This window comes from Nasonia vitripennis, assembly GCF_009193385.2.
Source record: "Nasonia vitripennis strain AsymCx chromosome 2 unlocalized genomic scaffold, Nvit_psr_1.1 chr2_random0010, whole genome shotgun sequence".
NCBI classification, from domain to species: Eukaryota; Metazoa; Arthropoda; class Insecta; order Hymenoptera; family Pteromalidae; genus Nasonia; species Nasonia vitripennis.
Window position 1 is genome coordinate 3,179,770 of NW_022279617.1, and position 72,089 is coordinate 3,251,858.

The 72,089-nt window shown below is 35.5% G+C and overlaps 1 protein-coding gene, 1 non-coding gene and 1 pseudogene across 2 annotated transcripts; 2 read left to right on the forward strand and 1 right to left on the reverse strand.

Annotated features, from left to right (window-relative positions):
- The first annotated feature begins 21,376 nt into the window (after window positions 1-21,376).
- Window positions 21,377-23,562, forward strand: LOC116416582. The gene is made up of 6 exons (XM_031925512.1): window positions 21,377-21,617; window positions 22,437-22,466; window positions 22,555-22,722; window positions 22,793-22,953; window positions 23,043-23,256; window positions 23,381-23,562. The coding sequence occupies exons 1-6, from the start codon at window positions 21,377-21,379 to the stop codon at window positions 23,560-23,562; spliced, it is 996 nt and encodes a 331-aa protein (XP_031781372.1).
- A 7,887-nt stretch (window positions 23,563-31,449) lies between these two features.
- Window positions 31,450-31,560, forward strand: LOC116416591. The gene has a single exon (XR_004226949.1). It is a non-coding gene; the product is annotated as a small nucleolar RNA Me28S-Am2589 (small nucleolar RNA).
- A 26,340-nt stretch (window positions 31,561-57,900) lies between these two features.
- Window positions 57,901-60,014, reverse strand: LOC116416562 (annotated as a pseudogene).
- Between the last annotated feature and the right edge of the window lie 12,075 nt (window positions 60,015-72,089).

A 72,089-nucleotide genomic window follows, 5' to 3' on the forward strand; every position in this document is an offset into this window, starting at 1 on the left:
ATTTCGAATACTGGCAATAAACATTTTTTATAAATTTGTAAATTGATCTTTGAATTTTTAATTAAACGTATTTTGTGCATGATATTTAAAATTTTATGTAACCAAAGGTATCAGCTAAATATATAGTATTCTTATACACAGGAAAAAAGTGGACGCCCCACACCACCAATAACGCTAATTAGCTATTAGAAAATTCTTATCTTTGAAAATTGAAAACCAAGACCCAATGCTTCGAATTCTTTTGAATATTTTGTATAGTTTCTGAACTGTAATTCAAAACTGTAAATTCAGTTTTTGAATATTTCTTAGATTGAAAATTGCACATTTCAAAAGTGGTTATATGTATACTATCAAAAGTATATATGCATGTCAAATTTTATTGATATTGTTGTGACCGAGCCTGAACGTTGCGCGATTCGAACACCAAGAATCGCGCATAGCGACCTTAGCAACGAGATCAACGACATCGCGGATGTTGTTGTTTATGTTCAGTCTGGTTCTGTCAGCTGTTGAGAACAGTTATGTTTACGTTTGAATAAAGAGTCTGAGTTCAAGAGTGATTTACTATAAATAACGTGTTGTTATTTTTATTATCCGAACCCGGGCATAACAATATTGACAGAGTAGTTCTAGAAATATTACGGTATACATACACATCCGCACTCACACCCCCCCCCCACACACACACACACAAAAGGTAGGAATACCAAAAAGGGGACCCAGCGCGAGTACAACGACAAATAGAGTTAGTTGGAAAACGAAGGATTATGATAAGGAGATGTTCCTGTTAGCACTAGAAGAAATGCAACTGTCTGGAAGGGCAAACAGCAAGGCAGAGCAGGTGACGGTAAACATCACCCGAGCATGTGACGCTGCAATGCCACGAAAAGTGGCATACAGTAGACGACCACCAGTATACTGGTGGGACAAGGAGATTGCGAATGCATGTAGCAAGTGCTACTGGACCAGAAGACGAGAATAACGGGCGTAGAAGAAATACTATAAAACTGGTATAGGCTAGGAAATAGTAGATGCCCGCGGACAAGAAATAAAGGACGCTAAAAGGAGTCTTAAGAAGAAAATTCGCGAAAACAAACGACGGTGCCTTAAGGAATTACAGGATGAGGTCGAACAAGACCCTTGGGGTCGACCATACAAAATAGTAATAAAGAAGATTAAAGGAAGCTATGTGCCCCCTCCAAAATGCCCGGAGCTATTACACCGGGTAGTGACTACGCTGTTCCCTAGGCAACTGAAAGAGCCAAGTGTCATGGAAACAGTTTTGAATAGAGAGGCTATCCCACCGATCACGATTGAGGAATTGTTAGCCGCCTGCAGAAGGGTAGGAAATAACAAGGCCCCAGAGCCGGATAGCATTCTAAATATTGCGTTGAAGCATGCCATTTATGCTCATCCAGAGGTCTTTGTAGACTTGTACAATACATGTCTAGAAGAGGGAACATTTCCCATTAACTGGAAAAAACAGCGACTAGTGCTTATGCCAAAAGGAAAGAAACCACCCGAGGAGTCCTGATCATACAGACCACTCTGCATGCTGGATACCCCAGGGAAGATTCTGGAACGCATTATCTGCGTCAGAGTGGATCATTTTATAGAAGAAAAAGGTGGAACACCAATATGACTTCAGAAAGAAGCGTTCAACCCTGGACGCAGTTAGTCTAGTAATTGACACTGCACAAACAGCCATAGAGGGAAAAAGATGAAAGGGAGGAAAAAAGAAGTATTGCGCCATGGTTACATTAGATGTCAAAAATGCATTCAATTCGGCCAGATGGAGTGAAATACACGTGGCACTCCGGAAGCAGGATGTGCCCTTATATATAAGAAGGATGATGTCCGACTACTTGAAGAGACATATTAAGTTACAGGAGGCGTCCTCCAAGGGTCAGTACTTGGCCCACCGACCTAGAACATAATGTATGACGGGGTACTAAAGCTACAATTACCTGAAGGAGCAACAGTCGTAGGATTCGCTGACGACATAGCAGTAGTGGTAGTAGCGAAAAATAAAACAGAGTTGAAGAACATAGCTGAGAAGTCAACCCGTATTATACACAAATGGCTAACAGAGACGGGACTGGAACTAGCTAGTCACAAAACGAAAGTTATCCTCATTCCCAGTAGGGGAAGAAGATGGAGGAAATCATACTGACGGTTGATGGACATAAGATCGTTTCTCAACCAACCATCAAATACTTGGGCATCACCATTGATGCAAGACTAAGGTTTAAACAGCATTTGGAAATAGTCAGTGATAAAGCAGCAAAAGTTGGGGCTGCTCTATCACGATTGATGCCAAATGTAGGAAGGCCATCTCAGAAGCGGACGTTACTCTTAGCCAGTGTAACCACATCGATTATGCTATACGGAGCTCCAATATGGGCAGATGCGATGCGAGTGAAATAGTATGCACGAAAGTTGACTACCGTGTATAGGCGAAGTGCACTAAGAGTGGCGTCCGCTTACCGTACGGTATCGGACGATGCTGCCTGCATTATAGCAGGTATGCCAACCATTAACCTATTAGCGTTGGAAAGAAAGAACGTATTCGAAGCTAGGAGATGATCGAGTGACAAAAGCCAGAAGGAGATCTGGGATGCCGCAAGAAAGAAGACGATGGCTAAATGGCAAACAAGATGGGACGCTAGTGGCAAAGGACGATGGACTTACAGCCTTATACCAAGGATAGAAGACTGGATTGGAAGAAGACATGGGGAAGTTAACTACTACCTCACGCAGTTTTTGACCGAGCACGGATGTTTCCGGGCGTACTTACATCGGTTTAAACGAGACGACCATCCGAACTGCCCAATATGTTCGGATGCAACAGAGAATGTTGAGCACGTCTTTTGCGAGTGCTCACGATATCATCAGGAGCGAGAAGAACTTGAGAGTTATCTTCACATCAGACTAACTCCGAGTCGATTATGACCGCCGCGCTGACCTCAGAGAATGGATAGTGCGCAATCAGCAACTCTGCAGCAAACATTTTCAAAAAAGTCAGGAAAGACGAAGAAGACAGAAGAAGACGAAGAGGCTGAGTACGTACGGGTGTATGTGCGACGCAGAAAATAAAGGATGACTATAGTGATGACGACCACATCAACCAGAAGAGGGCGAAAGCCTTTCGCCCTCTCGCGAAGCATTGCTTGACGGTGGTACCGCGAGGTTCAGGGGCATAGAAGATGGAGCTAGGCACCTTTACCGAGGGTCGACAAAGGCAAAGAGGGCGTTCCTTTTTACGGTTGGTTTTTTTGTTCACCTGGCCGTAGAGGGGATATGTTTAGACGGTAGGAATCCGACACACGGCTGACATTGTGAATGGGGGTGTTTCGACGACCCTATAAACAAGGTCATGCTATGGTCTTTCTAAGATTTTCGATAATACCTCTTTCTCCTAGACAGAAAAAAATACACACACACACCCGAATACACACACGTACATCCATACGGACATTTTCTAAAAACACTTGATTAGAACTTCTAACACACCAAAAAGTATTTTCTAAGTTTTAACGCAACTCAAAATTTTACTATTACAAAGCATCGTCTAGGAGAAAGCAAAAAAAAACATTTAGCTTTTTTCAGGGCTACCAAGTATTTTATAACGTTATACAAACTATTTTGTGTGTATGAACACTGTTCTCTTTATTATAAATGGACATTTTTCTTAGCGGCTTATTCAGCTTTTCCAGAAATGTCAAATGTTTGCTTCGTCCTAGAGGAAGCTTTGTAATAGTGAAATTTTGAGTTTCGTCGAAACTTCTAGAAAATACTTTTTAGTGTGTTAGAAGTTCAAATCAAGTGTTTTTAGAAAATGGCCGTATGGATTTGTGCATGTATACTGTAATATTTCTGGAACTACTTCGTCAATATCAATAAAATTTGACATGCATATCTATTTTTGGATTCTGAATTCGGAAAAAAACAGTTATTTTTTTAATTTTCTCAACTTTTTTTGTTTTTAGCTATTTTTAGATTTTTTAAAAACACTATTTTGCGTTTTTTTCAATCATCCCATCATTACAAACAGCTAAAATGCTTATAGAGAATAAATTTAACTACTTTTCCTTGTCCGAACCTCGTGATCGACTGCTTTGCTCGGCAGATAAAATGAAATGGGTGGTTTTTTTTTAATTAATATTTCTAAAACTAAACATCATAATCTTACGAAAAAAATCATGTCGGTGGATCACGTGCCAAACTATATCTTATTAAAATTTCAAGTGATTTGACTACTTATTTTTCCAATACTAAATCGAAAACGTATGTTACAATGTAGTCAAATGCTTCAAAATTTTATTTGGTGATTTATCACAAAAAAACTATCTGCTGCTAAAATTTTAAATGATTTTATCAAGCGATTCTCAAGTAAAGAGCTAAAATGTAAAAACCAATTTTTCTCAAAACTTTTGCTTTCTCTTATAGGGGTGTCGTTGCACGTCGTTAAAGTCCCTCCCTATGAATTCATGTTATACTGATACATTCTGTGAAAAAAATTGACGGCAGCGTTCGTATTCTGCAATAAAAAAACAGAGGGGTCTGCAAACTTTTTGACAATGAACCATCCAAATCTTATATATTAAATTATGTATCAAAAACCGCCTCATAAATTAGCAGGTAGATTATATTGTATATTAAAACAATATTTTATTTATTAGACCTATAAATTTAGTTGGGGGAAGCTACGTGCCAATGAATTGACAGCGGTTTCGACTAATATACGTTAAATATTATTATAAACAGTCAAAGCAAGTATTTTATGCTATTGTTATGTATAACAAACGTGTATGCAAAGTCTCATCCCTCTATCTAATGTCGATAAAAAGATATGAGCAAAAATAAAAAAAACTGATTTCACCGATACCTCGTGTTTTAATGATATTTGACAAAATCATGGTACGCTGGACTAATTATGTATCTGAGTCTACTTAAAGAAGTTTTCTATATGCATCAATATGTATGTTATTTTTTCAAATGTTGGATTTTGAACTTTGTTCATCTTAGATTGATAAAAATATTTATCATTAATTTTTTGTCTTCGGTCGAAATCTAGTGAGCAAAATTTGAGAAAACATTACAATCAAATAAAACAGTTAAAATATTTTGTAGAACCTCACCTTCACTTGTAAAGTGAAAAATAATGAAAATGTTTCATTATAGAATGTCTTGGGACTAGTTCACATCCGTGAACAAGCTACGTGAGTTTTTGGATTAACTCTACTGTATATTTAGTATTTCATAGCATGCAAAACCAGCGTACGATGCTTTCGTGGGAAGTTACTCACGTTACTCACGTTACTCACGTTACTCACGTTACTCACGTTTTCAATATGAGTACGTCTACGTGTTAATGGGAGGAATGGTGTACAGTCCGGGGGCGGTATATAGGTGGCCGTTAGCCTTTGATGTTCATGGATCCACGAAGGTTTTTTTAATGTATTTTGACCCCCTGAATCCGAATCCGCAAAGTGTTTTGCGCTAAAAGTTGCCGATTGAAAGTTAGTAATAATTTTATTAACAAATTAAAGATTTTCCCGCATTAATAGCCTGGTCAGTGCTAATCGATATTTTTATAAGCTATTTTAAACTATATTCTGACTATTTATAACATATAAAAACTTACATGTTTGAGTAAACATAAACAATCTCAGATAAATGAATAATTTATAAATTGCGAAATTATTATAAACATTTATCCAGAAAAGCTATTCTTATAGGTATTTCTTTATATTATTATGGAGTAAAAATATTCAAATTAACTTTGAATACATTTATTGACAAATATAAATAAATAAATTAATTAATAAATCAATAAATATTATTGTTCATCTTTTTGAACTTTATCAGAAAGCATATTTTTATATTTATTTTTACATGAATTGTCTCTTTGGTGAAAGCAGAATGAGCAACACGTGATTTTGGATGCAACGCAATAGCAAGTATTTTTTGTGCACACTTTGCGATTGCAACTTGTAACTAACTCATCGGAAAACCGAATGCCAGTGGATTTAATGGTTCTGTATTTTTAAATAAGCATTTTGTTCGTGTAAAACTTTTTGCGTGATGATAATACCAATAAACTCTTACAAGAAAGGTACCCAACCCGAACTCACCGATTTTGATGATTTTCATATATGTTGTAGAACATAAAAAAATAAGAGACACGTATTTTTTTTTATCGGCTAATTTTCACTTTTAAGGGGTAAAAACCTCCCCTAAAGTTAACCCCCAAAAAGCGTTTTTTTTAAATATCTCGGCTTAAAATTAATATTTTTCAATGAAACAAATTGGAGGTTATTTCTTACAAAAAGAGCAAGTATTTCATGGTGATTTGAAGAGTAAGGGTAGCATCCCCTATTTTTTAGGGGTTGAAAACATATATTTTTTGGCATAATTTTATAATAAAAATGTTTATACCGACTAAAAAAAATTGGAAAAAATGATTAAACATCCTTAATAACAAAATTTAGTTGACGTCTTTCGGTGTTTTCATAAATATTACCCCTAAGGGGGTAAACCACCCCTAACACAAAATAACTGTAAATATGTAATTCAATACATAATATTTCGTAGAAAGTTTGTATATAGAGGTTTTCGAGGTCGCTGATTACAAATCTGTTATCAGATTTTGAAAATTCAAAATGGCGGATCCAATATGGCGGACGGAAATATCGAAAAAAAATTTTATATAATAAAAAAGTTTCAAACGACTAAAAAATTTGGAAAAAATTTGTAAACATCTATAATAAACAAATTAAGTTTTTCGGTTTTTTCATAGGTACTTCCCCTTAGGTAAACCACCCCTAACACAAAATAACTATAAGTATACTTCAATCCATAATATTTTGTAGAAGGTTTGTATATAGAGGTTTTCGAGGTCGCTGATTACAAATCTGTTATCAGATTTTGAAAATTCAAAATGGCGGATCCAATATGGTGGACGGAAATATCGAAAAAAAATTTAAACTTTCAAAAAAACTTGTTTACAAATGTGTGATCTTTGTAGCCTGTACATGTGAACTAAAGAGCCTTAAACCCTAAACCCCTAAAGAACAAATAGGATAAATGGTTGTGCATTTTAACCAAACGACTCCAAACCCCTAATCTCCAGACAAGCCGAAGGCCTATGCTTTACCGTAGACACGAGTATAGACATATTACCGATATTTTATTCTATCATTTTGTATGTAACAAATAACGTCTCGTTTTATGTTTCAATCAAAGATTATTTATTTTTCTGCTTTTATAAATTAGCATAATTTCAAAAGTAATTTCATAAATTATAAAGTATTTCATAAATTGCATAATTATATAATTTTATAAATTCAAAAAGTCCACACTTTTTTGCAAATGAAAAAACATAGGTTAATAAAATTAGTATATCAAACTCTTTTGCGTTTTGTAATAAAATTTAATGTTGTCAAACTTGGGAGTTTTTCATTGTTACAATTATTTCGTAAGCCAAACGTTTTTTAGATGAATTCTCGAAGTAATGATTATTGTATCTATAGTAAAATATTTACAGTCTGGAATTCCATAATAATACTATTTGATACGATTTAATGAATTTATCAAAAAATCTAAATTTAATAATAAATATTATTCTAATTATTATTATTATTTTTCATTATCATTGCTATTATCAGTATTACTGTTATTATTGCTATTGCAATTATGCTTATTCTTATTATTATTATTATTATTATTATATTACTATGATAATTTTTGTTATTGGTAAAAATACATAAAAGAATATTAATACTCGAACTTCATTTGCAATTAAAGAACACGTTGTTATTGAAAGGGAATTTTATATGCATTCATTAGTTTAATGAATGTTATCGTACATTCAATGATAATTCCACAGATAAATGTCTTTCACTCATAAAAGTTGTTGACAATATGTGCGAATCAGCTGTATGTTCTTTTTTTAGATTGTTTTCATCGAGTGTTTACCTCAGCTGCCTGTGTTATTTTTTAGGCAGTGAGTGAGTTTTGTGGGTATTCTAGTTCGATGCCGGAAAGTACGAATAGTACGTCTTTTTGTTTGTCAGTGGTATCATACAGTTGTAGAAAATTTTCTTTAGTGATTTTATATAGATTTACATTATTCAATTTCAAAGTGAATAAAAGTTGAATAAAACCAAAAATAGAGTTTTCCGAACATCACAAAGTGGAACGAGAATTCTTCTCCAATGCATAAATTAATGATTTGATTCAATTTACATTCACTCGTTTTATTCTGGTAGAAATGTAGCAGTCGTGCCTTACATGCAAAAACACAGCTTGTATAAATTTTACCGCTTGTTTTCATTTTAGATTGAAAAATGAAAATTAATCCGTTAAACGTTCTAAACTTATTATTAGCATACTTTCAAGTGTTAAACATACCAGATAGTGTCACGAATTATCACGAAACAGAGTTGGCCGAAAAAATAAAAGAAATTTTAATAGATGCAACACATGATTTCAACGATGTAGAAATGATTACTGATGACTCTTTGGATTTTCACGAAGAGTATAAAGACCATAATGTGGAAATAATTGAAGATGAAGTGCAACATCATTTTCCTGATCCGGATATAGCACCAACAAATCAATGTACAGCAGATAATGAAGAACTAGATTTTGAATACAAAAAAAGAGCTGTAGAATTTTGGAGAAGTAGCAAAACGAAGCAAAATTTAAGTCTCAAAACAGTGCAAAACAGATTCAAAAAAGTATCATCTATTAGTCAGCTACGTCGTTGGGCTCATTCAATTAATAAAGGTGGCACGTATAGAGAAAAAGTAGCACAAATTTGTCAGTATACCCTGGATAATTTTCAAGCAGCTCTCGACAGTGGTTCAATTATCCATGATGAAGATATAATTCGATGGGCCTTACAAGCTAAAAAAGAAATTGGTTTTGATGATATTAGATTCAAAGCTTCTAAACATTGGTTACTCAAATTTAAGCAAGCACACCGAATAGTTTCTAGGAAAATAAATAAGTTCATAACAAGAAAAACACTAGAAAGTAGTGCAGAACTTACGGCTAAAGCTGAAGCATTTATCGATGACGTTAAATCGTGTATACCAAGGATTGGACTCGAAAATTTGTATAATACAGATCAGAGCGGATTTCAGCTAGAAATGCATTCTGGAAGAACATTAGCAGAGAAGGAGAAAAGCAAGTGCAATGTCTGGTACAGTCAATTTCAGCAACAACGCATAGTTATACTATACAGCCACTAATATCAGCTACTGGACAACTGTTGTCACCGCTATTTCTTGTTTTAAAGGAACCAAGTGGCAAGTTTGGCCCTATTGTAGAACAAAACATATTTAGACCAGAAAACGTGTACGTGGAAGCATCCAAATCTGGAAAATTAACAACAAGTAAGGGAACTAATAACAATTTTTATATTGTAATATCGTTGATCAGTTAATTAGTAAGTCGTTTAATTGCAGATCACTTCAAAATCTGGTTGGAAAAAATATTTTATCCCTATGTAGGCCATCACTCAATACTATTACTTGATTCTTGGAGTGGTCATTGTGACAAAGTTATAGAAGAAACAATGCCACAAAATAAAATTATTAACATAATAAAATTCCAACTGGAACCACAGGAAAAATACAACCACTTGATGTCTATGGATTCCGTATTTGGAAAAACTTTGTCCGAACATTTTCTGATAATGTAATGTTAATGGATCATGATATGAATTTACATGTGAGAAATAATATAATTAAACTTCAATCATTGGTTCACAACCAACTGTCTTCACCGAGATATATAGATTTGTTTAAATATTCCTGGTATAAAAGCGGTTACGTCAATGAAAAACCAGATAAATTTGATAATCCTATAGATTTCAGTTTTGGAAAGTCTTGTGCAACACATTGTGAAATAGAAGGGTGCACAAACATTGCAATTGTACGATGTGGTTGGTGCAAAAAAGCATTGTGCTTTAAACACTTTTATGAGGACTACCATTATTGTAAAAACATCGTAAAATAATATATTTTATGCTCAATACAAAAAATGCACTATGGCAAAAGATAAAAGATTGTAGATTATTATTATACTCTAATATTCTAAACAAAAATACATTATAAGTTGAATTTACAATAAAGGAATTTCAATAACATTCTGATAACAATTTCTACGGAAATTATAAAACTGCTTCACACACAGAATTTTCTTGTTTACAAATTTAGGAATTTGAGGTGGTTTGGTTAAAAAGCACAACCATTTAGCCTATTTGTTCTTTAGTGGTTTAGGGTTTAAGGCTCTTTAGTTCACATGTACAGGCTACAAAGATAACACATTTATAACAAGTTTTTATGAAAGTTAAAATTTTTTTTCGACATTTTCGTCCACCACATTGGTTCCGCCATTTTGAATTTTCAAAATCTGATATCAGATTTGCAAAGAGCGATCTCGAAAACCCTTATATACAAACCTTCTACAAAATATTATGGATTGAAGTATACTTATAGTTATTTTGTGTTAGGGGTGGTTTACCCCCTAAAGGGTAGTATCTATGAAAAAATCGAAAAACTTAATTTGTTTATTATAGATGTTTACAAATTTTTTCCAATTTTTTTAGTCGTTTAAAACTTTTTTATTATATAAAATTTTTTTTCGATATTTCCGTCGTATTGGTTTCGCCATTTTGAATTTTCAAAATCTGATAACAGATTTGTAATCAGCGACCTCGAAAACCTCTATATACAAACTTTCTACGAAATATTATGTATTGAATTACATATTTACAGTTATTTTGTGTTAGGGGTGGTTTACCCCCTTAGGGGTAATATTTATGAAAACACCGAAAGACGTCAACTAAATTTTGTTATTAAGGATGTTTAAACATTTTTTCCAATTTTTTTTAGTCGGTTTAAACATTTTTATTATAAAATTATGCCAAAAAATATATGTTTTCAACCCTTAAAAAATAGGGGATGCTACTCTTACTCTTCAAATCACCATGAAATACTTGCTCTTTTTGTAAGAAATAACCTCCAATTTGTTTCATTGAAAAATATTAATTTTAAGCCGAGATATTTAAAAAAAAACGCTTTTTGGGGGTTAACTTTAGGGGAGGTTTTTACCCCTTAAAAGTGAAAATTAGCCGATAAAAAAAAATACGTGTCTCTTATTTTTTTATGTTCTACAACATATATGAAAATCATCAAAATCGGTGAGTTCGGGTTGGGTACCTTTCCTTGTTAGTTCAGCAATAGTACATTGTACAACAAGGGGCGAAAATGGGATTTTCCAAGCGAGGATGCCAGAGTCTGGAAAAGCATATTCGCTCCTCGTTGTTCACCGTGCATTTTATAACACGTGTATACGAAAGACCATTTTTTTCGCCTATGAAATAGATCGAGAATAGAGTTTTTCGAGTCGTCCACTACGGTGTGCGTGTATACATGCATATATATATATATATATATATATATATATATATATAGTAAGGAGATGAAAAAATAAATAAATCCGATTCGCAAATTATTGTAGGCTCGTTCTACCTTATACAGGGAGCGAAAATGGATTAATTTATACATGTATTATGACCAGGGACTCTTGCTCTACATTTTGTCTTGAAAACTCCTATTTTTGGTCCATTTTATAGGCGACAAAAATGGTCTTTTTTATGCACGTGTTATAAAATTGTTAATAACTTTTAATCCGCCGCTTTTAGCGCAAACCACCTCGCGGATTTAAATTTAGGTGGGTCAAAATAATTTTAAAAAACCTTAGTGGTTTTATGGATATTGAAGGCCCACGGCCATCTATATATTGCTCCCGGACTAGTATGTACATCAAATCTAAAAAAAATTGACTTTGAAAAAAGTATAAAGTTAGGTGAATTTGATATATTCCACAAAGAAATTACAAATAAAAAAGAACTAAGATTAATCAAACAAAGTCAAGTTAATTATATCTCTAAAAAAAATTAACTTTTAAAAAAGTAAAAGATTAAGCGAGTTTGATATATTCGGCAACGAAATAACAGATAGAAAAGAACTAAGATTAATCAAACAAAGTCAAGTTTATTATATTTAATCGTAATAAAGCGCGGAAAAACTCTCAAGATAATTACTACGTAACTTGCCATGCCTGTTTCATTGTATTTATAGTTAGTTAATTTTTTTTTTTGAGATTTCAATCCTTTTTAGTACATTTTTTTGAGTATGTCATATTCTACGTCGTAAAAATAAAATATAAGCATCTTTAGCATCTTTCGACCACAGCTTTTTTGTAACATTTTTATCACTAACATGAAATTACTGATTTTTTCTAATATACACCACTCTCGAATTATTTCTACACCTAGGCACCAAAAACCACAGTGTGAGTTACCCCGACCTCGTCATCGGCCTTCCCGTACACCTGGATACCTTCCGTAGACTCACTACTTCACCTAGACACCGCGTTCAAATGATTTCTACACCTAGGCACCAAAAACCACAGTGTGAGTTATCCTGACCTCGTCATCAGCCTCCCCGTACACCTGGATACCTTCCTCGAATGATTTTTACAGCTAGACACCAAAAACCATGAAGCTTACCACCTAGACTTCGTTATCGGACACCCTGTGCACCTAGACACCTTACTTGAATGATTTTTATACCAAGACACCGAAAACAACCTGAACCTTGTCATCAGCTACCCTGGCAAGCTAGTTACTGTTACTGCTCCGAAACGCAGAGTATGCACCGGCAACCTATTAAGTCTAAATATTGTAATATATTATTATTATATTTTCTTGAAAAAGCAATTCTCATCTGTATATAGCTGTGCGGCCAACTTCGCAGTCCTAACACTTCTTGCGGCTAACTTAACGGCCCTAACACACTGGAGAAAAAAGTACTGACACTACAGCAAGATACTGTTTTGAGCATTCGTGATATATAAACTCGTTTATTATAACAAATATTTTTGTTGGAAATCATAGTTTAGCTCAGAAAACATTCTAATGAGCCAGAAAACCTTAACAACAGTAATGATAAGTATTTTTTTTTTGTATAATGAAAAATCCGAACACCAATATAGAAGTAAAAAGTGTCACGGGTGATGGGCGCCGCGGCTTCGTCTGCAAACTCGCCTACGTGGCGCTACCGCACCACTTGATCATAAGAATTTCCATTTAAATATTGACGTAGTTTTAATTTTTCATTTTAAAGTTGTGTATATTTTAAAGTTTTTCAAATTATCTTTTACCAAACGAATGAACAGATAAAACTTTTGGCATAAACATTTCTTATACTAAAGCTGTTGCTTATATCCGATTCAAAACATCTGTAAATTTTGTAGACTATTAGTCGTAACTGAGTTTTCAGTAAAACTTTATTTTCTAGTGCGTTTGCAAAAATCCGTAAGCATTGTTTTGTATTCTTAAGTAGTAAGATTGTATATGTCTAATTGATCTATCTAGTTGACGATTAAGCCCTATTCTTCAAGCATATTCATTTATTTGAAATAAAGAGAAAGTCACAACGTGATTAAGTGGAATAGATTAGTATAAGACACGACTGGCACTACGTCATATGGAAAGATTGTTTTTTTTGCTTCCTCCCAGACGAAGCTCTGTAATAATAAAATTTTTAATTTCGTCAAAACTTCTAGAAAATACTTTTTGGTGTGTTAGAAGTTCAAATCGAGTATTTTAGAAAATGTCCGTATGTATGGATGTACATACTGTAATCTTTTTGGAACTACTCCGTTAATATCAATAAAATTTGACATGCATATATATTTTTAGATTCTAAATTCGGGAAAAACAGTTATATTTTCAACTATTGTTTTCATGGCCACTTTTTGATTTTTAAAAAACACTATATTGCGTTTTTTTCGATTATCCCATTGTTACGAAGAATTTAGCTATAGTGCATTTAAAAGAGAATAAAATTACGTACTTTTCCTCGTTTGGTCCTCGGGATCGACCGCTTTGTTCGGCAGATAAAATAAAAAAGATGATTTTTTTTAATTTATATCTGAAACTAAACGTCATAACCTTGCGAAAAAAATTATGTCGATGGGCCACGTGCCAAACTTTTTTGTGCCTCGATTACGGATGCAAAAAGGCCTTATTGTACTTAAAATTTCGGGAAAAAGTAGATATTTTATGTGTTTTGGCTAAGTTCATTGCACAGCTTTCAAACCCCTATGGTTCTTAAGATATCAAGGTTTCAATTTTTTTTGAAAATTTTTTGATGCCTCAACAATGTAATCGTGATCTGTAAAACAATGTAGTCAAATGCTTTAAAATTTTATTTGGTAATTCACCATAAATAAAGCTATCTTCTTTTTAAACGATTTCGTTAAACGGTTTTCAAGTAAAGAGCTAAAATATCAAAATCGTTTTCTTGAAAATTGCGCGAGCGACCTATCTAATGAAAAGCCTGTTGTTTTGATGGTTAGGTTGGTTAGGAACACATGTAAACATGCGTGAATTTCCGTGAAAAAGAATTGACGGCACTGTTTGTATTCTATAATAAAAAAACAGTGGAGTCTGCAAACTTTTGGACAATGAACCATCTAAAACTTATATAAATTATGTATCAAAAACCGCCTTATACATTAGCAGGCAGATATACTGTATATTAAAAGAATATTCTATTTATTGGACCTATAAATTCAGTTGGAGGAAGCTACGAGTCAATGAATTGGCAGCGTTTTTTTTTTAAATTATAGATTTATTTTGCACTAGTAAAAAAATACATACACATCTCAATTATATTATGCTTTGTCATATGACAGATTTGTCTCACGACGTGACGATAACATAAGTACAAATAAATTTTTCGCTAATCTATAAAGTCAATACAATATTGATATGGATATTGATAAGATAAAATTTAGGTTAGACAATGATAGTTTAAGTTTCACAAACAAATTTATTTTTAGCTACCTTGAAATGCCGTTTGACGTGCAAAGCAATTATGAGATATACACTCTAGTATTCAACTCTAGATCATCGGCGATTTAACGGCGAAACTAACTAGCCAAAGAGGCAAAGCTCTTAATACAATACGCCAGTACCGAGGCAAGAATCCCATTATTAAATTCAGAGCCAGCTAATGCTGGCGCGTTTGTCTCTTCGCGAAACAGCTTGTAAATCGTGACCTACGCGCAGCGATGCGTATAATCCCTGATGCATTTGCGCCGGTGTAGACGTACATCTATATATTCTATAGTGCGCAAAACTGAGCCCCTATGACGCTCATATATAGAGATAGCATGTCGTCGCACAGATCGATCGCCTATGTATGACGCTGAGCCGTGCTAAAGCGGTGCCGTCCTAGTCACCATCGTAATCAGCTAGAAAAATTTATGCGCGTTAGGATGCGAACTTGGCGTGTTCGTCGACAACTGCTATCTACTATGCTACTGGAATGCAAATTTATCTATTGCTGTTTGCGGGCCACTTCATATATTAACGTCGATTTTTCTAATTTTTGAGTTAGCTTTTTACTTAAAATACTTTTTATAAAGTATAAAAAGAAATCTGCAGAATGAGCTAGCTTAACTGCGTACTCTAATATCACAGTTGTCATAATTACAAGAGTAACATAATATACTCTTCTCAGTCTTGAAAGTACATAGGAGTCGATAGACTTGTTCACTAGTCATGGCAATAGTACGGAGGTGTGTGTGTGTGTGTTTGTTTGTTTGTTTCCGATTTTTATCTGGCAAGTAAATTAACTAATTCGCAATCTATTCGTACGCTATCTTACTCGTATTTTCTGCAGGCTGCCAACAATAATAAATAGCTCAAAAACTAAGAAAGTAGGCATCTTAAAACTAATATCGAACACTTTATCTATCGAATATCTAATTCCATTCTGAGTTCCCAAAGTTCTGGCGATAAGGAATTTCCGGCCGTAGAACCTTATATGTGTAGAATTTTCATGCGCAAGTGCAATGCTCTTCTAAAATAGCGTGTAATACTTCGGGGTGCCAAAAGTCTCAGGGCGAAATCCATCTGCTGCCGAAAAGCCCGTATGTTATACTGCATTTATGCTTTTCATAATAAACGACTTTAAATTAGCTCCATAATCAAGAGGGACGTTTCTGAAAGCGCTTGGCTCGTCGTCAGTGATTATGTGATTTATGAGAGAGTACATTATGCAACAAGGGTCGAAAGTAGCAGATTTTTTCCGCTGGTTGGTTTACTGCCCATGCAAGAAGATTTTTCACGAGGGTGCGTTTACTGTCCGAGCAAAGCGAGGGCAGTAAGCACCCGAGGTAAAAATCTTCTCGCGAAGAATCACCAGCGGAAAAAGTCTACTTTCGACCCGTGTTGCATATTAGTATATTGTACAACTAGGGGGGGGGGGGGATTGGCTTTTACAAGCGAGGGTGATGTTTTGAGCACGAGTGGGAGTCGAGGGCGCCGTAGGCAACAGACATCACCCGAGTCTGAAAAAGCCACTCCCCCCTTGTTGCACACCGTACATTTTATGATAAGTGCACGAATAGGCAGTGGCTATATATATGTATATATAAGTGTATCATGCATATGAAATGAATGGGATATTCGAGGACTTTTCAAAGTAAAACAATAGTATATTAAAATTTTCAAAATTTCGAAAATTTTTCCTGGTAGAGATGTTGACGATAATATTTCCAGAAATAGGCAAAATTTGTATGAACTGGGTAGATTCCAGTCTCAACATATCGGTAGAAATCCCATCTAAAATGACATGAATTCTGGAATAGTTCTAGCCAGATCTGCTAGAAGTCGTCTGCAAGAGTTGCGGCTACATAACATAACCTTGCTTTTTTGCTTTTTTTTATGGTTCGTAGGATTTGGATGTGCGACCGACTTTTAATTCGCGTGTATACATAATATACATGTATCACTGATACACCTATAAATAATATTATAACAAATATAATAAGCCACAATTACAAACAGTTACCAAAAAATAGCCCTTATTGCGCCCCGGGTAATTCATTACCTGGCCGAGCAAACATTATTTTTTCCGGTATTACTGAATAGCTAAGCCCGAGATCTTGAATTTAAAAAAAAATGTCAAAAATGACCGTCCCTATAAAAAATGCGAGCTATTTGAAACAGAGTGAAATTGTTCAAAAATGCGTTCAAAACCGAAAATTCTCGTTTTGAACGCATTTTTGAACAATTTCACTCTGTTTCAAATAGCTCGCATTTTTTATAGGGGCGGTCATTTTCAACAATTTTTCAAAAGTTCCATCTACTAATTGACAGTAGCTATTATTACAACGTTTATTTTTCTTATTTTCAGCTGCATATAGACAGCCGTTTATAACAGCTTTTGTATATATTATTGATCTTTTAGATAAATGCAAACTGTTCAAAAGTTCAGAACGTATGAATGATGTATTTCCTAAATAAGTTATATTCTTTATTTTATAACTTTTTTTAATTCTTTTTTTGGTAATATTTTTAGAAAATTGAATTACTTTCGGGGACGCATGCGGGTATATATATGATTTCCTAAGATGTTTAAACATTTTTGATAATTTAAGTACCGTACAATTTGTAAGTTGACTCCATTCGCACAGTGTATCGTTTGAAGTAAATAATGATTAGCAGATTCGAATGGAAATGTGGAATGAGCCCAAAGAGGTCCCCAACTGTATACACTTGCTGAGATGTGCAGTAGTTGATGAACATTAGATGTCATTACTTTTTTAGTAAATAGCTTCTCAGTTTTGAGGTTAAATTCATGAAGCATTCTATCAGCGTTGTCAAGTTCCTCTATTGTAATACTATCTTGTAATAATATATGTAAACTATCAACCAATAATGTCCAATATTCAATGACTTCGTCTTCTAATAAATATTTGAATAAAGGAATACTGTAATGTAAAATAAAGTTTTCCCATTCTTTTGCTTTCCAATCATTCCTATCGCTGAGCGGTCTACAAAAACGTGCTAATTGCTGAGGAACTTGTATATTTTTTAAAAACTTATCCATTACGAGAACTTCAATTGATGACGTTTGGAGAATGCATTCTGTGATTTGTTTTCCAACACCAGCTAAGTAGCAGTGCATATAATCAGGCACAAAGCCGTTGATAAAATTAAAACCATTCAAATTTATTAAAGGTGATACGCCTTTAACACCATAACAATCTTGAATATCTTCATTCTCAGTTACAATTGCCATGTATCGTAAAGTTTGTTCTTGGCTTCTTTCTTTTGGATAATAAATTAGAATGGGATATCTCATGCTCCCTTGAAATCATTCACCCGGATGAAAGCACCAAGGACAACCATACTTTCCATTGAATTGCTTGTGGCATTGCATAGGAGCTCTAGCTACAGAGTCAACGCATATAATCAAAACATGTAATGTTATGATACGTGGTACATTATTTATTTTACATTCAATTCCTTTACTGGACAGGTCATTCAATTTATTAACTAAAGGTTGTAAACTGATTGATTGGTGGTTTATGTTTACCAAACCACATTCCACATACTATTTAACTTTTTAGTCGACTTGCTACAGGTATTTCATTTATTAGCAAATATATTGGCCAAATAGAATATTTAGAACATTCGAATGTTGGTGCTCCATCTGTATTTAGAATTGCAGTTACATACGAGCTTCTATTATTTGGTTGTAAGTTACTAACAAAATTTCGATATAACTTCCCATCATAAATATCTTTAATTGATCCGTCATACTTTCTTTCATTTACAACAAAATTATAATAACTACTGTGAATATTAATACAATTTGCTATATCTTCTGATGGATCAGTGAACAAAAAAACATTTTCTAAAGATGGACAAATGCCATAAAAATCGATATTTGTTTTTACATTAAGAAGTTTATCGAGCATATAAGAAGTTTCTGGTAGTATTGGTTCTTTAAATATACAGTTTACAAGACAGAATAATTCACTAATACTACTCAATGGAAATTTATGTAATAATGAAAACTTTAAAAGCATCAAAAATATTTCACCAGGGCTTTTATCTGTTAAAGATGTAATAGTTTCTAAAAACTTTATAGAAAATATTCCTAGTTTTAAGTCAAAGTAAAATTATGATGACCACAAAACCTAATACATTGAGAAATATTATACATTAAAATAAAAGTCATAACTAATTAACTTAGCAATAAAAGGTTAAAAGTTCGACTTTGTATCAGACCCCGTCGAAAATAAATACATATTTTGTGTACGTATCTTTCGTACGTACTAAAAACACGTAACTTGCCTGGTAATGCATATTGATAATATGTGCTAATTTAGGACTGACTATTTTGATTGTATTAGAATATAAATATAAGTATTTGATGTGCCCATAAATGGTGTTACTATGCTTATAGTACTCCCATTTATGAGCACATCAAATAATTTGATTTATATTTAATATATTCAAAATACTCAGTTCCAAATTAGCACATATTTTCAATACGCATTACCAGACAAATCACATGTTTTTAGTACGTACGAAAGATACGTACAAAAAATATGTACTTTTTTCAAAAGGGGATTAATTGCATATTGTTTATATTTATATTAGGCAACTTTCATACTTAGAAGTATGAATATTCGTCAAACAGTTTTGACACGGGATTACTGTACACAAACCTATTTTCTTGCATAACAAAATTCTATACATATATTTTATACATGTAAACTCCTTACATGTATTTTCATTATTTTATACTACACTTTAATACTCTACACAAGCATATAACCTATTGTTGAGTTTTGCAGTGTGCTAAAATAATAATAAATAAGTATAGGGAATATATTTGTATAGGATATTTTTGCGTGCAGTATGTTTGGTGTCATAATTTTGTTGTAATACAAAATTTTTACAAAAATTAAACAGTTAAAAAGTGGCTTTGGCTAGTAGAACATAAAGTCATTGTATAATTATGTTTTTTTTTTATTTTCTGAATTTTAAAAACATGCGATGGGGTAACTTACTATAGAAAAAGCCAATAAATACTGGATACTTGGCTAAAATTCATTGCATAATATTCAAATCGAATAACCTCAGAGATGCAAACTTATTAATTTCGATTTTACCGAGTGACAAATGAAAGAAAACAAGAGTTTTTTGTTTGCTGTTAATTGACGATTAAAGTTTACTAAAAAAATTAGTACACTGAATAAAAATTAAATAAAACGATTCTATCTATTATGATTATCAATAAAAAATTTCATTAATAACTGACTGATATTTTATAACAAAATTTAACATTTTCTTTAAATAAATGTTTTTAATAAAATCAAGCAATAAAAATTTTAAAATATTTAATTATATAACATATTTCATACCACATCTATTAATTATCTTGCATACTATCTGCTTCATCATTAATATCAAAATTACTCCATTTACTTTCTCCTTCTTGTTCTTCACCTTCTACGGTGCAATTACTTGTTATCCTTTCCAAATTAGCGCTCTTAATATTTAAAATTGAATCATTGCTAGTTTTTTGCAAACACTACAACATATAAAATATAATTACATTAGAATTCTAGGAGCTGAAATATTATCGATTACTTTTACAATTATAATAAATACAAAATCAATAAACTTACGGTATTTCTCATTGTTCTATATTTTTTAATGAATGTTCTTCGAAGAGTATCAGGATAAATGTCAGAAAATTCTCCGGTTTGCAAGAACTTTTTATAACTTCTTTTTTGATCATTATAACTCATTTTTATCGTTATTATTCGCAGTATGGTAAACAATAATTACAAAAAGATGGTCAATCGTTCACAAAGTGTTTTTCAATATCAGGTTATATGAATTAAAATGCTATAGTCCTCGCTACAGTAGACGCAGATTTGCACGTTACGTTGGATTCGTTGAAAAGCTTGTACGATCTTTTTACATAGTTTAGTTCTTTAACGGCTGTTTGAACCAGCCAAACTTTTTTTAGTTATTAGAGTAATTTTTAAAGCTTACATAAGCAACATTTTTTTCGCGATTCATTGCTTATTGTTCTGTTTTTTTTGTTTCTAAAATTAATGTAATCTTCTTCTTTTTTAATAAAATGTAATAATGTATGTACGTATACTTATTTAGAATACTACCAAATTCAGACGCCAGGGGTGTGCCATTTTTCCTTGGACCGTTGGACGTGTGAATAAAGACCTTGGTCTAAATTCTTTGCTGACACGGAATTACGGAACATTCCGGATTTCTGTATACTTTCTTATTTAGCATATATGACAATTTATTATGTCTTAAATATAAACCTGTAACTTGGATTATTTTGATATTTTTCAAAGTATATACAAAGTAAATATTTTTATATACAAAATATTCTCACTCTTTATTGCTATAATATGTGAGTCATTAAAGTTGAAAGTTTATTTTACAATCATGGAGGATTTTTTTGCATGCGTCAGATTTACTGATGATTTGAAAACCAACCACTTTGTATCAGTGAAAGAGATTAAATATCACATTTATGATATTAATCATATAATGCCTGATACGGTTGATGATTTTGATTCTCAGCACGAGTATGAAGTGCTGTGGTGTCTCTGTACTACAAATGATTGTTCAGATGAAGAAAATGAAAAATGTAATGACTATAAAGCATACATTGTATTTATTGCAGGTGAGTTTGCTATAATAAATTTTAATGTAATCATTCATTTTTGGTCTAATAGTATAAACTTCTTTGTAATGAAATTTTGTTTTGCATATGCTTAACATTTTTTCATGTTTATATTTAATAGAGACTTTAGCCGATGCTGAAGAAAAAAGCAATTCAACTCGATTTCGCATTCCAAGAAAACTTTTTTCACCGTCTGATACCAAAGCGACTAATTCTCAACCTACGTTGCCCCCAAAAAATTAATCAGTCTCTGGTCTAAACCATTTTAACGAGAAGCTAGTAGTAAAATTAGACAATGTAAGAAGTATTCAGTTTATGCATTTATAAACCTGGTAAAAATATTGCCGTGACTGCATGATATATTGAAATTATATATTTTCTTACGTAATTTTTACATGTAATTTATAATGTTCATTTGTAATTTACTATAAATTTGAGCGATTAATCTTAAAGCTACTTCAGTATTTTCGCCAGGTAAAAATAAAATGCTGTAATACTTTAATTTAAATTATAATAAATATTTATTACAGTTAAACCGCACAAAAGCTATTGAGGCAGCCAAAGTAAAGATTTCTAAAGACCAATTAAGCACTTATGCATCAATAAATTTATGGCTAGTTGTAAACCTTTTGAAAGTTTGTCTCAAAATGATAATGAACATGGGAAAAGACGTAACAATGAAGATGAAAATGATTCCAGTGGTCTGTTACGCAGTAAGAAAGGTCGAACAAGCAATCGTATGTAAAAATATGAAAAAAACATAATTAATTATTGATATTTTTATAACATAAGTAAATTAACTATTTTTATTTTATACAGAAATAGAAACAGATAATGTTCTTTATTTAGGTAAAACATGCACCCATGAACAATAGAAAAGTAAAATTATGAAACTAATTGTTAAACTTTAATTTAAATATAATTTTTTTTTAATTAGATGATCAATCTCAGGATAACACTGAACAAAGTGATATGGATAATAATCCTTTAAGATCAGTCACTCCGAAAAATGATGAACCAAGAATTCCTGAGGAGAGTGATGATATGTTGTCAGAAATCAATGATTATGATCGCCAAAGACGACGTGAAACAGGTGCTAGAAGAGGTAAATCATAAATTGTATAATCGTAAATAATAATTTCAAAACATTTAAAAACGTTATTTCTCACATTTAGTGCAAGTCACGCGTAAGCCACCAAGAGAAGTGAGACCACGAGAGGTTATACTTGTTGAAATGAGTGAAGATGAAAGAAGAATAAATCTGTATATTACGCCTGAAGCTTTAAAAGTTGATGCTCGAGACAAGCAAAAATATCAAGTATTTAACAACAATATGGTAAATTTAAGCTCACTCTCAAAGATTTATGTTTCAATTATTTTATTTATCAACTAAGTAATATGAATAAAAAAATATTCCATTTTTAGATCTATTTAGGCGAAGGAAAAGCTGTTGACAAAGACTTCTGGGAGTTTTTAAAAATAAGAGGAGATTCTATTTTCTTGAGAGAAACAGCGGAGCCAATTTGTGGAAAACACGACTTGGTTAATAGATGCATAAAAGAACAGAAAACATCAGTTACTATTCAAGATCGTAGTCCACGAAAAGCAATACCACCAAACCAATATTTTCGAATAAGAGGTTAGTTTCATTATCTATACATATTGTTACTATTCTTATATTACTAATAATGTTTACTACTGTTATTATTATTAATTATTTTTACTATTGTTATCAGATTCTAAATTATTTTCTTATTTTGCAGAATTGTTTCAAGATTACATGAAAGAAAGGGAGTACGATAAGAAAAAAAGAGATAGATTGTTATCAACTTTTAATCGACAAATAGGTTACAAAATCCAAGATTTAAGAAAAAAATTAAGTTATATTGTCGTCACTTACTATTTCGTAAATAAAAAATGTTATTTGGTTTTAATCGACAAATAGGTTACAAGATTTGACAAAAGCTTTATTTAGATAAGTAATTCTGTCGTAGCTTTATATTGCATATAATTAGTTAATCATAAGTTAACAAAAAAAAAATAGATCCTTTCCCTAATACAAAGGGTGAAAACAATGAGAATAAGTTAATTTTTTTTTGTTTATTGTCATAATATAATGTGATATACGTGAAAGTTGAATGTGTTGCTTGAGAAAATTTTCTTATTTATAATTGAGTAAGTTTATTTATTTTTCTATCGTCATTCAAGTTTGATGTGACATAAAAAAGTTCTAAATAATTATTATTTACTAAATAAGATTATTTACAGGATAATTAAAAGAAAAATTTTTGTTAAAACATATGCAAGATATAACTTGCTCGTATTTTAATTTATTATCAGTAATGTTGAGTTTTTCTGTTACAATGCCGCTACCCTAAGCGGGTCTTGGGCGTTGTCGTCCAGATCGGACGGGTGGGTGCCTATCACCACTACACAGCGCGTCCTTAGGTTGCGGATAGTGGAACAGCCCCTGAGAAAGAGGTTAGCTGCGGAACTTGGAATGTTCGCAGTCTATACAGAGCAGGCGCGTTTAAAGAACTCGTAAAGGAAGCTGATAGGTACAATCTAGATTTGGTAGCAATACAGGAATCGCGGTGGCCAGATGGCGGAGTACTAGCATCGGGTAACTTCATGTATGGGGCCGGGAGTGGGGGATCTCTAGGCACCGGATTTCTCGTAAGCAAAAGCATCATACATTCGGTTAAAAGTTTCAAATCCGTCAATGATAGGCTCTCGTACATCATTATCGAAGAGGAATGGTATAGATATGTATTTATTAATGTACACTGTCCTGCGGAGGACAAAGAAGAAGAAGCTAAGGATCTCTATTACGAAACTTTAGAGCAGGTAATCGACCAGTTCGCGTCTTACGACACAAGAATAGTATTAGGCGATTTCAATGCTAAAATAGGTAGGGAGGAAATGTTTAGGCCTACTATAGGTAAGGAAAGCCTGCACGAAGCCAGCAATGATAACGGTATTAGGGTCATAAATTTCGCGGCGGCAAAAGATCTTATAATCAAAACTACGTGTTTTAAGCACAAGAACATACACAAGGCAACGTGGACATCGCCGGACGGGGCCACACAGAACCAAATTGATAATTTCCTCATTGAAAAAAGGCGTCATACTAATGTTCTTGACGTAAGGGCTTACAGAGGGGCAGATAGCGACTCGCACCACTTCCTAGTAGTAGCCAAATTAAGAGCTAGACTAGTAGCGAATCAAAATAGTAAGCGAGCAAACAAGGTAGAAAGCTTCGATATTGAGAAACTACGAGATAGAACAGAGCGAATTAGGTACCAGATAGAAATTAATAACAGGTTTCAGGCACTTGAAGAAGCAAACACATCGCCGGAGGGGAATGACGAACCGAATAGCTTATGGGAGGACATCGAAAAAACGGTAAAAGAGGCCGCGAACAAAGTACTGGGTAAAAAGAAAAAGTCAAAGAGCAAACCATGGTTTGACGAAGAGTGCGAACTCTGGTTTGAAAGGCGCAAAAAGGCTAAATTAGATAGCTTACAAAATAGAAGCAATAGGACCGTAGAAGAGTATTCTAACGTAAAGAAGCAGACGAGCGCGATCTACAGAAATAAGAAGCGTGAGTATCAAAAGAATCTTACTAGGAGAATAGAAACTAACAGTAAGGAAAATAACCCCCGCGAAATATACAGAGGGATTAACGCCATCAGAATGGGTTTTAGGAGTAGAGCGCAATTGATGAAGGACGAAAACGGGGACCTCGTAACAAATGACAACGAATTATTGTCGCTGTGGAAAAATTATTTCGATAAATTATTAAACGTGCACGAAAATAGCGAAGAATTAGGGGAAGAAATTCACACTGCTGAACCCCACGTGGAGGAACCGAGCTACCAAGAAGTAGAGGCCGCGATTAAAAAACTAAAAAACAACAAAGCCGCGGGAAATGACTCTATACCAACTGAGTTACTCAAATATGGGGGCGTCGAGCTCACTTTCAAAATCTATAAACTAGTATGTGCCATCTGGAGAAATGAAACAATACCCGAAAATTGGAAGGAATCCACCATTATACCGATTTTTAAAAAGGGGGATAAGACAGACTGCAACAACTATAGGGGTATCTCACTTTTAGCAACGTGCTACAAAGTTCTGTCAAACGTAATACAAGCTACACTCACTCCATTCGCGGAAGATATAGTAGGAGATTATCAATGCCGATTTCGGCGCAACAGATCGACGAGCGATCAAATGTTTACCATAAGACAGTTGTTAGAGAAAAAGTGGGAATTTTGCGAAACCATACACCAACTATTTATAGATTTTAAAAAAGCGTACGATTCTATTAAACGAAGCAAAATGTAATAAATTTTAGTACTTCTCGGTGTACCAAAAAAACTCGTGAAATTGATTTAAATATGTCTGAACGGAAGCACAGGAAAGGCCCGTGTAGGCGGTAATGTATCAGAACCCTTCATGATACGCGATGGTTTAAAACAAGGGGATGGGCTCTCTACGGTGCTGTTCAACTTAACGTTAGAGTATGCCGTTAGAAAAATGCATAACAACGGTGGAGTATACAGGGTTAGAAGTGAGTGAATCAAAAACAAAGTACATGATTGTGGATAAGCTAGGCATCTGCAGAGGGGAGGAAGATCTCAGTGTTGGGAATTTTACTTTTGAAAAGATTAGCGAATTCAGGTATCTGGGTACGACCATAAATGATAGAAACGAGATTAATGTCGAAATAAATAAGAGACTCCATTCGGGTAATGCTTGCTTCTACGCCGTGAGTAATTTACTTAAGTCGAGGCTGTTGTCTAAAAACGTTAAAATAAGAATATACAGGACAATAATACTGCCGGTGGTTCTGTACGGGTGCGAAACGTGGGCTCTCACTAAGCAGGCGGACAACCGTTTTAGGGTATTTGAAAATAAAGTCTTGCGAAAAATATACGGGCCGAAGAAAGATGAGGAAACCGGGGAATGGAGGAGACTACACAATGATGAGTTACACAATCTGTACGCGTCACCAAATATTAACAGAATAATAAAATCACGCAGATTGGAATGGGCAGGGCACGTAGCGAAAATGGGAGACGACCGTACGGCAGCGCGTGTCATGAAGGGCAGGCCGATGGTAACGCGACCTCTAGGTAGACCTAGACGTAGATGGGAGGACAACGTAAAAGCGGATCTAGTAGAAATAGGACGGGTGGGTGTCGATCGGAGAGGTGCATCTTGTGTGGGGTTGACACAAGTTAGGGCAGCGTGGAAGGCTTGCGTAGATGAGGCGATGAACTTTCGAGTTCCAAATGCCACGTATAAAAAAAAAATATTGAGTTTTTAATTTAATATTTAAGTTATTCCGTCTTAAATTACAGTATATTCGAAAACTAGTTTCAAAAGTCATAACAAAAATTAAAGTGATAATAGCACGTATGTAATTATGTTTAGATTATTTTTTATCTTATTAACATTAACTGGTTATGATCTCACAACACTTTTTCTCTTAATTAGAGAAGCGAAAATCATAAATTTTTTCTTTACATTATTAATTATATTATAATGTGTCAATGCCAGATCAAGAAATTATTTACAAAAATTATAGTATTTTTTTATTGGCATTTAATTATCAGGATATCTAGTTGGTACATGGGAAATAAATCCCTCTGAAATAAAAATGTTCACATGCAGAAAATGTAGTCCTTGGAAAATCTATGTATTCTTTTTATACAATAAGTCATCAAGAACCATCACAAAACAAAGTTTGTTTATTTTATCATACTTCATTGTAATACATTATTTTACATACATTGTATGTACATTTTTGAATAAAAATATTTTGATACTTTTCTATACAAACCTAGTTATTAATTTAAAAAATTTTGAGCAAAAAAATAATAAATCTAGAAAACCTATGAATAACTAGATGTACTTATTTAGAATCTGCAAGGGAAAACTGTAAAACTTCTGTAGAAACAATATAGTAAGTATGTTTTTGAACTATGTGGGAACCATGTTCGAACTATGTACAAACCATGTTGAAACTATGTGGAAACCATGCTGGAACTATGTGGGAACCATGTTGGAATCATGTGGGAATTAAATGAGGATCGATACTATCACTGTGACCTTTGCACACGGAAATAAATGCAGTTTGTAGAATTCTTGTAGGTACTATGTGGTTTCCTTGTAAATAACATGCAAATACCATATGAGATTTATGCCAAAATTACAACAGCAAAATCCCACGTGGGACCCATGTAGTTCCCATAAAGAATCACATGATTCCTTATTGCTCCTACATAGTCCCCACATGGGTTCGACATTGTTTCCACATAGATACAACATGGATCCCATGTGGGGATTTTTACCAGGGGCATGCACTCATACATGGCAGTATATACAGCATTGTGTACTGACTGACTTTGTATTATTTAAGTACAATTACTGTGTAAAAAGTGTCATCGATGCACTCAAATTCACCAATGATGAGGTTTGCACAGGTATTTCAATCTCATCACTATGCGAGCCAGTTACTCTCAACCACCAAATCTCTCATAATTATGGTAAATCCATAATATTAAAGGTGGATGTCTGTTCTCTTGCATTAAGACTTGTTCAATTATTTAGAAACAGACTGCCATATCAGTTTTTACTTAACAGTCTTGGTTCGGCTTTTCATCCTGAACCCTATGACTTTAACGGCAAAAATACAGGTGGGTCTATACATGAAAGTTGAATTCATATTATCAACAATGCAACCTAAGTTGTATTGGCATGTTGAAACAGTATATTAAGTTGAATTTATTCTAGCTGATATGAATTCGACTTTCATGTACAGAGCTATCTTCATTTTTTAACGCCGAAGTCATAGGGTTCAGAGTGAAAGGCCGAACCAAGACTGTTATGTAAAAACTGATATGGCAGCCTGTTTCTAAATAATTGAACAAGTCTTAATGTAAGAGAACAGACATCCACCTTTTATATCATGGATTTACCATGATTATGAGAGATTTGGTGGTTGAGAGTAACTGGCTCGCATACTGATGAGATTGAAATACCTGTGCAAACCTCATCATTGGTGACTTTGAGCAACGATGACACTTTTCACATAGTAACTGCACTTAAATAATACAAAGTCAGTCAGTACAGCATGCTTGTACATGCATGTGTAGGGTTAGGTTTTCACTCTTAATGGGCACTTTCAAAATCATATTTTCCCTTCAAAATCATTCTAGATGAATTAATATGCTAAATATTCATCATTCAACATTGACTGAAACTGTGAAAACTGTAGTTCTGTCTCCTATGCTAATCTGTTGTATAACATAGCAGACAGCCTCTACAATACGCCTAACATACTTCTACTATGCCTGTGCCTGGCCTGAACCGTATACGCATGCGCAAAAAATTAAGAGAACTTCTGCTACTTGGGTTTCAGCGTAGAAACTACGCATATTTCTCTACGGATTCTGGGTTTCAATTCTACCGAGTCGCTCGGGAACGGGCCAGAACTTATCGGCCATTTGCTACCAGGGATATTGTGCAACTAGGGGGGAAAATTGTCTTTTTCTAGCGAGTCTGAAAAAGTCACTCCCCCCTTGTTGCACACCGTACTTTTTATGATAAGTGCACGAATAGGCCACTTATCATGCATATGAAAGAATTGGGAAATGTGAGGACTTTTCAAACTAAAACAATAGTATATTGAAAATTGTAAAAAATTTCAAAAGTTTTAAAAATTTTTAAAATTTCGGGCGTAAAGTGGGCTTTTTTATGCTGAGTGTGGAGTTTGCAGTACGAGCCGCAGACGAGTACTGCGACCAGACGAGGCCAAAAAGCCCGCTTAGCCCTTGGTGCAACCATATTTTTTGTAACGCATGTACTGATTCTCGCGTTTTAGAAGATTTGCCCCACTGATTTCACTTTTGCGCCGCTGATTTCATTTTTGCCCCGCAAACAGGTTTACGGAAAAAATATGCCCCGATTTTCAGGCGCAAAAAGTGGCCATTTCGGTCGGGCGTGGAATAAAATGTATGATTTTAAAATTTCTAGTATAGCTAATCAGACGCCATTCAAACTGTACACACAAATACCCTACACAGACGTATTCTCCCACACAAACAAATTCGACACAGATATTTTCTACACGGATATTCTCTACACCTATTTTTTATTATCTTACTACATGGCGAAACCCTACACCAAGTGTATAAACAATTGTTAGGTCATTGTTACGACAACAGGTTATACGCTTGTGTAGAGTTTTGCAGTGTAGTTAAATAATAAAAACAACCGCTGCCAATTCTTTGGCACATAGCTTTCTTCAAGATTATGTATTTTTTTTTAGCTTAATATCAGAATTGTTTTCATTTCATATATAATTCTTTAAAGTTTTTGTACTTTATGACATTCGTCACGATAACGCGCGCCAATTGCTAAAAAGAAATAAACAGAAGGACTCCGGATCTGCTTCATGAAAGGACTTGGAATTAAAGCAGTCTATATTGTTATGATAACCTTCAATAATCATGATAATTTAAGAGAAGTTTAACATTTAGTTTCCGTGTTATAATGGTTAGGATATTTATTGGAACACGTCTAAAATCACTAGTAAACAAAAATTCGCCACGAAAAAAACGCACATGCATAACTGAAAATCTTGTTTTTCACCGATTGGTAAAAAAAAAACAGAAAAACAAGCCTAGATATAGATTAAAATCCATTAAATAGAAGCTGAGATCTAAGCGATGCAGTTTTTCAGTAATATAGAGTGTACAGGGTAAAAAAACAAAATTTTAAAGCCTGATATCTTTGAAACTAACTGATTTCATTAACAGCCCAAAGAAAGGGATTATGGTAATATATAATGCTTAGTAAATCTAAAATTTGAATTTGATGCCCTGTAGAAAATTAACGAGTGAAACCCGTTAAAAAGTTAAGTTTAGTTGACCATTATTATTAAAATTGAATGTAAAAAAATAAAGCAAAATGTTGCTAATATTTTAGTGATGTCTATTATACCAAAACAGTATTATTTTGAAGTTAAAAATTGTTTATTCCTTTTTATCTAGCATTAAAACGTTTGCATGTTTTATTACAAATATTTGGATTTTTCACGATTGCAAGATATTTTTCTATAATTTCTGGATTGTAACAGTCATTTGACAAATTTCAAGCAAATGTTCTGTTTTATCTTGAATTAATGTGTATATCTATGCATTTATAATGTTTAAACTCTTATTTATTTAAATTGGTAACCACAACTTATCTAAGTGGCCCAAAACTTAGCTTATTAACCGTTAACGTTTCTACCAGGGTGATTATTGCCTCTTTACTCTAGTTATCGCGTCACGTAGAAAAACAAATTTTTTCAGTTGATATTTTTCTCAGAATTTGCCCCATGAAATGACTTTAAATTAAAGTAGTGTATAGTCCTAATAACCTTTAATAATCATGCTTCTTTTAGAAAGGTTCGGCATTTAGTTTTCGAGTTAAAACGATTTAAAAAAATTGCGCTTCATGGTGTATAACAAAAGAACGACAAATGATAGTATAGATTTTCAGCGGTAAAAGATAGGTAATTTAATTTCTTTGAGGTACATATTAAGCAATTCACTTGTATGAACTTTTCCAAAAAGTTTATTAGAAAAAACTGAAACCTGAAAACTAAAAAATCACCATAGAAAAAAAATCGCTTTCACGAAATGTAAAAACGGACTGTTTTTCTACTACGTAACACACACAAACACATGCACAGACGCACACACACACATCCTACCTATTTTCACACAAACTTTAAAACTTACTATTACAAGGCTTTCTTATAGGATGGAAGCAATATCAAATAATGTCATCGTACGAATAAAAATTGCTGTAAATAATTCTTTGGGAATTCTCCTCGTTTAAAAAAGTGATGGGCTTTGTTGTGAAGCATTTGATTGATGATCTGTCGCCTGGTACAAAAATGTAGAAACGCAAATTAGAAATGCGAATTTTATTACATAACCTACAAACGGTCAAAACTGTTAGTGCTCAGCAGGCGACAAAATTTAAATTTTACCTATAATGACATGATAAGGAGGGCACGAAGTGCACTTAGATTCCCTAATAAAATAAATTTAACCAGATAACTTCAAAAACAAAATCAGTATTCCTATGATTCTAACAAATGTATTTTTCATAACACGTGCATCGAAAACGCGGTTTTGTCCTACGAAAAAGTGGAGCGAAAGTCGAGTTTTTCAAGCCTGAGCGAAAGGCCTTTTTAGTGCTTTTGTGTGTATATGTACATAGAAACACACATATATACATATTTTAAGGCGAAAGTGTTTTTTCCCTAGGGGCGAAAGTAGACAGCACTTACGCCTCTACAATTTCCAAAACTTTTAAATTTTTTAAATTCTGCTTTTTTAGGCAGGCTAAAAAGAGCGCTATCAATGCCTTGATTATAAAAAGCACGGTACACAACAAGGGGCGAATTGGCTTTTTCAAACTCGGATGATGATTGAGCACTCGTGCTCAATCATCATCCTCGCTTGAAAAAGCCAACTTTCGCCCCTAGTTGTGTAATGTACTATTAAACTACTGTTTGAGTTATTACGTATAACACGGAACGTCCAGTTCATTTCTGGTAAACTACTCTGAAAGTAAAAACATTCAGAGGTATAAAACTGTAGTGGAATTCAAATATCTTGGTAAAGAGTCTGCTGTACTCCACCCGCGAACTTGCTTATTATCACAAAATCTAACAAAGATTGCACTATTCGTACCCAGAAACTTAGCTTAACATATTTTAATCCATTGCATTTGCATTCTACAACATTCAAATTTCCATTAAATCCAAGTTTCCAATAAGCAGTCACCCCAGGCTTGCTAAGCACGTCTCAGAACAAATGATCCCTAGGTTAAATTCAGCGGAAAATCGGAAGCAGCATCTATATACATCCAAGGACTCTACGGAAGTGCAGCAACGCGTCCCTTCGCTTTGACAATTCTTTGGGGTGTCGCGAAATCTAATCAGTCCGTCTGTCGTCAGGAGCGTCATCCACGCTTCTATCTATCCCTGCAGCCAGGATAGGGATTAATTCAGACAGTATAGCGTAGAGCGTCAAGTGAATGCCTATCGTATGCGGGCAACTCGCTCCACCGCACGGCTAACCGAGTTCCTAGCCGCAGCCTGTATACTACACACGTGTATACCTCGATCAGCTTCGACAAACTTTGAGCGTGTGTTGTAGGGATGAAAGTTTGGACGAGATTTATTCGCGAACGCGTTCTTTTTTTATCTTCAACTGCGAGTGAAATGTTTGGATGGATACATGGGGATTTATTGTTCGACGAACGGTGCTTTGTCTCTCGCTAGCGCAAGTTTGTTGTTCGGTTCGAAATTGACGCGAGGCTGCGACATGTTTATAGGGGTGATTTGCTTTTCTTTGTAACTACGTAACGACTCTTTTTGGCAAATATAAGAGTTTAATGTTGAGAAAATTTTGTTTTAGAAAATGATGACTGAGAGATGAATCAATTATACACACTCACACACACACACGGAAGATCGGTTAATGGATTTTAATCTATATATATATATATATATATATATATATATATATATATATATATATATATATATATATATATATATATATATATATATATATATATATATATATTACTCGTTTTTTTACCAATTTGTGAAAAAGAAGATTTTTAGTTATGCATATGCGTTTTTTCATCGCGATTTTCGATTATTACTGATTTTAGACGCGTTCCGCAAACTATTATAACCATTATAACTCGCAAACTATAAATGTTGAACTTTTCTTAACAAATCATAATTATTGAAGGTTGTTATAACTACATAGACTACTTTAATTTCAAGTCCTTTCATAAAGCAGATTCGGAGTCCTTCTGTTTGTTTCTTTTTATCAATTGGCACGCGTTATCGTGACAAATGTCAAAAAGTACAAAAACTTTAAAGAAGTATGTATGAAGTCAAAACAATTCTGATATTGAAGCAATACATAATCTTGAAGGAAACTACGTGCCAAAGAATTAACAGCGGTTTTTTTATTGGTTATATGATTATGATTGGTATGCATTAGTTTGAAATCCTGCGTTATCGCCCTGATATTGATGTATACACGGAAAGAGTTCACTTGAAAGAAATACACAAGGTGAATAACATAATGGCTCTTAAGGGTGTCTGGTAAAAGGCGATGGTGAAGGCAGATTGAGTCTGCATCTATGAAGAAACAACATATAAAAACATTCTGCTGTAACCATTCAGAAGAGCAGGAGTACGTAATAAAGGTTAGGGCAATGAATAAGGCGCGCCTAGATAAGTAAAGGTTTACCGTAGCTCGGCAGACTTTACGCTTGCTCAAGAAAACAACGCGTATTACGGTAATAAAATTTTAAGCACCTGCAACTCATTAATTAAAATTTCAGCAGTTGCATTTGCCAAAAGTAGCCTCGTGCAAAACTGCTCCTACTTAATTATGCCTTTGCTGTATATGAAGACTATCATATGCAGAAATAACACGTGACAGAGATTTGATAATTTCGAGTGACTTTAAAAATTAAACTCTTAATCTTCAGCAAAGTAGTTTACGATCCAGTTTTATTCAAATACATATCAATCAAAAATAATTACTGCTCAGCCTACTATCAGTGAGAGTGTATTGTTCTCATGCACAAAATATGCCCATGTATATAATATAGTTATTTATAAAGATGCGTGCTAGTGGTGGTCGTCTCGCTTATGCAAATAGCGGTATCGTGCGACAGGGCATTAAAAGCTGATTCTGCCAGTGAGGCATGAGCTCAGTCGTGAAATCACTTTTAGTGCGGTGCATCCATAAAGTAACGTGCGCAAGTGATTCCATCTAAAAGGGCGAACCTACGCGGGAAGAATAAGAATACCTGTGTCGCTCGTCATCTTCTGTGGAAATTTAATTTTGAAGGAAGCAAAATATTCCGAGCTGAAGCTCCATATCTCGCTCCGACGATGCGTTATTATATACGCGAAAGGATTCCTGGGTATTCTTCAACGCGCTGACAAAGCATTAAAGCGTTGGCTTTTATGATAGCTGTTCGCCGTTGTGTCTTTTTTTCTTTGCCCATTGTTTATTTATTATATCAGGGGTATCGCGCGCACAACGGTGCACCACAATAATATTGCGCACGGATCCTTCGAGGTTTCCAGACAACTTTTTTCCAGCCCTGATGGTCTTTGGATTTTATCCTCGGAGGCGGATTATGCTCTCGTTTTGTAGACGACGACTTTTATGACTAAAGCGGTTTGCGTTGAATTACGAGAAGGTGGAGCCAAAGTTTTCAGATATCGATAGGCTAAATTTTTAATTTCGCGCTATTGATTTAGGTATAATTTCTCATCATAAAAGCTCAGCCACAAATTCTTAAAGTTCAACTCACTGGAATATAATTAAACAAAGCTTATAATGCTTGGAATTACTCTCTGTTAAACAGATTAGTTTCTGAGAGCAGAATAAACAGGTTTTCTAAATTTTAAAATTAATAAAAGAAATAAAGTGAATGTAGATTACAGCGGAAACGCAAAGAAGTCAAACAAAAGTAATTAGTATTCAGCCCAAACATTCAGCTAAAACTCTAGAATCTATTTTAAATATTTTCGCTTTGCCGGGGGTGTAAAAATTACACTTGTTTAGAATTAACTTTCTTGTTCTTGTACTTTTAATTTTTCTGCGAATTATTATTAAATGTTATAAAATTTTTTTAAAATACGCTTCTTAATGCATAATCAAATAACGGCAATGTTGTCTAATAATACGGAATTTTTCACGCAAAAATAAGGTAATTTCATTTTTTTAGATGGATTTTCCCTGATTAAATTGTATCCGCTGCATTACTGAAAAAGCGCAAAAAAACTGACATCTAAAAAATTATTGAAATCTAAAAATCGCTCTAGAAGAAAATGCTTCGATAAAATAAGAAATTAATTTTTATCCCATGATCATGTTAAGGAAAAATTGAGAAAAAAAACCTATTAAAGCTAAATTTATGGAAAAGAAGAGATAAGCGTTCATGAACGCCTGCAAGCGGGCATTCGCTTACATTTATACACGTATTATCAAGTGGCGCGGGAGCGCCACGAAGGCGAGTTTGAGAAGCAGACGACGCCGCGGCGCCCGTGACACTATTTACTTCTATATTGGTCTCTCGAATTTTCAATTAAGGAAATAAATTATTTATCATTCATGTAACCAGCTAATTTTGATAAATGTTTATACTGGTATGCCAAACTATGATTTTAAACCAAAATATCAGCAATAAACCAGCTTTAACATAATAAACAAGTATGCAGGTGAACAAAAATGCTGAAATCACTTGCTTAATTTTTCTTCAGCCCAAAAAGTGGTAAGACCGTTAAGTTAGCTGCGTGCAGTTTGACCGAGTGGTTAGACTGTGAAGTTGGCCGCACAAGCTATTGAGCCTACATTGTCTGCTCCTCTGCTTGAATTATAAATGTGTGCTCCGTAGTATTCGGTGTTTTGGTGTAAAAATCTTTCAAGGAAGGTGTCTAGATAAATAGGGTAGCTGATGACGACGTCTAGGTGGTGCGCTCCGTGATTTTTGGTGTTTAGATAAATAAATCATACGAGGACGGCATCTAGGTGTACAGGGCGGCCGATGGCGAGGTCTAGGTAGTTCGCACCGTGGTTTTTGGTGTCTAGGTGTAGAAATAATTCGAGGGCGGTACCTAGGTGTACAGGGTGGCCGATGACGAGGTCTAGGTAGTTCGCTCCGTGGCTTTTGGTGTTGAAATAATTCGAGGGCGGTGTCTAGGTGTACAGGGTGGCCGATGACGAGTTCTAGGTAGTTCGCTCCGTGGTTTTTGGTGTCTAGGTGTAAAAATCATTTGAACGCGGTGTCCAGGTGTACAGGGTGGCCGATGACGAGGTCTAGGTCGTGCGCTCCGTGGCTTTTGGTGTTGAAATAATTCGAGGGCGGTGTCTAGGTGTACAGGGTGGCCGATGACGAGGTCTAGGTAGTTTGCTCCGTGGTTTTTGGTGTCTAGGTGTAAAAATCACTTGAACGCGGTGTCCAGGTGTACAGGGTGGCCGATGACGACGTCTAGGTGGTGCGCTCCGTGATTTTTGGTGTTTAGATAAATAAATCATACGAGGACGGCATCTAGGTGTACAGGGCGGCCGATGGCGAGGTCTAGGTAGTTCGCACCGTGGTTTTTGGTGTCTAGGTGTTGAAATAATTCGAGGGCGGTACCTAGGTGTACAGGGTGGCCGATGACGAGGTCTAGGTAGTTCGCTCCGTGGCTTTTGGTGTTGAAATAATTCGAGGGCGGTGTCTAGGTGTACAGGGTGGCCGATGACGAGTTCTAGGTAGTTCGCTCCGTGGTTTTTGGTGTCTAGGTGTAAAAATCATTTGAACGCGGTGTCCAGGTGTACAGGGTGGCCGATGACGAGGTCTAGGTCGTGCGCTCCGTGGCTTTTGGTGTTGAAATAATTCGAGGGCGGTGTCTAGGTGTACAGGGTGGCCGATGACGAGGTCTAGGTAGTTTGCTCCGTGGTTTTTGGTGTCTAGGTGTAAAAATCACTTGAACGCGGTGTCCAGGTGTACAGGGTGGCCGATGACGAGGTCTAGGTCGTGCGCTTCGTGGTTTTTGGTGTCTAGGTAAATAAATCATACGATGACGGCGTCTAGGTGTACAGGGTGTCCGATAACGAGGTCTGGATAGTTCGCGCCGTGGGTTTTGGTGTCTTGGCGTAGAAATAATTCAAGGGTGGTGTATATCAACAATCAGTGATCTCATGTTAGTGATAAAAATGTTACAAAAAAGCTTTGATCTAAAGGTGCTAAATATGCTTATATTTTATTTCTACGACGTCGAATATGAAATACTCAAAAAATTTTACTAAAAAGGATTGAAATCTCTAAAAAAAAATAACTTTTAAAAAAGTAAAAAGTTAGGCAAGTTTAATATATTTCGCAACAAAATTACAGATTGAAAAGTACTAAGATCAATCAAACAAAGTCAAGTTTATTATATTTAATCGTGATGAAGCAAGGAACAACTCTCAAGATAATTACTACGTAACTTGCCATGCCCGTTTCATTGTACTTATGGTGTTTGTATGACGTTCTAATACATAAAAGGAAATTTTAGTTGTTCACCAATAAACAAAATTAAACGGGCATGGCAAGTTACGTAATACTTATCTTGAGAGTTGTTCCTTGTTTCATCACGATTAAATATAATAAACTTGACTTTGTTTGATTGATCTTAGTACTTTTCAATCTGTAATTTTGTTGCGAAATATATTAAACTTGCCTAACTTTTTACTTTTTTAAAAGTTATTTTTTTTTAGAGATACAAAAATACTACTATATTTTATTTCATTTATTCATTTATTATTGATAACAAATACGATACAAGCAGATAAACATGAACTTGTCTACAAACGCTTCATAACACATTTTCAACATGTTTTTATAACCACTCCAAAATTTATCGAGGGGCGCGGTAGCGCCCCCGATGGCAAGTATAAGTACTAGAGTACTATACGGGCTGTCGGGCGCGCCGCAACCTTATATTCTTTGAAACTGAGTTTTCTAACCTCTACAAAATATTCAAACATTTATATCTTATTTACATTTATATATTAAAAGAACTTTTATATAAAAAAAGTTCTTTTAATATATAAATCATTCAATAGCTGACCAAAATTTTGCGTTGTGTTTTTCTTTTCAATTTTTTTTTTCTTCTCCCAATTTCCGTTCTTATCCTCGAAACTTCCGTGGCGCGAAAAATCAAATCGAATTAGAAATAAAATGTATGTATGACAAATAGACACATTCAGTGTGCAGTATTTATTAAAATGAGTCCAGCTTTGCTACCTACGGGTTTTGGGGGTCGCTGAACACGAATATCGCGACGACAACAGCCTCCGAGGTACCTGGTGCCCAAGGTGGACAGTATCAACGTCGTCTTCAAGAGTTTCAGGGGAATTTGTAGCATAATTAATCGAAACTCGTTATTCAAGGGTTTCGGGGGTCACTTATCACTCCGTACATTATGGGGTATGTGTGGATACTGGTTGTAGGTATTGCTGTAAAGAGTACCCTTAAAAATTCGTGAAATCTTTAAAATAAAACCTTCCTCAAAAGGTAAAAAGTAGGCAAGTATAAACTGGTTTTTATTTACTATTAATTTTTTATTTGATGATGATATAATTCATTCAAATAATTATTTATATAAGTGACAAACTATGGTAAAAAAATATATGAAATCAAATAGCTAAATGGCCATTACGTATTTGGAATAAATTTATCGAATTATTCCTTAATACAATTTATAATTTCATTGTTTTCCTAACGTCATTGTTAATTTACTGGCGGTATTCTACACTACTATGAACATACTTAATGAACCCGTCGGTTGATAGTTCCTAATGTGAATTGTTTGATTTGATACATATCAATAACATTGTCAAATAAATTTATAACGTCTTTCAAATTCAGTGAAACACAACATCATTAATAATAAAGCAGATATTAAAAAATTATCATTGAAAAATTTTTCTTTCTATCTCACCGTAAAATTATTAAGAGACGGGTTTATCAAGTATGTTCATAGTAGTGTAAAATATTGCTAGTAAATTAACAATGACGTTAGGAAAACAATGAAATTATAAATTGTATTAAAGAATAATTTGATAAATTTATTCCAAATACGTAATTGCCATTTAACTATTTGATTTCATATATTTTATTACCATAGTTTGTCACTTATATAAATAATTATTTGAATGAATTATATCATCATCAAATAAAAAATTAATAGTAAATAAAAACCAGTTTATACTTGCCTACTTTTTACCTTTTGAGGAAGGTTTTATTTGAAAGATACAAAGTTTCTTCAAAACTCTTTTTTTTATTTATTTATCGACTAAATAAAAGTATTGATCAGTGTTAGCTTACTTTTATCTATATTATTGTGTAATATATTGGTTACATAACTCAAAGCGTCCTTGTTTCAATATAAGGCTGCTCATATTTACAAAATATAGTATTCTATTACAAATAATTCTTTTGAAAATTTTCGCTACATTAGAAATTAAAGAAATCGAGGTCGATGATTAGACACATTATGCTTTTCACCCGATTTGTGTAACGGAACAACCTCCGCACTTTTCAACGCATTAGGCGAAATAGCTTTCTCAATATATAAATTTAAAATTAAAGAAATAGGTCGATGATTAGACACATTATGCTTTTCACGCGATTTGTGTAACGGAACAACCTCCGCACTTTTCAACGCATTAGACGAAATAGCTTTCTCAATATATAAATTTAAAATATAAGTAAGTGATTGCACAGTAATTTTAAGACTTTTGCGGTTATTTTGTCGACACATCCACTTCTTAACGTTAGGTTATTGATTAAGCTTGTTACCTCAGGTGTTAAAAAAATGGACTTAGCATTTTTAGGAGGTAATCTAATCTTATCGTTTACCGGTTTAAGGGGGAGTCGTTTTAAAAGCTTCGCAAATCCGCCACTGGGTATTTTGTATTTCCAAACTTCTAGAAAAACAGAAAGTCCGATTGAATTTTTCTTTAGGTAAAACGATTCATTAAACTTAACGCTACTTTATTCTTATTCTTCTTATACTTTATTCTTATTCCTACTTTTGCTTCCTCCGAGAGGAAGCTTTGAAATAGTAAAATTTTCTTTTTAACTAAAACTTCGTAGACACGCATTTAGAAGTGTTTGAAGTTCGAATCATGCGTTTTTAGAAACTGTCCGTACGGATAGGTGTGTGAGAAAGAGGTATTAGGGAAAATCTCAGAAAGACCATAGCATGACCTTGTTTATGGGGTCGTCGGAAAAGCCCCATCCCCAATGTCAGCCATGTGTCGGATTCACACCGACTAAACCCATCCCTCCTACGGCCAGGTGAAAAAACATCCAGCCGTAAAAAGGAACGCCCTCTTTGCCTTTATCGACCCTAAGTAAAGGCGCACCAAGCTCCATCTTCTATGCCCTTGAACCCCGTGGTACCACCGTCAAGCAATGCTTCGCGGGGGGGGGGGGGCGAAAAGCTTTCGCCCGCTTCTAGTTGATGTGGTCGTCATCACTATAGTCATCCTTTATTTTCTGCGTCGCACATACACACGTACGTACACAGCCTCTTCGTCTTCTTCTGTCTTCTTCGTCTTTCCTGACTTTTTTGAGAATGTCTGCTGCATAGTTGCTGACTACGCACCATCCATTCTCTGAGGTCAGCGCGGCCGTCATAACCGACTCAGGAGTTACTCTGATCTGAAGATAACTCTCAAGTTCCTCTCGCTCCTGATGATATGGTGAGCAATTGCAAAAGACGTGCTCAACATCCTCTGTTGCATCCGAACATATTGGGCAGTTCGGATGGTCGTCTTGTTTGAACCGATGTAAGTATGCCCGAAAACATCCGTGCTCAGTCAAAAACTGCGTGAGGTAGTAGTTAACTTCCCCATGTCTTCTTCTAATCTAGTCTTCTATCCTTGGTATAAGGCGATAAGTCCATCGTTCTTTGACACTAGCGTCCCATCTTGTTTGCCATTTAGCCATCGTCTTCTTTCTTGCGGCATCCCAGATCTCCTTCTGGCTTTTGTCACTCGATCGTCTCCTAGCTTCGAATACGTTCTTTCTTTCCAACGCTAAGAAGTTAATGGGTGGCATACCTGCTATAATGCAGGCAGCATCGTCCGATACCGTACGGTAAGCGGACGCCACTCTTAGTGCACTTTGCTTATACACGGTAGTCAACTTTCCTGCATACTATTTCACTCGCATCGCATCTGCCCATATTGGAGTTCCATATAGCATAATCGATGTGGTTACATTGGCTAAGAGTAACCTTCGCTTCTGAGATGGCACTCCTACATTTGGCATCAATCGTGATAGAGCAGCCCTAACTTTTGCTGCTTTATCACTGACTATTTCCTGATGCTGTTTTAAACTTAGTCTTGCATCAATGGTGATGACCAAGTATTTGATGGTTGGTTGAGAAATGATCGCATGTTCATCCACCGTCAGTATGATTTCCTCCATCTTCTTCCTACTGGAAATAAGGATAACTTCCGTTTTGTGACTGGCTAGTTCCATTCCCGTCTCTGTTAGCTATTCGTGTATTATACGGGTTGACTCTTCAGCAATGTCTGTCAACTCTTCTTTATGTTTCGCTACTACCACCACTGCTATGTCGTCAGCGAATTCTACGACTGTTGCTCCTTCAGGAAATTGTAGTCTTAGTACCCCATCGTACGTGATGTTCCACTTCGGTGGGCTAAGCACTGACTCTTGGGGTACACATCCTGTAACTTTATAGGTCTTGGTACCGTCCTCCGTGTCATATAATAGGATTCTGTCCTTCAAGTAGTCGGACATCATCCTTCTTATATATAAGGGCACATCCTGCTTCCGGGGTGCCACGTGTATTTCACTCCATCTGGCCGAATTGAATGCATTTTTGACATCCAATGTAACCATGGCGCAATACTTCTTTTTTCTTCCCTTTCATCTTTTTCTCTCTATGGCTGTTTGTGCAGTGTCAATCACTAGACTAACTGCGCCCAGGGTTGAACGCTTCTTTCTGAAGCCATATTGGTGTTCCGCTAATCCACCTTTTTCTTCTATAAAATGATCCATTCTGACGCAGATTATGCGTTCCAGGATCTTACCCGGGTTCTCCAACATACAGAGCGGTCTGTATGATGAGGAATCCTGGAGTGGCTTCTTTCCTTTTGGCAGAAGCACGAGACGCTGTTTCTTCCAGTTTGTGGGGAATGTTCCCTCTTCTAGACATGTATTGTAATTGCGTTGAGCATGAATGGCATGCTTCAATGCAATATTTAGAATGATATCCGGCCCTGGGGCCTTGTTGTTTTCTACCCTTCTGCAGGCGGCTAACAATTCCTCAATCGTGATCGGTGAAACAACCTCTTCATTTGCACCTCTTTCGATGACACATGGCCCTTCCAGTTGCCTGGGGGACAGTGTGGTCACTACCGGGTGTAATAGTTCCGGGCATTTTGGAGGTGGTACGTAGCTTACTTTAATCTTTTTGATTACTATTTTGTAAGGTCAACCCCAAGGGTCCTGTTCGAACTCATCCTGTAGTTCTTTAAGGCACCTTCACTTGTTTTTCGCGAATTGTCTTCTTAAGACTCCTTTTGGCGTCGTTCATTTCTTGTCTGCGGGCATCTCCTATTTCCTGGCCTATACTAGATTTATAGTATTTCTTCCTCGCCCGTTGTTCTCGTCTTCTGGTCCAGTGGCAGTTATTACGTGCATTCGCAATCTTCTTGTCCCACCAGTATGCTCGTCTAATGTATGCCACTCTTCGTGGCATTGCAGCGTCACATGCTTGAGTGATGTTTACCGTCACCTGCTCCGCCTTGCTGTTCGCCGTTCCAGACAGTTGCATTTCTTCTAGTAGTAACAGTAACATCTTCTTATCATAATCCTTCGTTTTCCAACTAACTCTATTTGTCGTTGTACACGCGATGGGCCCCTTTTTGGTATTCCTACCTTCATTATTATAGCCTGATGATCACTATGTGTGTAGTGTTTACTTACTGTCCATGAATCAACTGAGCCAATAAGACTGCTACTAACAAACGTCAGGTCGACAATGGACCCTGCGTCTCCTCTTCTAAATGTGTGGGTGCATGCTTGGTTAACTAAGATCAAATCCAGGAGAGCAAATGCTTCCAGGAATACTCGTCCTCTGTGATTAGTCTTTATGCTGCCCTACTCCACAGCCCATACATTAAAGTCGCCTGCAATCAGTATTGGTTTCCTCCCTACTGCGTCTTATATGAGCCGATCTAGCAGTTGTTCGAACTACTCGATTGGAGCCTTAGGTGAAGCGTAGCTGCTGTAATCAGTGACACCTGCTTCCTTAGCCTGTATAAATCCTTCTTCACTAATCTTCATTTTTTTACAGAAAGCAACGTTTCCACATGCCTAGATTGCTGCTTTACCCGTAGTGTCCATTTCCCACGATGGTTGGTCTAGATCCTTATATTGATCGCACAAAATAGCTACGTTTACCTCTTTCTCGCGGACATACTGATTGAGTAGGTCCTGTGCTGTCTCAGTGGTTTAGATTTATCTGCACTACCTTCATTTTCGTTGGTTCTTCAGTACTTTTAATGCAGCTCGGTAGGCTGGGCATGTTTAGCTACCAGCTGCATGGTCACTCTTTGATTCTTCATCCTTTTCCCGGCAGAGAATGCAACGTAGCGGGTTCGTGCAACTTTTCGCTGCGAGCCCTTCCGTTCCGCACTTTGAACAGCATTTACTTCTGTCGTACGTCTCTGTACACTTTTTTGCGATATGGCCAAAACCCAGGCATTTATAGCATCTAGGTGGTCGTGTCTCTTGACTAATGTCCCTGATTATGCAATTAACCCAACCTACTTTAAGCTTTTCCCGTGCGATCACTTTTTGTGCAATCTGGGCAGGCAGTTGTACGACGGCAGTCTGTATAACTACATAAGTTTTCCGAAGAGACTTTACGGACGTCTCCTCTACTACTTCGTTCTCTTCTGGAAACTCTACTCAGGGCTTCTAAAATATCCTGCCTAGAGGTAAGAATATCCAGGTCTCTTATTTCAAAGACCACTTCATGCTGAAGCCTCTTGATTATGGCTTCTTTTATCAGCACCACTTTAACCGCTTCTTGAAGTTCCTGCGTTTTCACTTCTTTGGTGCGTCGTAGCTCCAAAAGAAGATTTCCTGTCACCGTTTTACGTATCTTATTTACGCTGTTACCAAGCACCGGTAGATTAGGGTCCGCTTTTATTTTCCTCAAAATATCAGCGTACGAATTTCCTTCAGCAGCTTTTATAACAAGTGCATCAGGCCTGGTGAATCTCTCTCGTGGTTTTCTAGTGCCATTTTCGTTCTTGGCACCAGTGCTTTCGCGTATCTTCTCTTTTCTCTTATTTTCTTTCTTTTTCTCCTTTTTGGTAATAACCTCCTGCCAGGGTGGATCTGCCTTTTCTTCCGGAGACACCTGTGATTGGATTTTTGATGCAACTTCCACAGAGGCTACTTCTTTATTTTTGCTTGTTCTTTTAGCGTAGTTTTCTTGTCGATCTTCTACCTGGCTTGGTGACATTGCCTTACGCTTATTTAGCGTTCTTGTCGTCACCGCGTTTGATGCTTTTATCGTCTCTGATGCATTGTCCTCCTTCTGAATATGCTGCTGGTTCGGTGACATTTCCGCTTCTTTTAGCATCAATCCAAGGCTCTCCTTGCTCTTTTTCAGCGCCACTTGTCCTCTTTCAAGCCGCTTAACCTGGATCATAATCGCCGATAGATCGCTTTTAACAGACTTATGAATGTTGGATGCGTTTGACACAACATTATCCATAGAGTCCAGCCTGTCTCGGATTTTCTCCCATATGCTTTCTCGTTCTCGCTCAGCATCCCGGATTGTACTCTAGATCTCAAGAGCTCCTCTCCTGCTTTGTTTCCTTGCTCGGTTAAATTTTCCATGCTCGATAATAGTCTTTATTCCGGTATGTGTCTGACCACCGTCGATCCCCCGTCTATGGAGGCAGCTGAAATGGCCACAACATATGACTGTAAGCGGTGCCAGACTGGGAACATCATATTAGAGTATAGCACGCGATACTGCCCTAGCCCACCTTCACTCTGTCGAACGTCCTACCCCAAGCAAAGTGCTTGGCTCTCTGGAGAGTTTCTGGCAGACATCAAGCAATATCACGCACTCGCCTTAGCCGATTGACCGGTACTGGCTATGTGACCGGCCTCCCGTCTTGTCGTCAGCGGAAGCCAAAGGTGGTTCAGGTCACTTTGGCTCGCAACCTCAGATTGCCTCCCTACCCAGGATTTCTTTTGGCAGCTTACGGGTCGCACCGCACGGCAAACGCAGCGGCCTGATTTGGTCCACGAAGCATATTCTATTTCTGCTCTACCCTCCGAGATATTACCCCAGCGAGCTCTCCCCCATCCACCACCCAGGGGACACGCCACATACGGATGTCAGGCTTACCCGCGTGGGTGTGTGTGTGTATGTGTTTGTATGTACGTATACTGTTATGATTATAGAACCACGCGACCGATCGTAATAAAATTTGACATGTATATATGTTTTCTGATTCTGAATTCGGAAAACATTTTTTTTTTATGATTCCGATCATTTTATGGCCTGTAACGGGGCGATTCGACAGCTTATCGTGCGATCGAATTATCAGGTTTATTAATTAACAGCTTATCGGGGACGGCGAACAGCAAGGCGGAACAGATGATGAGTAATATCACACGAGCCTGTGACGCGGCCATGCCGGGGGAGTGCCCAATTGTAGACGATCACCAGTATATTGGTGGGACAAAGAGGTTGAGAGTGCGCGCAGCGAGTGTCACCAGACCAGAAGAAGAGAACAACGGGCAAGAAAGAAATACTATAAAACCGGAAGAGGCCAGGAAATAGTAGATGCCCGCGGACAAGAAATGAAGGACGCTAAGAGAAAGCTTAAGAAGACAATCCGCGAAAACAAGTGACGGTGCCTTAAAGAACTACAGGATGAGTTCGAACAGGACCCTTGGGTCGACCTTACAAAATAGTAATGAAAAAGATTAAAGTAAGCTACGTATCCCTTCCAAAATGCCCGGAACTATTACACCCGGTAGTGACCATACTGCCCCCAGGCAACTGGAAGGGCCAAGTGTCATCGAAAGAGTTGCGAATGAAGAGGCTGTTTTACCGATCACGATTCAGGAATAGTTAGCCGCCTGCAGAAGGGTAGGAAACAACAAGGCCCGAGGGCCGGATGGCATTCCCAATATTGCATTCAGCCATCCATGCTCATCCAGAGGTCTTAGTAGACTTGTACAATGCATGTCTATAGGAGGGAACATTCCCCACAAACTGGAAGAAATAGCTTCTCGTGCTTCTGGCAACAGGAAAGAAGCCACTCCACAATTCCTCATCATACAGACCGCTCTGCATGTTGGAGAACCCGGGTAAGATCCTGGAACGCATAATCTGCGTCAGAATGGATCATTTTATAGAAGAAAAAGGTGGATTAGCGGAACACCAATATGGCTTCAGAAAGAAGCGTTCAACCCTGGGCGCAGTTAGTCTAGTGATTGACACTGCACAAACAGCCATAGAGAGAAAAAGATGGAAGGGAGGAAAAAAAAGTACTGCGCCATAGTTACATTGGATGTCAAAAATGCATCCAATTCGGCCAAATGGAGTGAAATACACGAAGCACTCCGGAAACAGGATGTGCCCTTATATATAAGAAGAATGATGTCTGACTATTTGAAGGACAGAATCCTATTATATGACACGGAGACCTATAAAGTTACAGGATGCGTACCCCAAGAGTCAGAAGAGTCAGTGCTTGGCCCACCGAAGTGGAACATCATGTACGATGGGGTACTAAGACTACAATTTCCTGAAGGAGCAACAGTCGTGGGCTTTGCTGACGACATAGCAGTAGTGGTAGTAGCGAAACATAAAGAAGAGGTGACAGAAATAGCGGAAGAGGCGACCCATATAATACACGAATGGCTCACGGAGACGGGTCTGGAACTAGCCAGCCACAAAACGGAAGTTATTCTTATCTCTAGTAGGAAGATAGCCGCTGATTGACCTATTGGCGATGGAAAGTAAGGAAGTATTCCAAACTAAAAGAAGAACAAGTGACAAATCTCAGAAGGGGATCTGGGATGCAGCAAGAAAGAAGACAATGGCCAAATGACAAACAAGATGGGACGCTAATGGCAAATGAACACATCGCCTTATACCAAAAATAGAGGATTGGACTGGAAGAGAACATGTGGAGGTCAACTACTACCTCACACAGTTTTTAACCGGGCACGGATGCTTCCGGGCTTATCTGCACCGATTTAAATTCGACGACAGTCCGAACTTCCCAGCTTGTTTGGGCGCTAACGAAGATGCGGAGCATGTTTTCTGTGATTGTTCGCGATACTAAATAGAGCGAGAAGAACTCGAATGTTATCTCCAGACCAGAGTGACACCTGAGTCAATGATGACAACTATGTTGACGTCGGAGGATGGTTGGTATACGTAAACAACTACGTAAGGACTATCCTCAAGAAGGTTAGAAATGATGAAGAGAAAGGAAGACAAAGACAAGGCAAAACAGCGAAATAAAAATGTAGCTAAACGAAGGTCACTGAGCCGTGTCGGGGTTGAGGCTGTCCAGAGGATGGTCGGACGATGCCGCACGGAGCAGGGGACCGGACGATGCGGAAAGAAGCAGAAGCCCGGACGACGCAGAAAGAAGAAACGTGATGACGACCACATCAATTAGAAGAGGGCGTAAAAGCTTTTGCCCCCCCCCCCCCCCCCCCATCGCGAAGCACTACTCGACGGTTGTACCGCGGGGAACAAGGACACACAACATGGAGCGCCGTGCGCCTTTAATTATGGTTGATAAAGGCAAAGAGGGCGTTCCATGGTACAGTTTGGTGTTTTTCATCTGACCGTAAAAAGGATGGGTTTAGTCGGTGTGAATCCGACACACGGCTGACATTACGGATGGCTATTTCGACGATCCCATAAACAAAGTCACGCTATGGTCTTTCTAAGATTTTCCCTAACACCTTTTCTCCGAGAGAAAATAAACACACACACACACACACATCCATACGGACATTTTCTAGAAACACTTGATTTGAACTTCTAACACACCAAAAATTATTTTCTAAAAGTTTTGAAGAAACTCAAAATTTTACTGTTACAAAGCTTCCTCTAGGTGAAAGCAAAATCTCCTTGCAACATGACTGCTTGAAAGCTTTGCACTTCTCCTGCTTTCTGAATAGTAATGAAACTTTTCAAGGCATAATATTAATGTCTCGTAGGGGCTCTACAACAAATATCATTCATCTAGAAGGGACCTACTTTTAAATAAAAATTTGTTTAAACTTTAAAAAAATTGTTTAAAATAATTTTTTTTTTTTGTTTTTTTTGAAATGGGCCTCTTTTTCTGGAGTTATGATATCAATCTAATTTATTACAATTCGTTTCTGCATACGTTTATTTTTAGGTCCATTATCTGCAACTCATTGGAGGTGCTAACCTTGATGATGCTGCTGCACTTTATTTTAAGAAAAGCTTTAAAATTGAGGATGATGACCTGCCAAAAAACGTAACTTGGCTTGAATCAAAAACAAAGGCACTGATGGCTCTCAAAGACACGCGGTTTGCTACAGCTTGTAAACGTATGTACATTATTAAGTATTATTATAATAAAAAACCGCTGCCAATTCATTGGAACGTAGCTTCTTCCAACTAAATTTATAGGTCTAATAAATACAATATTGTTTTAATATACAGTATAATATAATATATATAATATTTAGTATAATCTGCCTGCTAATGTATGAGGCGATTTTTGATACATAATTTAATATATAAGTTTTGGATGGTTCCTTGTCCAAAAGTTTGCAGACCCCTCTGCTTTTTATTATAGAATACGAACGCTGCCGTCAATTTTTTTCACAGAATATACCGAGTGACAATTTGAGAATGAAACCACTTTGAGTCGTTATAATTTTGAATCAAGAAAAAAAATCTTTTCGGACAAAGATTTATATGGTAAATGGGTGGCTCTGAATTCAATGGAGGCATCAATTTAGGCATTGGGTCCATAATAAAAAGATAGAAAATTTATTTTCTGAAAAAAATGAGTTTTTCGAAAAATAACCTCGATTTTCTGGTAGCCGAGGTCTGATTTAGAGTAGGAAACTCATTTGTGCATTGATTCTCTAATTGAGTATAAAGTTATTAACGATGAAATATCAAAATTTAATTACGGCCCATGACATTTTTTAAAGAGAACCAGGGATGGCAACCGGAAGTGCAGAAAGTTGCACCGAATGGCAACCGGAAGTGCAGAAAGTTGCACCGAATGGCTAGCTTCAGACCACGGCGCGTAGAAAATAAATTTCTATAGTCCGTAGCGCGAGAGTCGCTCTTCTGCAGTGCGTTCTGCTAGGCGCACGTAAACAGCTGTGCATAAATCCTCGCAGTGTACGCGTACTTGTTACTCTTGACCATCGCTGTACTTATTCTCTTGTACAGAAGCTATTGCACACTTGAACAAAACTGGCGAGTGAACAGTCTGCCTTTCACACTGAGCTCCAAAATCAAGATGTTAGGTTAGGATGCATTTAATATTTGCAACGGTTGAGGTGATGACTGAGAAGAGTTTATCGATTATGTTGTGACTACCAAAGTTTTATTAGACGCTGGTGCAACCTGAAGCCATCCCTGGTGTCACAGAGCCTTCATGCGAGACCAGAATCCAGAAAAAAACAACATTGGATTAGTCATTCATCAGTCAAGTGTATGATACATGTATAGCTGGATATTTTTCTACTTTGACATAAATTTTGCTTGTTTAATATGAAATATTTATTGCAGTCATGTATGCACCTACCCTATCTGACTCTGTTGAAAAAATTTGGTCTGGAAATCCAATTATTATACGCATAAAATGGTTCACCACTGCCTTGAATCGCTCATTAATGAGATGGGGCATGAGTTGTTCAAAATTCTGGTCACTGTGGTACAATGCAGGAATGGTCTCAACAATTCTACTGTTTCCAATATCGATAGTAGTCATTTTAAAGTGACACTTAACATCTGGCTGTACAATTCAGCATCGCCAAATGAAAAGAAAGAACAAGTATTAGAACTTATGGTAAATTTAATTGTATTTTTATTACCATTCTATTATTAGTGTTCTCGGCGTAGTAACGTAGCTCGGCCGTCATTATTATTTTAAATTGTTTGTTGTTTATGTTACTATTCACCGATTCCGTCGGCTGTGCAGAAGGCACTAAATTCTACCGACTATAATCTATCTGCGCACGGACGTAAAGACGTATGAACACGCGGCGGTGACAGTACTCAGGACGTGGATTCAAAAGGAGGAAAAGTCAATGACACTCGCGGATTATTGTAAAACTTAGATTAACTGTTTATTGGTGCTTGGCTTACACAAGCGCGCCAGACGGGCGCATGCCAGCTACCAGCATGTAGTCGAGGTGAGAGAGAGAGGAGGCTTAAAGTCGCCCGAGTAAGCGAGAGTTGATAAGAACTAGCACTTACAGATGTACGTGGCCGGCACGGCCGTTCTAACCCACGCGAAGATGGTCTTGGACGGATTGTCCTCGGTTCGGTTGACCTCGCAACCCTCGCACTCAATAATCGCCAGGTGCACATGCCAAATGAACATAAACGTTCCTTTGTTAAAGGTTTTGAAATACAATCCTTTTAGATGGTCATCGCTATATTTAGGTATATTGCGAATATTACGAAGGAAAATATGTTTGATTACATTTTTTAAAAATGAAGTTATTATGAACAATAAGAAATCAGATGAAGCTTCAAATATTTATAAGCAACTGAGAGATCCCCTCATTCATGCCTCATTACTTTTTTTAGAAGCCACGCTCTCCAGATTAGTAAGCGCGAATGAAACATTACAAAGTGAGAAGCCAATTATAACGGAGACGTTAACAGAAATGACAACAGTTTACGATGACTTTTTGAGAATGTATATGAGAGAAGAATATGTCAACAACACTAAAATAGAAGATGTAAATCCAGGAGAAGAAAGTCAATTTTTAAACTTGTCCGATGTTTATATCGGCAAAAAGACTGTTGAATATTTTGACCAGCATAAAAACAAAGTAGAAGGCACACGGAATACCGACATTAAAGAAATGGAGCTCAATTTCAGAAAAACATGTCACCTTATGTTGATGAAATGTTGCCAGAAAATGAAAATAAAATGCAATTTAGAAGATAAGAAATTTTTGTTCAATGAAAAAAATGCTTTAGATATCAATTTTAGGAAGGAGCATTACAATTTTGAAGTTGCTTTCAAAGCATTTGCGCAATTCAGAGTAACTAAGGACTTTAATTCAAGATTAAAAATTAATGAGGAATGGCGTTTGATCACAGAATGTAAATTTTCAGATGAAATTTTATTATATAAATTGAAAACTGCTGAACAAACTGATGAATTTTGGTTTATCCTCAGTGATTGCGCTGACGAAAATGGTACAAAATTGTTTGAGAATGTATCTCACTTTGCGCTGAGTGTTCTTTGCATTCCAAATGCAAATGCCGCACCTGAAAGATTATGGAGTGTGCAAGGATTAATTAAGACAAAATTACGAAACAAATTATCTTTTGAAGTTTTAAGAGCTATTTTATTAGCAAGACAGTGTGTAAATGACATAGGAGGTGTGTTAAAATTTGTACCCACGGATGATATGATAGAATCCATGAAAAGTTTGCGTATCGGAAGAAGAAAATCAAGTAAATCAAATAATTTAGAACAAAGTGAATACGATAGCGTTTATTTATCTATGAAATTAAAAGAAACATGTATCAACGAAGAACTAATGTTTAAAAAAAAAATACTCTGATATGTCAGACTCTAACGATATTTGCAAGATGAGCCTTTTTGATGAGGATGAAGATTTTTTTACAGATTTTGAGGATGAAATGTTGCCAATAAACGAAGGCAAATTTGTGGTCAACGAGGAGGATGATGCATTTTTTGATTATAATGACAACAATCATCATGATAAGTTACAGATGAAATTCGATGAATGCGATGACATTACAAAAAATCCGATAATTGATCAATTGCTTTGTGATGAAGAAACGAAAAACTGTAAAAGAGAACACGTTCCAGTAGCTACTAAAGTAGAAATGGACAATGATGAAATGCCAGACTGTAAAAAAGGAAAATATGAGGTGAAGGTGGAACATGAAAACAAATATGATATATTTTCAAATGCAATCGAAAATAATAATAATTATGATCAGTTACAAGTCAAATCAGAAAACTTTGAAGAGAACAATGAGGAGACGAATTATACAGTTACTGAGAATGTTTTCAACGTAGACACACAAAACATTAAAGAAAAAAAACGTTTCAGCAGATACCATGGTACATGTATCTTCAACCCTGTGTAAGAAAGTTGCGTTATTGAGACTGGAAATGATGTTACCTAATGGTTTAATTGACGACATGAGTTATTACATGGCTTCAAATGAAAACCGTACACTAGGAAAATACAGAGGAATAATCGATCATCCAATCAGAGATTACAGAGATTTCGATAATAATAATAGAAAGCCAGTTATCTGCAGGAAAGATCATGAAGTACTGCTCTTAAGCTAGTTATCTGCACGAAAGATCATGAAGTACTGCTCTTCACTAATGAATATAAGTCTTTGAGAATGGAAACTGGAAACGCCAAAGATTTATATATTGATGGCGATGTAGTAGATGCTTTTAGTATGATAAAAGAAAAGCAATGGAAAAATTGTGTATCGGTTCCTACTCAACATACAAAAATTGTGCTGAAAAAAATTTCAGAAAAAGAAATTGATCCTGACTGGTTTATGTTTCATTTGCAAGGCGAATTTAAAGGAAAAATATTAATGCCTTATGAAACCCAGGAGCATCGGTGCTTATTTGTAGTTGATGTTGATAAACGTGTGTTACTTCACATTGACCCCTTGCAAAATGAAAATAAAAAGAGTAGACGAGCAATGCTTTGCGTCAAAAGTTTTCTAAGATACATAAATATGTCAAAAAATATGACTACCAATAATTTGCAAATGAATTGGAGTTACGAGGCATTTACAATTGAGAAGCCATTACAAAAAGACGCGTATAACTGTGGCGTGTATGTAATGTACTATATGGATTGTATAGGAAACGAAAAACAGTTTGATGACAATTTTGATCCACAGTTATACAGGAAAGAAGTGGCTAATTTATTGATTACAGAATCGCAGAGTATGAAAAATGTGTGTCTATACTGCTTTTCGCAAAGAAGATCTGAAACTGTATTTTGCATATCGTGCCTAAGGTTTGCACATGTGCGATGTTTAATGCATCAGAGTCGTGCTGTTATTCCGACCAATGCAACATCATATGCATGTAAATTGTGCTCACAAAACGAAATCGGTTAAAATACAATCATCAAGTAAATCAAACAAAATAAAAAAAGATATAATTAGAAAATGTATTTCGATGGAATATACGCCGCATTACATAATATATTAATTTGTTGCATATATTTTAACACTCGACAAATTATGTATGTTAAGTAATGTAAAGCTAAACATTTTCAATACGAATAATAAAGGCGGTTGCGCCGTGCTGTTGGTGTACATGTTTCTAAGTTTTGCAAGGCATGAATTTGTAAAAATAGAAGTATTAGAGTAATTTTGACACAGAATATATGTACACGCAACATACTATATCAGATCAACGCCGCACATCTTTCGTGATTAATAACATTTGTTTTATGTAATTAAAAAAGAAAAATTGTGTATATTTTGGCGGATTTTTGTCTAGACAATGGTACATGCACACTATTACTTAAAGGTTGTAGCGTATAAATAGAATTGCTCACAAGTACAAGCACAATTTAATGTTGCATGCCTTGTCTAGACCATTTAATTTAGTTCATATTATTATAATAGGGAACACGCGTTAAGGTAGTATCGTCGATCGATAATTAAATAACGTTGAAATATCAATGGAATTAAATATATCGAATCTGAAATATTCGAATACTATGGTTAGGTAGATACAAGTATTGGTAAGAATTAATTGAAAAAAATCACATTAAACCAAAACAAAATAAGTCATGGACGTATGGACGTTGTTATGAGTAAATGTAACGAATACGAATCATTGAATGCCAATGCACAATCATTATTTGGTGTACATTAATTTATGCAGCTTCTTTAGTACAGTAAATACCGTTAAAAAAAACAAGAAATAGAAAGCGCGCTAATTTGGAGTAGGGACGCGGTGACGGTATTACCTTAAATAGAAAACATCGTGTTTTCCTTCCTAAGGAAACGACTTTGTAATATTTTTAGCCAAAAAATATTGTTTGTGAAACTTGTCATTTGTGATGTATGTGTGTGTGTTCGTTCATATACGCATGTATCTCAACTTCTATACTCAGTGGATTTTAATCCACGAAGTCTCATTTTCTTTGTTTGTAACATAACGGAGAAAATCCCGTTTGTCATTCTCTCCACGCATTTCTGTTTTATAAAAATTTTGAAATGTAGGGATTTCATTTTTTTGTGATAATCTTATCGAACTAGTTGATAAAAGTAAATCAATGAATAATACATCTGAAAAAAATGAAATTATGACTTATCTTTTTATCGCGGACAAATTATTAGATTATCCTTTGTCGTTCGTTGGTTATACACCAAAAAGATCAATTTTTTGAAACCTTTATAATTCGATAATTAAACTGTCAAAATTATCTAGAAAAAAAAATGAAGATTGAGAATGATAAAAAATATTGAATGTATAAATATCAAGTTAATGCATTGAAAAATTCATTGATTTCTTGCAAGAAAGTTTAATACTATTGTACACGTAGAAATTAGATACTTAACTTGATTAGAGATCATTTTATTCGTGCAACGAAAAGTTGGTAAATACGGGTCAAAACAATGTCTATATATTGAAGTAATACATAAAGACTGAAGAAAGCGGTGTGCCAAAGATTTTACAGTAATTTCTTTATTCTGTAGGCTATAACTAAATTATATAAGAATAACTTTATTTTATGCATTTAATTAAAAGTTATGCGCAAACTATGTTGCAACTAGCTTCTTATTCAAGTTATAACCTGGTGAAAATGTATTAACCTTTTATTGGCAACCTTGTAATCCAAAATTGGCACAAAATCATAATTATTATCTTAAAAATGAACAGGTTTGTACATAGCACATATCATATAGAAATTAAATTAAAAACATTTTTACCAGGCTAATAGAAGGATAATCTAAAGGTATTATATGGTTAAATACGTGTTTATTATTGTAAAAAGTAGCGAGACTCTAGCGCGAACTTGCAACTTTGACACTACTTTTTAAGATACGGTCATTCTTTTATTATAATATGATACCCTCATATAATGTTACACATAATAGTACGATTAGAATCATGCGTCTATATATAAATAATGAGCTGATGTACCAAATAAAAATCGTATTGCGATACGTATGAGCGAGTGTATGAGCGAATAGCGATGGTAGTTTGCACAATAAATACCACTGATGCGTGATAAACAGCGATATACGTGAAACATTTGATAAATTATAATTTTTAAATTTATATTGTTACATGTGAAATGTAAATTTTATAATGCAATTATTCAACATCTAGTCATACTAGAAGTCAATATGACAAATATTTTATTACTACAAAAATACAAAGATTTACTCAACATAAAACTACATTGAAGCCAGAATTGCGCAATAATACAAAATGTTTTGAAGATAATAGACGGATATTAGTTGAAAAAAAAGTTGAAGTCTCTAATATGGATTAGGATTCATTACATTCGAGTGAAAGCGAAGGTTTCTTATCCCTGACGTAATTAAGGGGGTCTCAAAGTCAATTCAAATCTAGATTTCGCGCCACGAAATAGCAGACGGCAAAAGTAACTAATTTGCTTATAACAAACAATAAAAGCAAAATTATGAAAAAAATTTTAGAAACTTTGACACTTATAAATAAATATCTCGCCGAATGGCATTCGAATTATATGATTTTGAGACATTATTCGAATGCCATTCGGCGAGATATTTATTTATAAGTTTCAAACTTAGTAAAATGGTAGATAATTACATAGCGGAGGGCACTGATGTCCTAGTTTTTCATAATTTTGCTTTTATTGTTTGTTATAAGCAAATTAGTTACTTTTGTCGTCTGCTATTTTGTGTCGCGAAATCTAGATTTGAATTGACTTTGAGACCCCTTAAGCGCGCTTTAAAAAACAAAAAATTCATTAAAATAGTATTTCTAAAAAGTTAATCTTTTAATTTGTTTCGTAGAAAATGGGAGGCCCAGATGACAGTAAGAAGAAAGTGGAAGAGTTGGAAAAGAAGTTAGCTGAGGCCATGGAAACCATCGAAAAATTGAAAGGTATTATATTACAGTTATTATGGGTGTCCGAAAGTCGATTCAAATCGATTTTACTCCACAAATAGCAAACGATAAAAGAAACTAATTTGCGTATAATAAATAATAATAACAAAATTATAATAAACCACGACATAGTTGCAATTATCTAGTATAATAACGTTAATGTTATTCAAGGATTTGTTAATAATTAATACTGATATTTCAGAGAAGTTTGCAGAAAAACCTGGAGGCAAAGGTGAAGAGAAGAAGGCTGAATGTAAATATGATTTATCTTATTTTGTTATTTAAAGTAACATGTATAAATATGTTTTTGTTATAATTAATTTTCATTTATTATTTCAGTAGGTAAAAAACAAGCAGGCAATCTTCCTGATAAGCGTGCTGGATGTCAAGGTATGATTAAATATTAAACTCCTTTCATTATTTAATTAGTTGTATACCCAAGAAATAAGTTCATAAGTGCGGTTCTCAGATCCTGTACCCGACATAAAAATAGTCAATTTTAAAATGAGTTTTTTACGGGCTGGTAGCTACTCTGGGACGTGGTTTAGTTTATTTACAACAAAATATTACCTTTTAACCCGTTTCAAGACATTCTATATTGCGTGCCGATCGCCTCGCAATAAGTTTTGCAATACGCGTTTCGCGGAAGTCTATGAAAATTGTCGGAGCAACGCCATAATCTCAATACTTTTGCGACATCCCACAAAGCAAAAAATATAATCTGGTTATAGCGACGGTTGGAAATATGCATTGAATGTATGAATTGACCTGTAACGTAACGTGCCCCACCTCGTTTGCTCCAATCTTAAATATAAGTCTGAACATTGAAACCGAAAAGGTTCATACATCGATCATACATCGATCGTAAATCATACATCGGTCATTTTACTCACATTCATCGGTATACGTATGTATAGGTCAAAATAACAATTAACCATAACAATTATCCTCTACACTACAATATCTACTGACATTTGAACAAGAACGTGTTGTGTACTACGATATAAAAGTATAATTTTGTTGTTCGAATCAGCATTTTTTTAATTCCATTACATCTATACTTATATCATTTCAACTTTTGCAAAAAAAAATAATAAATAAATAAAGCATACATACATAAACATAGGTAAAATTATACAAAGTTAATTATGCATATTAATATTCTTTTTCATCAACGTAATAAAGTGTAATTAAGGGTCACAATATTTGTTATGTGTATGTATATTCTCTTATATTTATTTTCCTGTTTTTATATTTATAAATTCATCAGCAGTAAATATCTGTACATTTTTATATAGTTGCCCTAGCTTATACATCACAATAACTGTATAATAAGTCACATAGTCTACATTTTATGCAGGTACATATTTATTAAATTAAACCCAAGGAGCAATGTAAATGTGGTTGTTATGGCCAAAGTAATCATTGAGCGTGCACTCTGTTGCTGTATCTTGCTTCTTAAGGGAGTCTCACTTGCAGAGTAAAATGAAGGCCTCTGGAAAATTTGTACAATCTGTAAATGAGATATTTATCAGTCAAAATAATAATAAAGAAATTTATAAATTTTCAAACTAAAAAGTTACCTTTGTTATCCAACACAGGTCTTAACATACAAGTCATTGTTTTGACACAAATTATGGAAGCTTTGTACAATTGCTCGAGTAGGAAGGCAAAAGTGCATGGCAGCTTTGAGAGCCTGAATGTCAAACCCTTCTAAATGCTCAAAACATAAATATCCCTTTTCTACATTGTGCTGATCACAGCAGTTATGGACTCCATTGTTTTTGTCAGGAGCCAGAAAAGATTTATCTAATTCCTAAAAATTAAACTTTATTAAAATCTGCATCGATTAATTTTAAGGATCAGCTTGCTTAGTTAAGAAAATACCTGCACCATCTTATCCGTTACACAGTAGCCTGAGTTGCTTGCAGAATACACGTTCTCCAATTTGTTGAATTCTTTTCGTAACAGTAATGAATTCTGTGTACTACATCTCCTGTTAAAAGTCCAGAAGGTCCTAATAGAGGAGATTACTGAAATACATTTTCAAGTATGCAATTACTGGTTTATAACAAGAAGATCTAAAGTGTATTACAACTTACTAGTGAGATATCTTTGATGAAGACACCAGCATTTGTCAAGAAAAATCAGCGTACATCTTCTCTAACTGCTACCATAGCACGTCCCATCTCATGCACAGCACTGCATAATATTAATGAGAGCACGTAGTATCCCATCTCATTGTAAGGAATGTCAACTCCTGGAACCTGCTGACGATTAAATTATTTTTATAACTTTTAAGAACACTAATAATAGAATGGTAATAAAAATACAATTAAATTTACCATAAGTTCCAATACTTGTTCTTTCTTTTCATTGGGCGATGCTGAATTGTACAGCCAAATGTTAAGTGTCACTTTAAAATGACTACTATCGATATTGGAAACAGTAGAATTGTTGAGACCATTCCTGCATTGTACCACAGTGACCAGAATTTTGAACAACTCATGCCCCATCTCATTAATGAGCGATTCAAGGCAGTGGTGAACCATTTTATGCGTATAATAATTGGATTTCCAGACCAAATTTTTTCAACAGAGTCAGATAGGGTAGGTGCATACATGACTGCAATAAATATTTCATATTAAACAAGCAAAATTTATGTCAAAGTAGAAAAATATCCAGCTATACATGTATCATACGCTTGACTGATGAATGACTAATCCAACGTTGTTTTTTTCTGGATTCTGGTCTCGCATGAAGGCTCTGTGACACCAGGGATGGCATCAGGTTGCACCAGCGTCTAATGCAACTTTGGTAGTCACAACATAATCGATAAACTCTTCTCAGTCATCACCTCAACCGTTGCAAATATTAAATGCATCCTAACCTAACATCTTGATTTTGGAGCTCTGTGTGAAAGGCAGACTGTTCACTCGCCAGTTTTGTTCAAGTGTGCAATAGCTTCTGTACAAGAGAATAAGTACAGCGATGGTCCAGAACATCTGAAGCAATGAGTTCGACTGCTGCAGCACACATTTTACAACTTGGCAATTCACAAAACAGCAGCATCTCCCGTACACCCACAACTGCTGGAATCCCTGCTTTTGTTCGCACATTTTACACATACTATTTACTACACTATTACAACTATTAGCAGCACGAGAAGGGGTTTGAGCAAAAAGTACGCGTACACTGCGAGGATTTATGCACAGCTGTTTACATGCGCCTAGTAGAACACACTGCAGAAGAGCGACTCTCGCGCTACGGACTATAGAAATTTATTTTCTACGCGCCGTGGTCTGAAGCTAGCCATTCAGTGCAACTTTCTGCATTTCCGGTTGCCATCCCTGACCAAAACAAACGACTTGTAAGACTTGTATATCTATATATAAAATATGTATGGATATACTTGTCTTCAGATAAACCGTTGATGTTACGGGTATTATATATTATTATGATATATTAAATATCAACCACCGATGTTATGGGTGCATGAGTTACATATGACGCTGTAGCTCATAAATCTGCAAAGAAGAAAAGATTATCAAAAAGTTTTATTTGATGAAGAGGATTTAGAAGATTGATTAAAAATTGAAATCACGATGAATCTCTTGGAAAGTATACGAAAAGCAAATCTGAGTGCAAATTTATTATGCAGATTTAATGATCTTTTTAAAACAGTGATAATGAAAAATCTGTACAATGTAAAAAAAATCAAGAATAGAACCATTCTATGCTTGGTTCACATTTGCCAAAAATCAAAAAATGTTTTTGACTTGTTTTTAAGTGGCGTAAGTGAAGAAACAACAGTAGAACATTTAATTAAGATAATTCACAAGTTCAAATTAGTTGATATAATTGGAATAACTGTCGATGGGAAAAATAGTTACAGATTTATTTCAAATTATATTTAACTTTTCTAAATCCGAATTCTATAGTTGAACTTCAGTCTTGCAACAGGTATAGCTTAGATGACTATGAAGGATTATCTATAATTGCAAAAAATGACATAGAAGTTAATACAACAATTCACTGTATATTTGGAATCTACGCTACGTTGTCAAAAGTTGAGGAATTTAGTCTAACTTCAAAAAATCGAGACTTCTCCATTATGAAGCCACACGGAGCAAAGAAGTCAAAGATATTGCTTGGAGCGCTTGCTTTCATGAATCATGATTGTTACGCTCATTGTAAATATGTTCGGTTTTCAGAAAATGTAGTTATAGTCAAAACAATATAGAAATATCAATAAGGGAAAAGAGTTATTTGTTAACTATGGTCCACATTATTTTGGTATTAATAATCAGGAATGCGAGTGTAATACATGCAAACAAAAACAAAATGGTAAATATAAAATTTTTAATTTTCATTCTATCCTTATTTTACTTACTTAAGTTTATTACTTCTTTTTCTTGATATCTAACTAATTAAAATGAGTGTTTGTAAAGAGCATTTTTCACTTATAAATATAATTTATGAAAAGAACTGCATAAATTGCAGTACCCTTATTTTTTTAATAATTACGGGTGCACTATAATTTTGTAATAATAATGTATGAGGTATCTGCACCAATACTGAATAAAATATTATAAAAAAAGAATAGATAAGAAGTTTTAATTACTTCATATAAAAATCAGATAAAAATCAAATTTTTTATATGCAAAGGCTGATAACTTCTTCTTTTTCTCTTTCTTATATAATGTTTTGAAAATTTTGCGATATTTGTCCGTAATTTCCTATTTGTTTTCATTAATGGTAAATGGCCTATTCATGCCCTAATTAAAGTACGGTGTGTAACAAGGGGGGAAGTGGTTTTTTTAGACTCAAATGATATTTGAGTATGAGTCGCCCTCGACTCCCACTACTGATAAAATGTTCGAAATAAATATATAACAAATTGGCATCACCCTAGCACATTTACACATATGTGATGAATTAAGTAATTTGAACACACTAGCAACTTTAGGCGTGCTTTACGTGTTCTGTTGATTATATTTTCTCAACTATTACTTTTTGTTTTTGAGGTTAGTTAATTTGCGAGTTATAAGCATGTCTGTTTTAAATAAGAATTAGACATTATTCTAACAAATTCAATCAATTATAAACATTACTGCAGTACTTATTATTTGTGTAACAATGAAAACACCAATTCAAATTCAAAATTGATCTGCATTCTTCCTTTTTTCTCATTTGACCAATCAAACGACGAATAAAAGTCTTTCAAGATAAAGCAAGCAGGATCACAAAATTATGTCAATATTTTTAACAGGAAGTATATCCTACAAAAAATAACCTGCTTGCTTCATCTTAAAAAACTTCTAAAGAGTTTATATTAAAGAAGGTGTGAGAAATTTATTTTTATTTTTATTAATTTAATTTTCAAATATTGGTATGCATTGTGACAAGGAGTTTCAGAAGGATTATTATTCCTTTCAGGGGTAGTGGAACACATACACGTACCACTTTTTTGCTTTCAGTTTTTTCTGTATTTCGGATGTATTTTTCAGTCTCCTATGCGTGCGGGTACTTTTTCGACTCTTCAAATGATAAATTATAAGTTTTGTATAGAAAACTTTGCAAATTTGTGTATTTATAAGTTATAAACAATTGAATCACAAAATACTTGTTTTTTCTTCATAAAAAGTCAATTATTCTTGAACAAAACACTAGTGTTCTAAAATTTGTTTACCTATAGTCCATATACAGCTCTATAACAAATTTTTTTCAAATTTTTTCGCACACTTATACTATCTTTGACTTTAATTATGTGTAAAGAAGAAAAATGTGCCCCTGATAAAGTTAAAGCATACTTCATCAAAGCCAGGCAGGACAATGCCTGTTGCAGCATAGTATTAAGATGTGGTTACCTTAAAAAATTTGTCAGCTTTCGATAACAATATCTAAGAAAAACTGTGAACCCCTGATAAACACACTTCTCAAGGAAAAGTATTCATGAAGGATTCTTGAATATCTGCGCCAAAGAGGATATATTGTATTTAATTAGTACGCCACGCGTGGCCTTACGCTTCGCGTTTTGCGTGTAAGGCACGACCGCTGACGCTCGCGCTTCGAACTCACACCGTACTGCTTTTGGTTCTCAAAAATCGCTTCTACAGTTTTTGTTTGTCACAAAGTGTTGGAAAAAAATGTTTGTTACGGTAAAAAGTTGTATTTCAAAAATGTCTATAACTTTTATATTTAACATTTTCATGTAAAATGTAAATCCGCAAAGTTTTATGGCAAATCATTGGTTTCGAAGCTGCAAAAAATCGATTTTGAGCTGTAAACTCGAGTTATAAGCATTTTCATGATTTGATGTTAATGGGAAAAAGTTGTATTTTTCAAAGATCTACAATTTTTCTATTTAACTTTTTTTTTAGAATGCTTAGAATTCGAGTTAAAGCTAAAAAACCGTTTTTAGCGATTTTTGGAGTTGACCGCATTCTGCGTATACATGCAGGATCAAGCCAAAAATAAATTTGGCACCTTACTATTATGAGGGAAGTTCGCACACAAATTTTTAGCCCGATTGATTAAAGTCTCCCGGAGATAATCGTGTACCACCAAAATTTTTATTAAAAAATGCACGCAAAAATCGAACAAATTGTGCCCGCATTTAAAAAAAAACGTAGAGGATCGGGATAAAAAAATATTAGTTTTTTTGTTTGTGCGAGAGAAGACTCCTCTCAAAACAGCCCGATCGGTCAAAAATTGCGTGAGATATCGTTCGCACCTCACGCATTTTTCGCTGACAAAACTATATGGCGCTTCCGTGTCGCGGTCGTGCCTACAAAGAATTCACAAAGTATTCTTTATGAATAAAATTTCCAAATATATCAATGCTACCAAATTATAGAAAAGTCTGCTATTATAAGGTAACAAAAGTAATCATAAAGTATCAAGAGGCTTGACAGCGCCGCGCTGGCGAGTAAAAGTATACGAAGTATAGGCGCGATGACGGCGCGGGTCGCATCCCTTATATACTTTGATATTGGGATTCTCTATCCTTAAAATAACACCGGCACACAAAATAAAAAAAAATGTCTGTACAAAAAATCAGACCCATGTATCCTTATGTTTTTCGAGTCGCTGAATTCGAATCCGGTGTCAGTTTGGCCCCATCACGTCAGGGTCAAGATCAGTTGGAGGTCAAATTAAGAAGAAACGGTTCAAAAAAATTAAAATGCCATATATGTATGTTTTTTAGGTCGCTGAATCCGAATCCGGGGTCAGTTTGGCCCTATCACGTCAGGGTCAAGGTCAATTCAAGGTCAAACTGAGAAGAAACGGTTCAAAAAAATTAAAATGCCATATATTTATGTTTTTTTGGTCGCTAAATCCGAATCCGGGGTCAGTTTGACCCGATCACGTTAGGGTCAAGGTCAGTTCGAGGTCAAATTGAGAAGAAACGGTTCAAAAAAATTAAAATGCCATATATTTATGTTTTTTGGTCGCTAATTCCGAATCCGGGGTCAGTCTGGCCCTATCACGTCAGGGTCAAGGTCAGTTCAAGGTCAAACTGAGAAGAAACAGTTTAAACCGATAAAAATGTTATATAAAACTTTCCAAAAATGGAAAAAGATACCAAAAATTGTAAAAAGCCTTATTCAAGAGATTTGATCACTTAATATCTTCCTTGTGTACAGAGCAAAGTTGCTTTCGTTTATATTTTTTTCTTACTTTTTTTTCCACTAGTTTAGTAACTGTCGATGTCTTTCTTTACTCCTTTTTTCTCTTGTAACGAACTCTTTTTTCTTCAAATGATCTATGCAATGGGTTTCTTTTTCTCTTTTTGTTATTTGTTTTAATGTCTATCTTCAGCGTCCAGCAAAAATCTGCCATCATGTTGACATTCAATCTTCCTTGGTATCGATTCTCCATTACACTTATATCTTGATGAAATCGTTCTCCCTGTTCTTCACTGACGTCTCCTAGATTAAGAGGAAAGTAATCAAGATGGGAATGTAAGAAATGCAGTAATGCAGAAATGTCAGTTTTATATAACATTTTTATCGGTTTAAACTGTTTCTTCTCAGTTTGACCTTGAACTGACCTTGACCCTGACGTGATAGGGCCAGACTGACCCCGGATTCGGAATTAGCGACCAAAAAACATAAATATATGGCATTTTAATTTTTTTGAACCGTTTCTTCTCAGTTTGACCTTGAACTGACCTTGACCCTGACGTGATAGGGCCAAACTGACCCCGGATTCGGATTCAGCGACCAAAAAAAACATACATATATAGCATTTTAATTTTTTTGAACCGTTTCTTCATAATTTGACCTCCAACTGACCTTAACCCCGACGTGATGGGGCCAAACTGACACCGGATTCGAATTCAGCGACTCGAAAAACATAAGGATACATGGGTCTGATTTTTTGTACAGACATCTTTTTTTATTTTGTGTGCCGGTGTAATTTTCCATACGCATTTATATCATTATTGTTAGACCCATATAGACATAAGAGAGATAGACTGCGTGTGTAGGCTAGCAAAAGTGGCACCCAGTGAGAGAAAGACAGCATACCTTCTTACCATATACCAAGCATTGGATGGAAGGTATGTTTTTTTGCTAATCTTCACACGCAGTCTATCTCTCTTATGTCTATGGTTGTACCTATGCCTGTTCTATCGCTATCGGCTTGAAAGCTATTTACCTGATCCTTCTAGAGGAAAAAGATTCAATCTAAAAGATTAGTTCACAGTGAAATATTGCGGGTTGAAATTCAGCTTGAAATATTTCTTTTCGTTTAGAGTTCCTATCCTCTCCCTTAAAATTTTTCAGTGACTCTCTCCTTCGTTTTTCCTTCATGACGAGAGCTTTTGCTCTCCTCTCCTCTTTCGTCATCCATCGTTCTAGTCTTATCTGGCCCTCCTCATTAAACTCTTTCCTCTTCTCCCATATTTTCTCCATATTTTCCTTTGATTGGAAGATTATCTTTTCTGTCCCCTCATACCTTGTGTGCTCCATCTCCCATTCCAGTCCTTCCATTACCTCGTCCAGCCATCCTTTCAGCTCGCTCTTGAAGCCTTTTTTCCACACCTTGCATCTCCCTTGCTCTTTCTTCTTTGTCACTCTGCAGCCACGGAACCTTCTCTCACCACTTCTATCTCTTTACTTTCTTACCTCCAATTTCCTCTCTTTTCTCTGTTGTTTTTTCCAATTTTCCGATTCTCTCATTGATTTGCCTTCTGTATCTATCCACTTCTCTTTGTAAGCTTCTTAATTTCTCCTTCGTCGTCTCCACCTGCTCTTCCATACCCTGCATCTTCCTAGCCGTCGTTTCCCTTTCTCTTTGTCAATCCTCGCCTTTACTCTCCATTTTCCATTTCCTCCTTCAGCTCTCTGAACTCTTTTTCTCTTCTCCTGTCTCTGCTAGCCATCTCTCCCTCTTTTGCACTTTTCTTTTCCCTTTTAATAATTTTGATTGCCACTTGGCTCTATCTTCTTTTCACACTTGTTGCTTTATTAATATCCTCAAAAGTGAGCACATGTGTTTATTTCCTCTCGGACCCTTTCCTCTCGTTCCTCCCCGGGCTGAGCCCACTTCGCGCCTATCCCTCATTCCTCGTTCCTCTCTTCTTTCACCGTCAACTTCATGACGTGTTCCACCGTCAATTCCTTGAACCGTTCCCCTCCTTTTCCTACATTTCTGTATAACTGCTGCACATCGTGTTTTTCCTTTTTTGTCTGTTTTTTCTCTTTTTCCTCTACCTCTCGTTTGCTCTTTGATTGCTCTCTTGCCCACGTCTACTCTTTTTTTTGTAATCTTTCCTTTTGGGTTTGCGTCTCCCCCTCCAAGCTGTGTATCTCTTGATCTCCACTTAAAGCCTTCTTTCCTTCCTTCTTCCTTCTCTATTTCTTGTCTTTTTCTTTTTCTCCTTCCTTTTCTATAGTATTCTTAGCAGCTTACCCAAATTCCTCCTCTCTCCGTTGATCGCCTCCTCCCATTTCTCGTCACTGTTGCCGGTTACTCTACACTTTTTAAAGATGTGCTCCATCGTTTCCTCCTTCTCATCGCAGAGTCTACATCTCCTATCTTCCTGGCTCATCCAGAACCTATAGCCTCTTGCCTCATTTCGCATTCTGTACCTGGTCGTCACTGCGAGCGTTTTCCTCCGTCTGATCCCTCCGCCTTGCAGGTTCTGTTTATATATCTCCTCCATTTTTTATCTCGTTCTTTTTTTAATCCCCAGCTTCTCCATCATTTCCGACACTTGCTTCGTTTTCACCTTATCGAAAGCCGCCTTCATATCTGCAAAAATAAGCATATACCTTACCTCCTTTTTTTTTAGTTTCATGTCTACGGCTTTGCTCAATATGTAGATAGCGTCTACTGTCCCTCTTCCCTTTCTGAATCCCATTTGTGTGTCGTCCAGCTTCCCTTCCCCCTCCAGTTCCTTCTCTAGTTTCCCTCTTATGATCTCTGCATATATCTTGTAGCCCGTATCTATGAGGGTGATGCCGCTGTAGTTTTTGCAGTCCTCTGTGTCTCCGTTCTTGAATAGCAGTGCTATTATACCGGATGTCCATTCCTCCGAGATGTCTTCTCCTCTCCAAATCCTATCACGATATTGTTCCTCTTTCTGACCCTCTCTCCTTCCTCTATTTTCCACTCTAGCTCTTTTAGCTGCCGCCCTAACTCTATTTCTGCGTTGCCTCCTCTTGCTCCTTCTTTGTTGACCTCTCCGTTCCCCTCCTTCGCCGACTCCTCCCAGGCTTCTAGTGTTTTCTCAATCTCTTTTTCTCCTGTTTCTCTCTCCCTCTTCTATTTCTCCAACAGTCCTTCCATCTCTTTCCTTAAGACAAGACCTCTCTGCTCTCCTCCTCCCTCTTCATAGCTTTTATCCACTACTTTTTATCCCTCCTTCTCTCTTCCTTCTCCTCCTTTAGTCTTCCCTCCATCATCTTTACTTTCTTCTCTATCTTCTTGGCCAGCGTTTTCTCCATAGATGCCCATCTCTTCTCCCATTCCTCCCTCATCTTAATCCTTTCTTCCTTCTCCTCCTTCATCATCTCCATCATCTTGTCCAGCTTCTTTGTTACCTCATCCATTTCTTCCTCTTCCTCCTCTTCTGTCTTAGGTGTTTAGATCGGCGGCCTCGGTGTTTTCTCCAAACAAGAAAGAATGTCTATCTCTATAAACACTATATTGGTACTATATACGTACGAAAATAAAAAAATCTTCTCCTTTTTAAGTTTTGCCTACCTTTTCTAAAAGTTTTAAAACCCCTGAAGTAGATTTGGCTATCAGGAAGCGATTCATTATGTAACTACGCTTCCATGTAGACAAGAATATCAATGTTGACTAAGATTTTTAGCATCTCTTCTCTTTTGGCGAAACTTCTAGTGTTCCAAAAAATTATCTTAAGATCTTTGTTGTAGTATTTATTCATTGAGCCTTCAATTTAGAAAGATGATCGTTGGTATCTATGCTCTGATGCAAATAGTCAGACGCGGTACCCCTGTCGCCATTCGCTCGAGTTTTAAGTTTGTTGACGATTCTAGTAAGTTTCGATTTCATGCTACGGTCTTCTATTTTTCTGTGAACTAAATTGTTTGTATATATCGGGCTTTCGATATCCATTGTGTATTCTAGTTCTTGAGTGTTTACATGATCATGGTGTCTTTTGAATTATTATCAAAATTTTTTTTTTGCCGGAGCTAGAGTTCTGCGATGTTTTTGTGTGTGATTGCTAAATTTTCAGTTTGCTTTTCAATTTTGTTTGTTTTTTATTTTTACCTGGAATCTTAAAATCTTGACTATCAGAATTTAGAAGGGATGTGTCAGTAACCTCACTGTATGCTTTGATTTGTGTTTAATGAAGTTGGTAAGTCCTTAGCCGATAATTCTGAGATTGTGGACAATGGTACTGATCTCTCGAGATTGTTAGTTTTCGGTAGAATGTTAGGTTGGAGATTCGTGTTGTAGCTGGTTGCGTTGTCAAGTATTGCTTCTGGGAATTGATTTAGTTCAGTGTCTTAACGATGTGGCCTGTTTGTTTACAAATGAAACAGTTTGTAGAATCTGTGCTTATCATAGATCCAATAAGAGGTTTTATCAAAATTTATTTGAAGCTTTGCTGGACGGAAAACGATTATTTTCTCTTTAATAAATACTTGCCGTCCAAAAGATAAAATGTAAGAGTGGACTGGTTTATTGAGACCTGCTTAAATATTACTCACTTGGGATACATGTATTGTTTCGTGACTTTTCAGAGCCTCTGATAAAACTTTGTGCAGGATCACTGGGCACACATTAGATATAACTACCCGTTTGTTTCTGTCCATGAGTGGTCGAATGGTTAGCTGGTGTTCATTAATTTTTAATACCTTGTTTGCTATTTGATTCGCTAGCACTTTATCCGATAAAAAGACACATACTGTTGCCGGATATTTTAGATAAGAACTAAATTGAACTGGTAGTAATTGGAGTTTCTAGTCCGTCGATGTAGTCATCTATGGTGAGCCCCCTCATGTAAAAAAATTGTATAAAAATCACATAGAGACTGTATACATTTGATTGTTTATAGGCTATGCACAATTCATATGCGGATTTGAGCATACATAATTTGTATACAATCTGTGAATGAAATTAATTGTCAATATTTATTACACTTCAATGATAGTTTTTGATAATAATTAGCTTGAATCACACTTTTTTCACTATTTACACTCAAAATCTTTCACTTTTTTTAATCACTGACATTCAAAATTTAGGATTTCTTTATAGGTCGTTGGATTATGGCAGCCTAGCTGTCTCCAATGCAAAATCGCTTTTTGGTCAGCTCTCGCGTCGTAGAACGTAGCACTCGCTTCGTGTTGCTGTGGGACCGCTTTCCGAACCATTTTCTCATCGCAGTACGTCATAGCACGCACTCCGTCTCCACGGCACCTTAGTTTTGATGTTGAGTTCTTGTAAAAAATCCAAAGAAGGTGAAAAACACAATAATGGCGAACAGTGGCTGTGATACTCTCTCGTTCCCTTTCACAAATTCGTTGCGATCTTCCGATACCGTCGGTCATTCGGTTATTCGCAGCGAAAACTAGCACTTTTCACTTTTTGCCGCGAAGAGTAGTACATTTCATCACGGCTCAAACTAATGCTCTTTGTAGTATGCGAAAAACGTATGATGATTTAATAATTTTTTGTACTAGCCAACTCTTTGCTTGTGAATGTTACTATGTATCACTTTGGCGTTCATAAATATCACCAATTGTTTAAGCATAAAGCCCCAAAACCGCAAGTGTTTTCGTGAAAAGTGCTAATCTTCGCGGCAAATGTGTGAAAAGTGCTAGTCTTTGCGGCGAAAAATGTACTACTCTTTGATGGGGATTTGGGACGTGCTAGTCTTCGTAGGGACCGACGATATATACTTGTTGTTTTTAGTTTTAAGCTAATTTTAAGCTTCTTTTTGTACCATTTTCTATGTATAGATAATTTTATTTACTTCTATAGTATGCCTTCTAAAGGCCTTGTAAGTGATTATAATAAATAAATAAATAAATAAATAAATAAATAAATAAATATATGATCCGTAATTTTCGAATTATTATTAAAAGTACATCACTTAGCCAGCTTTATTTCTATGTTTTATCATTAAGAAACAAATTTACATGACACACTTTAGAACTCTAGATATATTCATCCAGTGACATTGAGGTTCCCTTTCTCAATTTATATGATTTTGTCATTTATATTTTAGTTTTTCTTCTCTTTTCAAAACTATTATATATGTTGAGTGGGTTTTTCATACAATGTTCTTAGTTGAATTTATCAGAAGTTATACTTTAAATTTTCTTATATCAGCTAAAATCTATTTAAGAGGATGTCGTCCCAAAAGCTTCCCGAATCTTCTTCTAGAAAAACAGAAAGTCCCATCAAAATTTTCTTTTGGTAGAACGATTTATTAAACTTAAAACTACGGCACTACTGACTCGGTTTTTCATTTGCAAACTTTATCCAAAAAGGTTTATGTAATAGAAAAACAGTGTTTTTTGGGGCGACATCCCCTAAGAAATATGTATACATGTTAAAGAAAACCAATACATTTGATATATTCAGTAGTCAGTATTATAAGTGATTTTCTAAAAGTTTCTGATTCGAATTGTTACTAAAACAAGCACACATACGTATACACAGGTAAAGCAAAAAATTAAATCTTTAAAAACAAAACGCTCATTTTAATTAGTTAACTTATTAGTTACTTCATACTTATAGCGTATGTAATAATTTACTTTATTTTTTCACATGTTCGTTAGCCTGTGTATGTATACTAAATTTCAATGCATGTTTTATATCGGTTTCTATTTCAGACAATAATATTTTTTTACAGATGCATATGAGCTAAAGTTTGATAAGAAAGAAAATTTCAAAAACTTTCCAAATTCACTACAGAATCAAAAGTTACTATCACCAATCGTGCTGGTTAAAAAGTTGGCACTCACAGAGCGTACGTATTTCTTCATCTCTATTATATAACTATTATTATGCATAAGATAAGATTTTTTTAAATCGGTTACTCGGATACCTATGTGATATTATCTTTCATTCCCCTGGTTATTTTTTCAGTTGTGTCTATTGCTTTCCTCTTCTCTACTCTTGCTTCGATCTCTTCTTTTCCTATTTAGGCTGTTATGGATGGGAGACAGATCTTTCTAGCAAACGCAAGTAAAGAAAAAACTAGGTATAGCTATCGGAGAATTGTCCAGTGTATCTGCGCGGCTCATCAACCGCGAGCGATTCCGTGTGCAGAAATGTCGACGGTGCACTTTGTATGCGAGCACTCTCTGATAATAACTTTTCCTGCTGATGTATTGCCAGTGACGGATACCAAAGCCATATTTTGAGAAATCAAGTCTCATCCATGGCAATGTTTTATCTATACGGTTTTACTTTTCTATAGGTGGGCTATTATCCTTTCATTCTTTTTTTTCTCTGGATAAAATTGTAATTTAGAATAGCACTCTACGTACTCGCATTATTTATAGTGAGCTGCCACCTTTTTCCTTTTTCCTTACTCATGAGAACTCGTATCATTTAGGTTGACTTTTCTATGCTCTTCCTTTCACTGTGTGTCATCTTCATATCGTTTTTCCTGTTGTTGAGCTATCATGTCTTCCTACTTCTATTTTCCTGAGAGTATTATCATTTATCTCCGCATTCCTCTTCTACTTCCCCATGTACTCTTACCTTTATACTTTTCTATTAAAAATTGAAATATATTGCATTTTTCTTTCATTCCAATTTCTATTTATACAATCATCCCATTCATTCTATCAATGACTACTCTGACTGCTCCGCTTCTCCTCGTTACTTAAGACTTTTCCTCTATTTTCGCCCATAGCTCAAATCTCTATTTCTCTCTTTTTATCTTTTCTAGAATTTTACTCCTTTGTCTGTTCCGCTGGTC

What these genes read in the sequence shown, in the direction of transcription:
- LOC116416582 (XM_031925512.1), top strand. Translation starts at nt 21,377, where the DNA reads ATGGAGGATTTTTTTGCATGCGTCAGATTTACTGATGATTTGAAAACC. An exon ending in AGATAATGTTCTTTATTTAG is followed by an intron (nt 22,467 to 22,554) that starts GTAAAACATGCA and finishes TTTTTTAATTAG; the next exon opens with ATGATCAATCTCAGGATAAC. An exon ending in CCAATATTTTCGAATAAGAG is followed by an intron (nt 23,257 to 23,380) that starts GTTAGTTTCATT and finishes CTTATTTTGCAG; the next exon opens with AATTGTTTCAAGATTACATG.